Source organism: Akebia trifoliata, chromosome 3 (genome assembly GCF_017979445.1).
Source record: "Akebia trifoliata isolate Shusen 1 chromosome 3, ASM1797944v1, whole genome shotgun sequence".
NCBI classification, from domain to species: Eukaryota; Viridiplantae; Streptophyta; class Magnoliopsida; order Ranunculales; family Lardizabalaceae; genus Akebia; species Akebia trifoliata.
In genome coordinates, this window is record NC_141377.1 from 55,251,406 (window position 1) to 55,323,494 (window position 72,089).

Consider the following 72,089-nt stretch of genomic DNA (forward strand, 5'->3'; position numbering starts at 1 on the left):
TTTTCTTCACGATCAACCATCCATTGGATTGGCCACATGAATCCTTTTTCACAGTTCAACACTATCTTTAGTTGTATCTTAAATCAAATCATCTACTTTCATGACTTTTCTTCATTAGTACTCGATGCACATCATCCTCACTGTTCTTGTTTCGCCTTTTCATTTTTACTACTTGCACCGAAGTACTTCTCACTCGTGCTGTCATTTGTAATATTTGAACATGCCCAAACTAATATTGTTGAAGGAGTCGTGCTACTTGCATCCACCATATAATCTTTCCGTACCCACCTTTTAAGTTGAATATTTAGATGAAAAATAAAGCGGGGGCGGAGGCGGGGGCGGGGGGGAAATTACATATATACCCTCCTCAATAGGCTTGGACCAAATTTGTTTTAACAGATTCAGTAAGTATCCTATCTAACAAAACTTTCCACTAAACATTCCGAAACCAATTCGGTAGGTACCTACCATACATTGCAAAATATATTTGATAAGTACGTAGTGAAAACCTCCAAACATGCCTATCGAAACTATTGTGTAAGGTTTGATAGGTACCTATTTAATCGATTTTGTAATGTTCAGTACGATATCTACCAAATCTACTTCAATAAATTTGGTTCGAACCAACTGAACAATATACGTCAAAAATTTAAATTGGTTGGTGTATAGCGTAATTCGATGAGGGAATATGTGTAATTTCCTTCTTTCCTTTTTCACTTAAAGAGGGGGCAGAGAGAATATATGGTGAGTGAGAGTAGCACGACTCAAGAATTAATTTAGAATTACAACTTTCCCCTACATGTGCACCCACAATTGTCCTACCAAACTCCGAAACCTTGCCATCAATTTCATTAACACTACAACCAACATCTTTCCTGGCCCCAATCCTCCTCATCAGTTCGTTCATCTTTTCCACATCCTTTCATCATCTCTTTTGCTCTGTGTTTTAAGACCAATAATGGAAATTCGTAGAACCCACCCTCCACACACACACACAAACAAAAAAAATGTTCATCAATTCAAGGATAGCAGCTTCAAGCATTTATACTTTTTTAGCATGATTTTCTTAGAATTAAAATTGGACTGAACAAAAAGAAAAACCTCTTAAGCAGTCTAAAAATTCCGAAAATTGGACTGAAAATAACCAGATCTGAAATGAAACCTCAAACTTTAAATGAAAAGTATAAAATAAAATAATTTGCTCTTGTTTGTAGTTATCTCGTCAATATTGAGTTGCTATTGGCATGCAACTCTTAGTTATTACACTCCTATTAAAAATAAAGAAAATAAGCGAATGATTGAGAATAAGTAAAAGTTGAGGTGGCAATAGTAGTCTCAATTTTTTTTTTTTTTAATTCTAGATTACCCTTTTTTTTTTGTGGGTGGGGATTTTATATGGGCCTAATCATAATTGTAAACTACTACTGAAATTGTCTCAACGAATGTTACAATGTAGAGATTATAATTTTGAGCCAAAACTTTGTAATGTTCGAAAAGATTGTTTTCATCTTTAATTGGGGTATATGATGGATAATTTAAGAAATTAGAGTGTAATTAAGTAAAAGTTGGAGTGTCAATAGCATCTCTCTTAGTATTTAATCAGCAAAATTGGTTATTTCTTTCCAGAATTGGTTATAGATTCTGCCTGAAAATAACACAATCTCCTATCAGCAAGCTTGGTCAATTATTAAGAAATTTAGATAGCATGGTAGCCATCTAACATTTCTCTTTTGAAGGGATTATTCCAAAATCTATCAATTCTACGCCTATTACTCTGATCCCAAAAGTTATGGTACCATCTTCTTTTGTCTCATTCATGGTTTTAAATCTCGTCTAATACGTCTTGGTATCGTCCGCCAACAAGATAGATAGACAAATCAAACGCATTGGACGGGATTTAAAATCATGGTTCATTTGTCTCATTGTTGAAATAGACAACTCAAACGTATCAGAACCGAGACGAAACGTTAAAATGAGTTTTATAAAACCATGCTCTCATTTCATCCAATAAGCTTATTTAAGTTTATTTCCAACATTATCTCTTGGCATGTAGGAGAGATTCTTTCCTCTCGTATCTTGAAGGAACAAAGGGCATTATTTATTAAAGACAAGTATTTATACGACAATGTTTTTCTTGCTCATAAACTAATCGAAGAGATCAACTAGAAGACAAGGAACCAAAACTAACTCTAGAGATAGATATAGCTAAAGCATATGACAGTAAGGACTATTATTTCATGTCTAGAGTCCTTGAAGGAGGAATTTCCAGCGTGGTATTCCATCTTTTGAATGGCAGCTGCTATGGGTATTTATTTCCATGGTTCTAAGATAAATTCCAATCGTTGGATTTCCCGTATACACTATTAAGATTGTGTGTGAACATGTGAGTTCTTTGTCTTCCGACTCAACCTTATATTTCATTAAACAACTTGACTTATATTATTGAGTCGTGCTGAAGTAACATTCAAATTGACATTGTTTCACACATTAGTGTGCATAGAACCACAGATGCTTCTCACTTGTATCTTAAGTTCTACACACATCCAAGTCATCAATGTGTGAAATGATGTCCATGTCAATGTTACTTCAGCATTTTCTAATATTATTAGTAAATGGAAGAAGGTGTTTCCGGGGGTGCCTTGGTCACAATAATATACAATTTGTATATGGTTCCAAGTGGGTATTATAATGTACAATTGTAAAACTAACGTAGAAGACTTGACTTTGTATTATATTATAGAAGGTAGTACGCACCTCCTCCTCACCTCTCGCTTTTAAAGTTGTCCTTCGCCTTTCAATGATCCTTTAAGGCAGAGTGTTTTGAAAACGAAAACGGAAGCTCTAATAAGAACTTGTAAGTCCTATTTTCCTTCGTTTTTCCCAAGCTTTTATGACTTCATTTCCTTAGCTTATTATTATTATATTTTCTTTATTTTCCGACTTTTTTTTTTTATTTTTTTATTTTTTTTTTCTGTTGTTTTTTGGTATCTTGTAACTGACGACTTTGGGGAGGTGGCACAGTCATTGCCATTCATTTGGGAAAAATCGACTCCAACCAAATTTTCGGGTTTGGGTCGTATTTGGTCAAAATTGGAACCGAACCTGAAAGTTCAGGTCTTTATCGAAAACATAAAACAAAAACCAAACCCATAAATTTTAGATTTTCTTCGTTCGATTTGGTTATATTTACTACTTTTTTTGGGATTTCTATAGAAATAATTTTTTCTATTGATAATTATTTATTACTATAAATTAATTATTCATTTGCATGTTGTATAAAATATAAAATCTAAAGATAAAACTTTTTTTTTTCTCTCTTTCTATTAGTTACCTTGTTTTCAATAATATTAACCATATATACAAATAGAAAGGAAGATAGTTACTCTGTTGTTAGATATTGTATGAAGTATGAAACATTTAATAGAAACAACTTTTCTTGATTGATATAATTATTTATTATTATAAATTAATTATTTTATTATCTATTATAGATAATATAAATATGAAAATAGAACTTTTTTTTTTCTTTCTATTTGATAACTATTTATTACAATAAAATAATTACATATATTTAACCAGATATGTAAAGAATTTTTTTTATCGGTAATCATTAACTACTATAAAATAAGTACTTTCTCGCCAATTGTATCACTATAAAGATGGAAGGGGGTGGGGAAATTTTCTGGGTTTTTTTTTTATAAAAAGTTTCTAAGTTTTTTTGTTCAACTTCGGGTTAATTTTGGGCTGATCTGATTTTTGAAGGGAAGAACCGAAATCGAATTGGTTGCTTTTGTTTTTGTTCGATTTGGGTCAAATCGGGTTCAGGTCGGATTTGGTCCCATTTTCAATCCGATTTTAGGTTTGGACTTTAGTTTTAAGACCCTTACCAACCTCGTAAATGATGTATTCAAGGAACAACATCTTGGGAAAAACCTTGGAAGCAGTTCTCCCACTTCAAGATTTTGAAGGAATTTTCTTATTTTCATGATGTGTGACTCCTCAATGTTTGTTAAATATTTGTGATGCTTCTATGTTTTAAAATTGATGACATGCCTCTTGACCTTAGTTTTCTATTATAGACTTATGGAAAATGATTTAAAAACATTTGATATTTTTTTTTTTTGCAAAAATGCTATTCATCTTCATGATGATGATGAGATGATGACATTGATGACGTTGCAATTACACTAATGGTGATGATGTCATGATGAGGGCATTGACATCATTTTCCATTGGTTGATACAAGAAGACAAAGATCATGTAAATTAATCATGTCATCGTGTTCAAAACATGAGGTATTTTAAATATTCACAAATAGGTATCTAGGGTGGCAATCTTAATGTGCCTCGTGAACATGACTCCAAAACAATATGATATTAGTGGATTTGGGTTAAACCTAATTGAATTTATCTTATAATAGTGTCAATACGCCTAATACAATTATTAAACGGATCGAATTCGAGTTAGGGACGTCAATCTTCTTGACTCATTTTGACATGTTTAGTGATTATGTCAATAATGTGCGATTTTAAATCATAAAACATAGGGTGTTTCAACCATTAACAATTATTTAGGAATTTTTTAAATTATTCATCTTTTTTGCTAGAATTTTGTAGAATTTTTTCATAAATTTTTTTTTTTAAATGTATAAAATAAAAAAAGGTGTTTTAAGATATTTTCAAATAATTAATTATTAAAATTTTAATTTGAAAAAGAAAAAACACTTTCATTATTAAATTATTTATGTATTTATATTTGTATTTTTTTTTTAATTTGAGTTTTCCTAATTTATAATTGACCTTAGATTTACCTTGATGTAGGTCCAAAAACTTGAACCATGTACCCATGGGTCATGAATGAGCCATGACTCCAACCAATTTTAATAGATAGATTTGGAGGATGCATGACAAAACTCTAAAAAACACTGAAGTCATTGCCAAAACACTGAAGTCATTGCCAGTTATTATTTTTAAATAATTGAAAAAAGCCTTCAACTTTGAAAAAAAAAGGTTTCTAAGTCATTTGAAATATTATTTTTAAAATGAGATGACTTAACCACTTTTAAGAAAATAATAATAATAATTACGTGATACATTATTTAAATTACAAAAATAATTTAAAGGTTTTAACGTCATTTTAGTGCATCGTCATCTTTGAAAGTCTTCAAGTCATACTAGTTGAATAATGATTTACGGACTAGTGAGTCTTCACTCGGTGGTTGACGCGGCACGGACATGGAATCATACATCTGAGAATAAAGACCTAGAGTTCCGTGTCCAACGGAAGACTTTCTAATTAGAAAATCAGCATTTTTATTAATTTTAAAATGATATACTGACCTCTGAGTTGACTCGTCTACCCTTTACCTTACCTTCTTAAATTGCAAATAGGAGGTTTTATTTTGAAAGCTGCTATTGCCACACCACCAAATTTTACTAATGCCACACTAACTTTTATGAATTTTATAAAAGTTGGTGTGGCAATAGTAACCCTATTTATTTTTTCTACTCTTTTTTATTTTTATTTTTATAAAAAATAATTTATTTTAATTTAATATTTTCATTCATTCGTGACTGCGTATCTTTGGTATTTTGAAAGAGGCTAGCCTTACTAACTCAGTAAGTTGGACCCATATGGATTATCTCATTGGAAATCCAACAAGATAGGCTTCTAGATTTTATGAAAAAATTTAAATTAAAGAAAATATATTTTTTTTAAAACCTTTTGAACTTATCAAAGGTGTTGAAATGGACAGTTACAAAACTCAAAATTTAAAATTAAATTTCAATGGTGAAAATTAACTTTTTGAGAAATTTGTCCTCTATAACCATGTTGCATGCAGTAAGAAACTTTCTTCATTGACGTTAGTAAAGAAATTATTTTTTTAATTATTTCATTCACTTTATAATTATTGACCTACCTCTAATTTATTTTAAGAAACTTAAGTTATATAAAGCTAATAACTTAGTAACTTAGTAAGATTTGAAATCTTACTAAAGGTCATTGGGTCATATGGATTATCACATTGGAAATCTAACACTCCATATCCTTTTAGATTTTATGGAAAAACTCAAATTAAAAAGATCATAAGGAAAATCCTCAGATTATAAAGAAAAAAACTTGAGATTGTCCAAGGTGCTGAAAATGAATAGCTATAAAACTCCAATTTCCATGGTGAAAAAAAAAATATTTTCCCATAATTCTTAGAAATTTGTCCTCTACAATCTTGTTTCATTAGATCATGTTTTTGGATAGCACAGAGGGAACTTTCCTCATTGAAATTAGTAAGGAAAGTATTTTTCTAATTATCTTAACTAATTAATTTATTTATTTTTATTAATTACTGATTTGTCTCTATTAGAAGAAGCTTAAGTTGTGCAAAGCTAGTAATTACCCACAACACACGTGTTTGTGGTTAAAACATTGAAATAGGCTCGCCTTTTTTTATTTTTTATGATGGGGGTGTTTGAACTTACGTCCAACTAGGGGGATCGAAAGAGCTAGGGTCGAGGCCAAGGCATATAGGTTCCTCCCTTGGGCACATGCAATGCCCGCACATCACATGTGTTGGGTAAGTGAAGGTGTACCCTGACCCCAAGGAAATACTACTCATACTAGGTATTGAACTTACAACCTACGGACTCTCACAACTTATTGGATCCAAAATTGTCATTGCTAGCCTTACTTAGTAAAATTTCAAATCTTACCAAGGGTCGTTGGGTCATATGGATTGTCGTATTGGAAATCCAATACCATATCCTTCTAGATTTTATGAAAAAACTCAAATAAAAAAACAAAATCATTGAAAACAAAAAAGAAAAAGAAAAACTCCTATTAAATATTTTTTTTTAACTTGATTGAAAGTACTGAAAACGAACAACTACGAAATTCCCAAATTAAAAATTAAATTTCAACAGTGAAAATTAAATTTATTTGTCCTCTAAAATCCTGCGGCATCAGATCATGTTTTTAGATTCCACAAAATGATAGGAAACTTTCCTCATTAAAATTAGTACAGAAAGTGTTTTTCTAAAACTTTAAATTTATGATCATAGTGAAAAAAGTCTGCAATCTTTCTTCTTTAAGAAAAAAACACCAGTCTAATAGTTATCGATTAAATCATAATTTCTTCGACAACAAAAAAAAAATGTTTTAAGTATATAAAAGAAACCTTTTCTCTCTCTTCCTGAACAAAACATCTTCGTCACCATATAATAACTATATTCTTTGCCTTTTGCTTTTCTCTCTTATCAGGCTAATCTTGAAAGAAAGGAAACTCAAGCAAACCAAAACTCTTGTAAGTCATTTTATGTTTTATTTTCTCTGGCTTTTACTTATTTATTTACCTCACTTATCAATTGTTATTGCTTTCAAGCCTTTGATATTTTTGAATTTTCAGTACACTAGAGCTGGACTGACACACAGGTGACACAAATAACGTGTGGCACGCATATAAACGTGTAGATGCTTTTCCGCGAGTTTGTGTGCGTGCCACCACTTCATTGTGTCACCCCAGCAATACTCTTTTCGGTAATTTATATCTGAGCTAACATATCCCTTAGCCTCAGTTCCACGGAGAGACTAATAAAAATAACCAAAATACCCTCATCTTTAACCTCTTTCCAAAGTCCTTGATCCCACATACACGCACCACATATTCATCACCTTCAACCTCTTCAATTATTAGATGAAAACTTTGATTCATACCATACTCCCTAAGACTATCAAAAATCACCCCCAAGTGTGTCAGATCTCAGATGATCTTCATGCTTATTATATCTCTTTTACCTATGAATGGGGTTCGTTATAGAGTGGCAAACCCTTAATTGAAATCTCATTGAATCCAGCTTCAACTCTGATCATCATACTATAAAAAAGTCTTCTTTAGAACGTGTTTCATACCTCTAAAGATTAAAATAATAAATTAATAATAATAAAAAACAGGATTTTTTTCAAAAAAAATAAATGTTTTAATGTTTTAAACACGACTTTTACATTCTAAACACATAATTTAAAAAATAAAAAGCAAAAATAATCCATTATGGTTCATTTCAATGGCTCTATGGTTATTGGTGCTTTGGTTCGTTGTCTAATGTAGGGATTTGATGATCATAATGCTTGACGTTATAATTTTTTTTTCTTCAATAGTTTATTATTTTGCTCTAAAGATACATTAATGATTAAACTTTTTTTTTAGCATTATAAAATATATAAGGATAATGCTGAAGTAACATTAAAATGTACATTGATTGTTCATTCTGATGTGGTGGTGCACACATAACCATAGATTCTTTTCATCGAGATACATGTGAAAAGCATCTATGGTTATGTGTGCACCACCACGTCATAATGTCAGAATTGATGTATATTTCAATGTTACTACAACACAACTCAATATATAATTATGTGTGAAAAGATGTTATCATATATGGATAATAGAGAAATTTACCAAAATGGTACAGTTTTCATAATTAATTACCAAAACGGTAAATTGTAGTAATTAATTCCAAAAATGGTAATTTACTATTTTTTAAATTAATATTTTTTACCAAAACAGTAAAATGTAATTTTTTTTATACCAAAAATACTCTTTTTTGTTTTATATATGCATTTACCATTTTAACCTTAGAAATAAATCAAAATCCAACTAAATCTTTTTCTTCTTTTAATCTTCCCAATACTAACAAGCACTTCATCTTCTCCATCTTCTCAAATCTAACCTAACACAAACGACACCAAACTTCTATTTGAAAGAGGAGAGGATTTTTTTCGTAATTTCAGTCAAAAAATAAAAAAGGGTATTTTCAGTATATAAAAAATTTTACATTTTACTGTTTTTACTATTTTGGTAAAAAATATTAATTCCAAAAACGGTAATTTACCATTTTCAAAATTAATTGCTACAATTTACCGTTTTGGTAAATAGTTGAAATGTGGTGCATGTTTCGATAAATTTGCCTATTTAATAATATTAAACCCCGTACTCCGACTTAGTGACGATGCTGACCACTAACCCCTTGTTTGCCTAGCTAAAAAAAATCTTATCTTTAACATCTCTGTTGTTATACATTACTTAGCTTACGTGATTAATTTAGTGATTTTTCTTTGGAAATTATTAGTATTATAAAGGCAGCCTTAAAGAGAAAATTTGCAATTCCTAATATAGCATTTTCTCCATTTGAGTGTCAAAACAATTAAACAGGTAAAACTATATTTGTGTAGCTCTTATTTATTCACTTCTACCTTAACCACTTAGTTATTGTTTACTCTAGCTGCCTACCTCATTGAAATAAGTATTTGTAAATATAAGATATTATGCTAACCAATAGAATACTAATTAGTACTCATTCAATAGGAATTTTATAGGTTTGTGTGTGATTTGGTCATTTTGGATTGAACCTAATCTGATCATCCTCCTAATAAAAATAACAATAACAAAACTACGTACGCACGAGTGTAACTACAAGTTATATCAGCAATCAAAATTCTCTCATGATCTTGTGGAATGCACATTTCTTCAACAATAATGGAAAATTCTCAACCAAACGACCCCAACTGAGCTAGGAAATCAACAGTTCTATTTGCATCCCTCCAAAAGGATTCAAAGTTACACAGAATTCCTGAGAAATACTTTTGATTCTTCTCCCCCATTCGCTCATACTTACCGGGCGTTTCAATATTTTTTAATAATTGGAGCTAACAAGAACCTTGGTGCAAATCCTTGATCTCACAAACATCAAGGCTTCAGCTACGGCATTGAGCTTGATATTAATTATTCTATCTTCATAACATCCTCATCAATCACCACCTCCGAAAGACAGCTCCGACAGGTGTTTAGCTTTATCACCTCATCCTCGGGGCATCTCCAAAATACAGATATACTAGGAGGTCAGATACACGTAACAGAACTCTTCCACCTTCGGGAAAAAAAAAAACCAACATTGCTGCCTAAGGGATCTACTTTGATCAGTATTCCATAGAAAAGTTTTGAATTTCAATTGTAACCTTCTAAAGCAAAGCTTCCTTGCGTGCATATCTATCATAAAAATTAAAAAATACAACTATTCCTTTCTCGCCGTACATGGTAGATGATTGAACAAAAGCAAAAGCTTAGCATATCAAAAGCAGATTTGCTTGAGAGTCTCAAAATTAGCCACCACCAAACATTCTTCAGCCACTGATCAACTCTTGAAACACCAAACCTTCTCAAAGCTTCCTTCCAAATCCATTTACTAAATGCGCAATGGAATAGTATGATCGTCGTCTTCCACATTTTTTTAGACAAAAAAAAAAAAAAAAAACTAGAGACCAAAGGCACTCCTCTCTTATAAAGTTTTTCCACAGTCAAAAGCTTCCTATGAATAGCAAGCCAAGCCACATAAGAGTATATATCTAGGAACCTCAGTTTAGGATTCCAAATCACTTTTTTCCAAAATATGTTTTCTCCACTATTTTGAAGAGACCATACTCTTGAGGCTGACTTAATTGTCCATTAAGACAAATTGTCCAAATCATTCTATCTTCGGAATGAACATTAGGCACTGTTTAGGATTGAATAAAGCCCACCATTTCCCTCACTCTCATTGTAGGTTTCTCTCTTACTATCAAATTGGAAATTTATTCTAGTCCCAAATTGAGAAACTATCAACCTCCCATCCAATAAAGGGTTCCTCTTCCTCCATAAAAAGTGGATGAGTAGCATCCAACGACCGCTTTAATATGCTTTGTAGCACTATGCCTTGCTCGGATAATTCATCTCCATGCCCACAATGCATTTTGAGGCATAGAGAAAGTCCAAATGTCACTTTCCCCAAAGTGTTTTTCTCGAACCCATCTAGCTCATAGGGATTTTGCCTCCACAACTTCCCAAAATAGTTTCATCCTTCCTGCTCAGCTCCATTCCCTCAAAAGTTTAATGCCGAGACCACCCTTGTCCGACGGATTACACACCTTTTACCAACTCACCATAAGAATTAGAAAGAGAAGGATCCCTCCAAAAAAAAATTACTAAAAAGAGTTCAATCATTTTTAGAACACTTATAGGAATATTGAAAGAAGAGCAATTTTACTAACTTAAGATGCCCCACATACGATAGGAAATGAGGTTTCCAACCAGAGAATAGAAGACGGCCTAAATATTTTATCAGAAGGGATCCCTCTTTCAATCCAAGACACTCAAGAAACACTCTTTCCCCACAAGAAGGACTTAAAAACAGTTCACATTTTACCACTCATCAAGGATTTTTCTTATTTCTTTTGAGAACTGAATACCAAATTTTGTGAAAAGTAAATACATCATCCGCAAAAACAACATGAGATGCAACCATAGTATTATTTACTATTCAAACCTTAATCCATCTCAACTTCACTTTTGCATAATGAAACTAGAAAAGGCTTCCAGCACCAATGTAGAAAAAGGGGTAATGGATCACCAAGACAGATACCACATTCACTCAAATAAAACCCATGGGACGACCCATTAATAACGACAAAAAAATGAGATGTGGAGATACATTCCATGACCTACATAACCCATTTCATAGAACACCCAAATTGGAGTAATATGGATACAATAAAGCTCCAACTCACTATCATAGGCTTTCCCAATGTCAATTTTAATACAAAAGGATTTCAACGATGACAGAAGTCTCTAACGATCTTATGAGCTAATACAATGTTGATAAAAAAAATTGACCTTTTACAGATGTTGACTGATATGGGCTAATGATAGATGAAAAACATAAAGCAATTCTGTTTGCAAAAGCTTATTGAAAAGGATTTGTAAATGAAATCACACGAGGACATGGGTCTAAACCTATCAAGGCTTCCATTAGACACCTTAGGAATTAACCTAATAATTTAGGGTAGTATGCACCTCCTTCAAGATCCTCACATGGTGAAAAAAAATCCATTAAGGCATTCGCCACCTCATTAAGCCATTGAACTCTAGATTTTTTGTCTTGCAAAGAGTTCCTCAAGATCAATTTCTCTATTAAGCTCAATTGTTTTCTCCCTTTCTTGACTCACAAGAGCTACTTCCAAAGGATTTCCTTGGATAGATCTTTGACCCTCAAGAAAACTTCTTTCCTTTTGATCATGAAGCCTACCAAATGACTCTGTTCCAAGCCCTCATAGTTTTTTCAACTGCTTTAAGCTTACAGAACAGCCTGAACATCGAATTACTCTCCACACTTCTTCAAGCACCTATACTTACCATATTTTACATCATATAACCAATCAAGCACCCATTGGAACACCTATTGTATTACATTATTTAGAAACTACTATACATGCTTGTACTCAACAAAATGTACATTTTGCTATAATTTAAGCAGCTTTTTTTTTTTCTTTCATTCTTGTGTAATAAATAATCAGATGATGTTATGTCATTATTATATATGTAGGGGCTATTTTATGTAGACAAATCTGAAAGTAGAACTTAAAATCATAAGTTTTCATATTCCCTTGATCTTCTTTTTGTCATGATTTGGTTTTACACTTAGGTCATATATATATAAATATATATATATTTATATATCAGTCTACATGATGCTCTAATTATTATTTTTATATATGACTGGAATATCTGAAAGCAAGAAGTGATGATTTGTTTTCAACTTGTTACATTAACTTTCTTCCATTTTTAATTTGAAAATTATATTTCAGGAAAGATTGTGTAGGAAGATAATGGATGCAGTAATCAATATTCTCATAGAACAGTTGGTACAAAGTCTCGTAAACGAAGGTCGTCATGTACTTCAATTCCACGATGAATTCAAGGCTTTGAAAGAAGAGCTTTTGTTTGTGCAAAGTTACCTCAAAGATGCGCAAAAAGTAAGAGTGAAGGACCGAAAGGAAACTCTTAAGGTTGTTGTGCAGGAATTAAGGGAGTTATTATACAATGCAGAGGACCTTATATCAGATTGTGAGTTGTCCTTCAAATCAGAAAGAAGAAAAATGGCATCCAAGATCATGAATTATTGTTCTCCCTCGTTCCTGATATTTCGCTATCAAATGGGAAAGAAGTTGGGTGAAATAAATCAAGGAATACGAGTTCTTAAAGAGAAGATGAGATCTTACCTTGCTACAACTCCTATGGCTCCAAACCGAGAACAATTGGTTATTAATCAACCAATGAGATACCCAGTCCTAACGAAAGAAGCTGAAGTAGTAGGCCTAGAGGATGCTGCAGAGGAAATCAGAAACTGGCTCGTAAAACTACGTGGGTCCTTCAACGTCATTGGTATTGCTGGAATGGGTGGGATAGGCAAAACAACCCTCGCTCAAAAGATACGCAATGACTATAATGTGAAGAAGGACTTTGATAGTGTCTTGATGGTGACTGTTTCCCAAACTCTTAAATTTGACGAGTTAATCAAGAACATGTTGGGAAAACTCAAAGTGGAAAGAGACTTGGCAAACATAGATTTAAGAGGTCTACTGGAGGAACTGCATGATCGGCTAGAAGGGAAACGATGTTTGGTCATCCTTGATGACGTGTGGAGCCTAGAGGGAGGGTCATGGTGGGAGAGCTTGAAGTCAGCTTTGCCTCAAAAGAATAGTTGTGTCATTGTCACAACAAGGCACGAGAAAGTGGTTCGATCAATGGGAGCTGCTGAGATGCACATACATCGTCCCCGGCTTCTCTCTGTTGAGGAAAGTTGGTCATTATTCACCAAAACTGCATTTGGAGAGCAAGAAGTGGAGTGCCTTAAACCCGAGCTTGAAAGTATTGGTAGGGGGATTGTTGATGAATGTAAAAGGCTTCCTCTTGCAATCAAAGTCGTTGGCGGAATGATGAAAGGTAAAGGAAGTTCGATCAGCGAGTGGAGTCGAATATACGAGAATTTGAAGGAAGAGCTAGCTAAGAAGGGTGACCCAGTCTTGTCTGTCCTGGAAGTAAGCTACCATGAGCTTCCTTCACATTTGAAACCATGCATGTTGTGTTTGGCCGTGTTTCCCGAAGATCACAGAATCTGGTCAGGTGAACTAATTCCTTGGTGGATTGGTGAGGGCTTTGTTCGAGGAGACGGAGGAGATGACCGAATGACTGCATATGAAATCGCACGAGATTATATTGATGAATTAATCGGACATTGTTTATTAATGGGTGAACAGATGGACAGGTTCAGACAACACTTTAATAGATTCAAAATCCATGATTTGGTACGTGACATGATCAGGGGAATCGCCAAGGAAGAAAATTTTATTTGCTTCGATGATGACAGGGGTAAACCATCTTGTACCCGATCACGCCGTGTGGGCATGGTGAGGAACTCTGATATGAATCTCTTGAATAAAATCGATTTCAAGTTGTTGCGGACCATAACAGGGACAGGTATAATGGAGAGCGGGGGATTTCGTCAAAATCTGGGAGTGAAACTATATCAATTAAAATGGCTGAGGGTTTTGCATATTTCTTTTAATTGTTCATACTATTCCCCCGATTCTGAAGATTGGTTGAGTGGGATTGGATCTTTGAAACATCTCATTTGTCTAAGAATTGATGAATGTGGATTGGTTAGACTTCCTGATTCCATTGGAAAGCTCAGAAACCTCCAAATTATATATCTCTACGAGTGGTCTTATTTAAAGGGATTACCAAAAAGTATTGCATCTCTGGAGAAACTAACCATCTTATCTTTGTATAAATGTCAATCTCTAGAATGGCTGCCGAAGGAGCTTGGAAATCTTACCAACCTTCAAGAGTTAAGGGGTCTCAGAGTTGGGAATTATAATGACTCAACATTTTGTGTTGCTGATTTGAAGAAAATGACTCAACTCCGTGTTCTAGAGTTGGAAATAGGTTCGAAGGATGGAATAGAAAAAGGGGATCTCAAAGTATTGTCAGAGCTCAAGCAATTGAGGAAGTTAAGCTTTGTCTTTGATCGTGATTATCAAATGGAAAGAAAAATACAACACGAACTTTTACCTCTTCGACAACTTACAGAACTTTATCTTGAAGGCTACCGTGGAGAAATGATACCTATTTGGATCAATCCGACCACTCTTCCTAATTTGCTATACCTTACTTTCAATTCATGTCATTTTGCCCGCTGCAGTCCACAATTCTTTGCGGTCTGGAAAGTGGAAGTCTTATATCTCAAGTATGTACGTACAGGGGAGGTGAGCTGGGAAAGGATGAAAAGCGTAATGCCACTCTTAAGACTCCATAAAATTGAAGATTCTTCTTTGGATACCAACTTTATATGTTCAAATTAATTTCTGAATGGTAACAAGGTCTAGAGGTGATCGTGTGCTGTTGTATAAATGTCTTTATTTTGTTGTGCTAAGGGTATGAAGAAGACAATCGTGTAATATTTTATTAAGGGTTTTTTTTTTTTTTCTATTTTAGGGAGATTTACATGGTTTGGTAACTCCCGATTTTATAAATATAGATCTCTAAGGTTATAAAACTTATGAGAAGATAGTTATTGTTGGTTTGATGCAAGTACACTCCTTGTGTTTGTTCGTGTGTGCTCTCCTTGCCTAATGTTGCACTTTCTGTCCTAAAACAAAAAAATATATATATATACAATATGGATCAAAGTTTGCCCATTATTTATTTTTAGTTGATAAATAAAAGTTGAGCCATAATTACCGGCAAGTGAATTCCATTGCACTATACAATTTAATGACATCTTAGGAGTTCCACAGGTATCATCATAGATAAGTCTCCCTTTCACAAATAACCTAATTTGATTCTATAATCCAATAATTATGGTGGTCATCATTATCATTGAATCCTTCTCTCAAAGATTTGGGATCAGATGAAAGAGTCCTATTCCTCCATACAATTTTCTTTAGAATTCAATTATGTCTGACCATCAAATGTGACGATGATTCAGCTGATAACATAGGCCCACAAATGACTATAAACCCAAAGAAGCATTTCTTTATGATCGATTATCCATCAGATAGATGCCTTATCCCAAATATTGAGGTTGGCAACATGAATCCTATTTAACCATTCAACACTTTCTTGAGCTGTATCTTCAACCAAGCCATCTATCCTTACGTTTTTCTTATTACCTGGATCCACATCATCCTCACCTTTTCATCTTATTATATAGTATGACCACCAAAGTACTCCTCACTGGTACGGTCATTTCTCACTATGGATGGTGCATGCCCAAACCATCGCTAAAGAATTAATTTAGAATTTCCACTCGGTTTAGCTTGCATCTAGGTCATTTCTCACTATGGATGGTGCATGCCCAAACCATCGCTAAAGAATTAATTTAGAATTTCCACTCGGTTTAGCTTGCATCTAGCCCAAGCTTCGATAGCATATGTAACATGTCTTCATTTTTAACTTGAATAGGTTGCTTCGACCTTCATGTGCAACCACAATTGTCCTAAAACCCAATATATAACCTCCCACTGTGGATGCACTCTATCCCCTGCTACAAACTCAAAAACCCTACAATCAATTTCAATAACACTACACCCAACTTCTTTCTTGGCTCTAGTCCTCCTCATCAGTTCCTTCATCTTTTCAACATCCTTCCATTTCCTCTCCCCAGCATATAAGTTCCTCATCATGACATAGTTCCCATCGTTCCAAGGCTCCATTTCAAATGCCTTCATCATTATCCTCTCAGCCTTCCTAACATCCTTGTAGCATCCACAAGCAAATAAAAATGTACTCAAGATTATCCCATTTACTTCATAAGGCATGCTCTCAATCAGTTCTTCGGCTTCCTCTAAAAAGCCAGCTCTCCCCAAAATATCTACCATACATCCATAGTGCTCGATCCTACGGGTCAGCCCGTACCCTTCCATCGCTTTAAACCACTTCTTCCCTTCCTCCACTAGACCACCATGATTACAAGCAGACAAGACCCCAATCATAGTTACTTCATTCGGTTTAAAGGCTTCCTTTTGCATCTCTAAAAACAAATCCAATGCTTCCTTTACAAACCCATTGATCGCAAATCCATTAATCATGGCATTCCAAGAAGATGTTTCTCTATTGACCATATTATCGAAAAACTGTTTTGCTCTCAGAATTTCACCACATTTGGCATACATGTCTACTAGTGCAGTGCAAACGTTAACCGCTCTATCGAGTTTCTTTCTTTTAACATATTTGTGAACCCAACCACCGAAATCAATAGCCCCCAAATCCGCAATGGCAGGGAGAATGCTGACAATGGTTACCTCATCTGGTTCGAAAAGGGAACCTGATTGCATTTCTCGAAATAATTCCAATGCCTTGTGAGGTTGCTTGTTCTGGCAATACCCACTGATGATTGTGTTCCATGAGACCAAATTCTTTTCGGGCATCAATTCAAATAGTGATCTAGCAGAACATATATCACCACTCTTACAGTACCCAGAAATCAAAGTACTCCAAGAGACAACATTCCTCTCCGGCATCTCATCAAACAATTCCCTCGCAAAATCCACATTTCCTGATTTAACATAGGCATCGATCATCGCATTAAAAGCCGCAGTATCCTTGTCAGGCATAAGATCAAACAATTTCCTTGACATAGAAGTGTCCCCAGATCTTGAATATCCAACAATCATAGCCGTCCAAGACACTTGGCTTCTGTGAGGCATTTCATCAAACACTCTTTCAGCCGATACCATATTCCCGAATTTCACATATAAATCAACCAACCCAGTAGACACGAATAAATCAAAGCATAAACCCATCTTGATGACATGATTATGAAGCTGATGACCTTCTTTAAATGCCAAAACAGACCCACAAGACTTCAACAAAAATGGGAAGGTATAGCTATCAGGAGAGAAACATGTTTCACTCCTGAGATCCCTATAAAGGGTCATAGATTCCCTAAATTGGTGGTTATCAACGTGAGATCTGATCATGGAATTACAAAGAAATGCATCATCTCTGTAATTTCTATGGTCGAATACTCGGCGAGCGTGTCGGATTCCGGCAAATGTGTCAGATACACCTACAATGGTGATAGAACAACACGCAGTGATGAATTTGGTGAAGAGATTAAGGTTACTTTCAAGGTAATTTCTGAGCATGAAAGAGTGGATTTGGAGGATTGAGTTTCTAGTGTTGGGTCTCTGGAGGAGAAAGAGACAAGCTCTCTCTTTTGGGCTCCATAGGTATCGTTCTTCATTCATGGTTTTGGCTGTTTTGACAGAGGTTTGTGCCAAGTTCACTTCGGCCTAGCTTTCGTGAGCCGTTCGTAATTGGACCTAAGGAATATCTAGCCGAAGCCTGGTCATATGTGGGCTTCTAGCTGGGTTTGGGTCTAGTAAGCATCTAAAAGAGCGGTGGCCACTTGATTGAGAGGAGCTATTGAAGCAAATAAATATCGATTTTCAAGAGCAAAGAAGGCCTTTGTACTCTTCTTTCTCTACGCAGCTACCCAATCTTTATGTTTAGACAAGTGAAAAGTGGACTCGCAAGTCATAACGACTTTCAACTAACTAGCAATGATAATTTTTTTAGAGAAGTAGTGGCAGATTTTTTATCTACTGTTGTTACATGTCGCAATAACTCAATAATTGTTTAGAATTTGAATCTTCTTATAGGGATAATACCCTGTTAGAGAACTACGTACAACATATTATGATATATGTTGTATCAAGTTCTTTAAATCCGCTTGTTGGGAGGCCCCTCTTTGACTCTTTCTAAGCTTGCATATGTTCTTTGCATCTCATTTTATACTTCAATTGATCAACATAGCCCTTCTCCCCATTCTTACTTAGTTGAAGTCCCTAATAGCATTGACACCTTGGGATATGTAATAAAGAAGGAATAGTAGAACAAGAAGAATAAGGAAATGAGATATAGATGGAACGACTCTTTATGACATCCTTCTGCTATTCACAACATGTTCGATTACATATCCTTATCTAACTTTAGACATATATCTCGTAACTCCTTCGTGATAAAGAAGTCATTGAGTGTTGGTTCCCCCTTTCTACACCTTATACATCAAAACAGGGGTAGAGTCATGATTTAGCCAATGTGAGGGCAATTAAGAGTGAAAATTATTTTAGGGGAAACTAAGAGTGCAAAAAAAATTAGTGGGGGCAATGACAATTGATTTTTTTTATCAACCGCCATTATTTGTCTCAATAGCCCCCTCCACTGTAAATCAGCCCCTACATGAAAACTAGTTCGATTTTCCTTTTTTTTAACAGTTGGATTTGAGTATTTGTAACCAAAAGATTTTTCCACGTGGGCTAAGACTGAGTTGGGTGGGTCCAAATTTTTTTGCTAAAGAAAAATTTAAATATTTTTAGTAATGATGATATTAACATAAAGTGGACGTGCCGGAGTGGTTATCGGGCATGACTAGAAATCATGTGGGCTCTGCCCGCGCAGGTTCGAATCCTGCCGTCCACGCACCAAATTGGTGTTTTTTAAAATAACATTTTTTGCTAACTAACTGTCATACGGTGGGCTTACATTTCAGCTGAACACAAAATAAAACTCGCACTATTGATGATTTTTAAGACGTTGCATTTGAGAATGCTACATAAAGGGTTTGATCTAAAAACAAAACAAAACTTCTTTATCAAATCACAATATTCTTGCATCAGAATATTGAGGAATTGCTCTAATCAGTAAGTTTTTTGTTTTATTTTGATATGTTTTGTTTTGTTTTGTTTTGAAAAATGCTCAAATCAAATGGTAATAAATGCAATGTGGGACTTTTCAGTAGGTCTCAAAATTGGATCAGACTCTTGCCAATTAGATTTTCTATCCTATCCCAATATTGTGATCCAAATCTACTTCAATTATTACAATAAGATCAGATCACATCGAATTTGAAATATAGAATATAAACAAACTTCACAAAAGTAAAGAAAATAACACAATATGATTTACCTACTTTCCCACATTTTATTAGATCAGAACATGGTTTGATCTAAAAACAATACTACGGATTGTAAAATTAGGCCCTCAGAACTTTTGGTCTAGCGGTGCTTCCAGCCTCCTGTGGGAAGTGGGAATGGAATCTGGAGCATTTCCAGATATTATGCAAATTCCTGATCTACATGCAAAGTCTACGGATCAAAACAGATGGGATTTCGGGTCTAATCCTATTCATTCACAGCTAGTGGGGTCATCATAGCTTTCATTGATGTTTTGTACCAGATCATTATTTGGGCCCAATTATTTTGGTAGGCGGGCCAAGCTAGCAAATCTTGGCACTCATAAAGAAATATATCTGATCGATTGGTTAAGAATGATCATGATTTCAAACCTATTCTACCATCCCAACTTTCTCATATTTTATGATGATCTCAATTTTAGTTTAGATTTTACGCCACATTTTACTTTTATAAAAATAAAATAAAAAAACAGACATTTATTATGATTCCGCATGAATCGCTCATCACATTGACTCATACGAGATGACTCACCTAATATGTTGAATGTCAGAGACTTGACAGAGGCAACCAGTTTTGCTGTTTTCTCAATAAAATAATCAATCAATGATCTAAATATTGGTAATCTATAAAAGATAATATTTTGTAATGGGGGGGGGGGGGGGGGGGGGGGTTTCTATCAATCCAATTTATAAAAATAAAAAAATTATTATTTTAGATAGAAATATATATATTTAAAAAATCATCTAAACCAATTTTCGATGAGATAACTCCTCTAAGACAACATGACTTGAATGAGTCAACTCAGTATCCATGAGTGCTAAAACAAGATGAGAGTCGACTTTGATGCAGCCAAAGTTTTAATGTTTGGTGGTACGTGGTGATGATGATCATTGCCGTTGTCAACATCATTATCAAAGATATTGAAGATGACGGGTTCTGGTAGGAAAAAGCACAGAATTTTGAAGTTATTTAAATAATTTTTTTATTAGTTTATCAGAGATGGACTTTTTTATTAGTTGATAAGAGAAGACTCAGGGTTAATGGGTACGTAATTAATTTGAAAAAACTTGGGGTTTATCTCAATTATTCACCAAAACGTGAAAATGCCATGTGTCTTACAATGAGTATTCCTCCAAAACTTTGAAGCAGACTAGCCCTACAAAGTTTTTTCCAGAAAGAGAAACCAAGTTTGGAAACCCTGTGGTAAGTTTAGCAATAATGTAAATAACATTCAAAATAAGCCTTTCAACTGAACTTTAATGTTCAATGCACCTAAATTGGTCAATTACATCACAAATTGGGAAAAACATGTAATACTTGAAAGCCTGATAATCAACCAAACAAGTACTCGTATAATTCAAGACGATCATAATAATCAACAGTACAATATAAGCCACACATCTCATGTGTGTGCTCACACCACTCATCTCTTCTCAAAAACTCTTTTCAGCCGTCAGTTTGCTACATGGTAACATGCACATAAGAGGGGATTTAATAATAGTGGCCACGCATTTGTCAAGGGTGATCCTACTGATTTCCAGAAGTCGGTTTCTCAGCCCCACAGCCCTTTCGGTTGCATACTAATCTAAAAGGGTAGTTGAGATTCTCACATTTGCTGCAGGTCCAGCTTCCTTCTGGGACTCCCGTATCTGACTGCTCTGGAACCTACAAGGAAGCAAGCCATAGTGACTTTGATTAAATACATCCTTGCACATGCTCATACCTATGTAATTATGTCTGTATATCATGATAGATATGAAAATAGAGCCGAATTTTAGAGTACTTAGTTGGTTTACGTGCAATATTAGAGAATTCATGTCAAAAGATGAGATATGTTTAAAAGTGATTTAATCCCCATTTTCCAGCACTTTCTTGCTTATGGAACATTACATGATTATGTGAAAAAACAATCACTCTATTAAGGTTTTTCAAGTAAAAAAAAAAAACATGTAGGAGTTGAAAATAATATCAAGCTATCACGAAAACCAGTTTCTCCGATGTGTGGCACTCGAACAGATCTCCAATGTAGCCCAAGTCATCCTTTCCCACTTTCTTTTACCAGAAAAATGGATAACTTACTACAATGGGAAAGAATTAGGGCCCGATCAAACAAGAAAAAGAAATTTATTAGCCAGGTTTTGACCTTACAGATATGGATTAGTGGAAGGAATCATGTGTTAACTCTAAACTTCGTTGGAGATCAATTGTCGTAATCTAAGGTTCTCTCTGCAGGTCCCTTAGCTTCTTTGTACCTGATAAAGCTAGGGAGTTCTGCTTTGGGAAGGTGGAAAATAGGTAGAAACTCAGTTATAAGCAAACCTTAGAGGTCAACAGATTGCACTGATGACAATGATTATGGTGGAAGCAAAATGTGGAAACACAATTCTTTCCCTCAGGAAGATCGAAACAACTAGAAGGATTTGTTATTATTCCCCTCTTCTAGAGTGGGATCATCTAGAAAGCAAGTTGTTTTGAATGCAGTCAGACATAAAAGCGGACATAGATTAAAGATAGCAGGCAAGAAGATGTTGAATAAAAGACTAATGAAACTGCATGTGAAGATGGCAGGCCTTTCTCGGAGCAAATTCTCTAAAGGGAGAACACAGAATGATGAAACAAGATCCAACATAAATCACAAATTTCCCAGGGTTTTCGTTGTTATGTCTAGAGTAGGAAAGAAGAAAGGGAAAACTTGGGAGAGCATCCAGATGGCTATAAATGACTGTGGCTATGAAAATTGGGAGGAATAAAGGAAAAAATTAGTGATCTCAGCCAAAGAGGGATAGGGGAGTAAAAGTAAGATCTTAAACTCCGGTAAGATCTTTGAAATTTGGAAGTAAGATTTCAACTAATGGTGCAAAGGATGTTAGAAGGAAGCAGAAGAAAAGGGGTCTTCATACATTCTGAGGTAAGAATGTTCGCATTCGTCAAATTGTCCCCTTTTTGGTTAAAGAGGAGTGATTTGCATAGAGATGCATCTTTCCCAAGACTTGAGGTGAGAGGTTAGGCACGTTTGTTTCAATTTGCCAATGATAACAAAGATCTTTTTGGGACTGTTGGAAACCTGAGCTTGATTCATGAGATGCATTTCGATTTTTGATACCATGAAGCAGTCACTTGAATCCAATTATAACTTGATGAGAAACCAAATGTTTGGGTTGGATGATGATGATTTTTATGGATTCTAAGATATGCCAGAATACCAAGAACGAGTTTGTAGTGGCCTTAATACATAATAACCAAGTTCAATGGACCTGAAATTTCAGGTATGGATTAGAATTATCTACTCTTTGGTATTAATCACAAATGGTTTACACTTTATAGAGACAACCAAACTGTCACTAATTATCCAAAATGGTTTACTCTTTGACATTAATCACAAAAGGTCTTCCCCCAATGTTTATCCCCTATAAAGAGTGGTTCAGATTCAATCTCACACGCATCTAGAGGAGCAATTTCAACTTTATTTCCTCCTCTCCTCCCTTTTCAAGAATACCCCTTCAACTTTATTGCCTTTTAACTTTCTTTCTACCCGTCTTCCAATAATACCCCTACAACTTTATTATCTTTCCTCTTTTACCCTCTTAACAAAAAAGATGACAGTGTCACAGGCACAGCCAAACTCTAGTATATATATATATATATATATATATATATATATATATATAGGGTAGCGTTCGGCAAACAATCTTGGGAGACAAAATTTGTCCTATATGGCTTGAAAGTTTCAGATTGGGCTCTGATTTTTTGTGAGGAGATCATCCTCACAAAAAATCAGCCCAATCTGAAACTTCTAACCCCATCAAAAGTGATTTACAAATTAACGGCATCAACGGCCCACATTCTTCAACTTTGTAAACCATTTTTTATGGGGTTAGAAGTTTCAGATTGTGCTGATTTTTTGTGCGGATGATCTCTTCACCATAGAGATCATCCTCACAAAAAATCAGTTCATTCCGAAACTTTTAAGCCATATAGGACAAATTTTGTCTCTCAATGCTGTCCCCCTTAGATTGTCTATCGAACGCTCCCCATATATATATTGACTCAAGAATTGACACAAGATCTTGACCGTGTAAACACAAAATCTAACAGTTGAAATTTTATGCGTATCTTACCAAACATATCCTGGTGATACTTATCCCGAGGATAATTTTCAACCATTAGATTTTGTGTTTCCACGGTCAAGATCTTGTGTCATTTCTCAAGTCAACAGAACCCAATATATATATAGAAGAAGAAAACTTAGCAAGCGAGAAAGACTCACAGGAAAAGGTCTGGGAGTTCCACATTTCATGTTGCATGTTGTTCTAAAGGCAAAGTTAACATTGTCGCATTTTGGACAGATCCAATCCCCTTGAGACAACCCATCTGGCCCTGCAAAACCCATTTGGTTAACCATCTGGATGAAGTTGAAACACTTGTAGAAAGAAGAAATCGGATCTTATCTAGAAGTACAAAAAATTAGAAAACAGGTTTGTAGTTAAGATGCTCTTTCACAAGGAAATATTTCAAATGCCAGCAAATTTAGCAAGCATGTCAATTGCCAGATTAAACTCAGAAGGAATATCCTAAGATCAATTAACAAACCCATCACCACCAAAAGCAAATTATAAAATTGAAAACCCATTGATGACTTATTAATAAAGAAAAAGTAAAGATAATGATTACCAATACTGGAAATTTTATTTTCTCATAATGTGGAATAATGGTTTTAAATCTCAGAACAGCATCTCATTAGTTCACGAATGATACCAAGATGACTTGAGTCGTCTTGTTATCTCATACAAGATGAGGGCATGTTTGCAGAGTCATGAACAAAAAGAAGGAAAAAACCAAGGAAGAGTGGGTAACTTTGCCTCTACATTACAAATCCTAGAACCAGTCTACAACTGCTAATAATTCAATTCGTTCATAAAAAAAAAAATTGATGGGTAGTTTGTTCATAATAATACTTATAAAAAAAATTATTCATAATAATTGCAAAATTGGAAGGGAAAAAACAATAACTAAATTTTAATAAACATAGTTAAGGGGCAAGATAATCACCTCCACGACGTTTCCGAGAAGCATTGTTATCAGCTGTGCCTCCTCCAGACCAAGGACCAGGCATCTTGAATATCCAAGAACATACAAATCCTCAGATTACATAAGTGAATAGCCTTTTTGTTTCATAGTTTTTACTTGAAGTATCAAATACCCAAATAAGCCTTACGATATTTAGAGGCACTTGGAAACCATTGAAAAAAAAATGTGTACTTACATTAATTTAATTATTTATCAAAAAAAAAAAAAAAAAAATAGAAAAAACATCATCGAGGGTGAGAGTTAGCTGGGAATTCATTTGCTTTTGAACTATTTTAATGAAAAAGCATCTCTTAAATAAATAAAAAAAACCATAGCAACTGGACTCAAAATGTAATGAAGTTGAGAAAGCATACAGCTAATGGTGATCCCTGAAATCCAAACCCATATCCATCCATAGCAGGCCTTGGACCATAACCCATGCCTAATTCACCAACATATATCAGTAAAGTAATATATATATATATATATATATAGAGAGAGAGAGAGAGGAAGGAAGGTACCTCCCAACGATCCAGGAAATGCATATAGAAGACCATAGGGTCCAGGAGCCCTCCCGGGCACTTCATAGTCATGATGCATCCCAGGAAGTGAAAACGGAGCCCCATAATTGTTCGGCATTACTGGTGGAACTGAAGGAGCCCCAACACCCCTTAGATAAAAAGGATTAGGGTGGTCAAAAGGCCCAGGTGGTATATGGACCGGTCCCATTGTCTGCCAAACCAAAAACCACAAACTATCATAACAAAAACCAAGTTACTTTACATTTTTGTATCGATATAATCTTATTAAAGAGAAGAAGTAAAAGAGTGGTCAAGAATACTCACCAACAATTGAAAACAGAAAATGGAAAAAGAAACAAGAAACAAACAAACCATCCAACAATCAAGAGGACACAAGAAGAAACTTGCACAATCTCCTTAAATATAAGCTACCACTCAAAAGAAAATCCTCTAAAAAGGTACCCTTAATCTCGTCAAAGGTCTTGTACAAAAGTAGATGATGCCCAAAATGTTAATGATGACCTTGCGAGCAGAGTGCACCTTCCCCTCAAAGAGCTTGTTGCTACACTCCTTCCAAATTCCCCAACAAACATCAAAGGGATCAAACGACCACAAGATTTTTTCTATAAGAGTAAATTATTTGGTTGTGCATTGCCAACTTTGAAAATGAAGTAGAAACAATGTAGGGAAAATCCAATAAATGTAAAGAGAAATGGAGGGAAAAAGAGCAATTGATCAAATTATGACTGAGTGATTCTACACTAGCTTAAGCATCGAGAACAACATACAAGGATAAGACACCTTGGCAATAAAATGATTAGTAGTCAAAAATCAAAACCGTACATAAAATAGGTGAACAGATGAGAAAAACCATTTTGGATGGAAATCTATACCTCCAAATAGCTGAAGCTGAAAAATTGGGTGTTGACGCATGGGCCAAAGATTTGAGTGAATGATTGACAAAGAAAACACCATCATGAGTCAACAACCAAACCCGACAATCATTTTCCAAAGCAGAGATGTAAGATTAGCAATGGACCTCATCTACGAGTCATTAAAGTTCCTCTTAAATCCGAAGTTCCAATAAATCTCACCACCAGGTTGAAACACTGGTGATTTCAAAAGATTCTTCTTGGAAGAAATAAAATTAAGATTTGAAAATTGTGCTTTAAGTAGAGAGTTACCACAACAACAATCCTCCCAAAACTAGACTATTTCCTTTTCTACTCTAAAATCTATCCTATTATGAAACTCAAGAAGCACTTTGAGAAGACATTTCCAAATGCCACACCCAGAAGATGACCCCCACTTCTCCAATTTTTCATCTAGACTACCCATAACGCACTTTGCCTGCATAACTTTCTTCCAGAGACTCGTGGTTAGGCATTTCCAAATACCACACCCATAAATGACTTCATAAAAGATGAAACCTAAAATTGAAAATAATAATTTTTTCATCAATGCACATTATAAATGTTTCGAAACATTCCGAAACAAAATACCTGAAAACATTGCATTTGGTCCATTATAATATTCGTGAAAAGACATTTGTTATTTCATTAAATGAATATTAAAGTTCGAAAACTTATTTAATGCTTACTTTAGTATGGAAAAATGGGGCCTTACAAAACATGCCAATATGTTAAATATATAACAATGTTTCAGTTATGTCAAAAAATGGAATATTTCAACAAACATTCTGGAATGAAACTTTGAAGCCCCCACACATAATCCACTGTCCTCACTATTACATCAAATAACTATGTTCTAAACTAATTAAAATATTACTCAAAGCCTATGAATCCTTTTTTAGGAATTGCCCAATTCGACATGGTACTCATATCAAGCTTTGAAACATGTGACCGTAGCTATGCAATATAGCCCATAAAACTAACATAACCAAAATTTATGGCATCCATATCAAGCTAAATTCAGGTCTTCCCATGATTTCAAATGCTCACAGAAGATGAAGTTTCACTCCTACAAAGTTGAAAAGCATGTAACCAACATGCATGATGACTCACAATATATTAACGAAAGCTTTTGCATTTTTCATGAAATTGAAATACAGGTGTCCACCAATGTGGCCCCACATTTATGGGAGATAAAGGAAATGGATGCCCTCTTCAAGTGACAACTACAAGCAAGAACAATATCTCTTGCATTTATTTTGTACTTCCCAAGTTCCCATCAATACCAAACAAACAACTACAAGAAGCATCACAAATGAATTTGTTGACTTCAACAACAAATGTGAGACAGAGTGATCATATGCTTGTAAAGAAGAAACAATACATTACCCAAAAAATAGTGCACATAATTGAACGAAAGTATTATTGGAAGGGCAAGCGAACAATAACCAAATGTACAGCATTGAATAATTGATAATAGAAATGCAAACCCAAATAAATAAAGTAATCCCCATATCAAAGGAGCTCATAAAACTCAAATTTTCCAAAGCTCTGACTCACAAAGAAAATTGCATGATCAATTGAAGCACATTTTGACGTACCGGAGTGGTTGGTGGTCGGGCAGCGCCACACTCTCCACGATTGCAAATGGTTCTAAAGCCAAAGTTCACATTTCCACATAGAGGACATGTCCAGTCTCCATCACTTCGAGAAGCTAGCAGGACGACATACCTTTTAGAAATAACTTAATTGTATTGCAAGACAATATGCATAAGAAATAACACTATACGCAATGACAGAATAAAATATCATAAGAAGGTTAGCCAAATATTTTTATTTTTTTTTGGAAGGGAACAAAAGAACGTTAATGGTTGGACCTAAATCGATGGGCTGTGGAATACTAACATGCATTGACGAGTCCCACGGATGTGTCTTAGACCTTAATTTGGGCCCAGATAATTAGGCCTGCATTGTGATGAAGAAAAGAGACAGAAAAGGCATCACCTTCAATCCTTGAACAGGGGATGGGTTTGGTGGAACCCAGCAGTTCCATCACATGACTGGGGGCGGCAACTCGCTGCTCCCACATGTTTGAAGGCATTTTAAGCTGTGGCCTCAGTAGGTGTAAGGCATTCAGGCGCCGATGTCAGGTACAAAACAAAAAGTGAATGTGAAGAGGCAAGCCCCCAAGCAAATTTTTGGACAGCTTGGCCATCAATCGCCCCCAAGATAACTGCAGACGATCTTTTTTATCAAATTTGGCATAGATGATGCTGGTTTCTTTGTTCAATTGAGTGAAAAAGAACTTGAGGACATGATTATGACCCTTACCCTCTAATCTTAACATTGGCTAGTGGTAGTTGGCGAGGAATTGTAAAGCTCCTGAACATGACATTACGAGGGTGGTGTCACTCCAATATAGTAGTGGACATGATGCCTTTAAACAAGGCATTAGCACAATGTCAAAAGTATGATGCTTTGGGAAATGTTGCATCAACATGGAGCCCTCAATGTTGCCGCAGGGAGAATGACTACATTGTAGTTAGCATAGATGCACAGAGAATTTGGTTGAGAAACCTTTTCCCTACAAAGTAACTTAACGCCACGCAAGTGTTTAGCCCTGGTGTACGCCCCATCACTTTTCAACAACCGCTTGAGAAGGAAGATGATTGTTACATTGAGAGAAGGTGACATCATAGACTTTGAAGATGCTCTCTTAGGCATTGCTATGAAGATTGATACTAGGAGGTTGACACCCCAATCAAGCACATGTGACCTACGTGGTTAGAATGCACACAAGTGACCTTCATGGTTAACCTGTGAGCATGTGGATAGTCGAACAAGTGATCATGGCCAATGGCCGGATGATAGTGATCTATGTGGTCGAGTGCATGTGACATATGTGGTCAATATGTGTGCATGTGATCTCTGCAATCGAACCTGTAGAAGAGAGCGACCTTCACGCCTGGGACCTTCGTGATCAACATGCAAATACGTGACCTCCATGATCGAATATGCAAGTACCAATGAGGTCAGGAGAGAGCGAACTCTATGGTCGAGAAAATCTAACCTTGTGATTTGCTTGCGGACACATAAACTTGTGATTAAATATGCAAATACGATTAGTCTAGTTGGAAAAGAATGACATCCTGGTTGAGCATATATAACCTTCTACGGGTAGAATCTCCAAGAAATTGGCGCCAGGTCTTTTTCAATACTAATGGATTCGGCTCAAACCACAAAATGAAGTAATTGATCATTACATGGTGCTTGACAATTGGAATGTCTTTTTTTTTTTTTTTTTTTTTTTTTTTTGGGGGGGGGGGGGGGGGGGGGTTGATAATGCGAATATAATTTTGGTTTTTGAATGAGGTTGCATGGAGGAAAGGGTAAGATCACACATTATCCTCACACATAATCATAACATATACGATGGATGAACCACGTGTAGAACACCTTCCAACCAGCCAGGTTGTGGACATTGCTTGGCGTGAATAATGAACAGTAGTGCACGAATAGCAAAGGCTCCTCCAATATAGCAAGTGAGTTCATAGTAACACTTTCAAGGCCCAGTGGAGGATTTATATATATAGAGAGAGAGAGAGAGAGTTAGACGGTTTTAATTTTGGTTCAAATATTTTTTCAATAAAGTTAGAAATCCGCTCCTTATCCTTGTGGTTCGACCCTTACTTGCCCTCAAGTTAAGGTAATTATTTGTTCAAGACATCCATCATCAACACATTCATATATTACATAGTGAACAAAGGATAACTTGAGAATGAAGAAAGAAATATGCCTGCCAAACTAGTACGAATTTGCCTGGTTAGAAAGCATCCCATGGGTTTCATCCTCTGTCTTTCACATAACAGTAAGTAGGTAACATGAGAATAGCTTAAGTTATGTTTGTTCTTTTCAATTTAATTCATCTTACCAAAAATTCATGCGGAACAAAGTAACTTGGACAAAAATAGACACAGATAGATTATTTTAACCAAAAATGACACAGATAGAGCAAAACATTTATTTGCTTGTAATTAAAGTAAGCACGGATACAGACGTACAGATGCACAAAAAAACATAAAACTATATTACAAACTCACCCTCATTACGAAACCTTTTCGATCCAAAGGAACTCCAATTATCAACCTGTATGAAAAACTCAACTAGTAAACAATCAAGCAAAAACTATAAAGGATGAATCCGCAGTCAAAGAAAAATAGAGGAAAATTTGAAATCAGAGACCACAAAGATCAACTTAATAAAAAATAAATAAAGGAAGAAAGACACCTTAGAAGGAGAACTATGCAACTTAACCCTATGTTTAACAGAGTAGAAGAAAATCCCTGATTTCTCTAAATCTTTAGTTCGCAAGTTCACGAGTTCATATGGGATAAACAAAGGAGAGAGAGAGAGAGAGAGAGGTGGATGAGATTACTGACCTTGACGGAAGCCATTAATAAAGCTCTCTCTGCAATAGAGATAGAGAGAGAGTATTCTCAGAGCAGATTGCGCGCTCAGTTCCTTCACTTTCGTCAGCCTTAAGACGTACCATGGAAAGCAAAAGAGGTGTGAACGAGTCGATTGCTAAGGTATCGAACTAGTGTTGTAAAATACCCGCTACCCGTTATCGGCCCGAAACCCGAACTGGAAATCATATCCGAATCCGGATTAACTCTAATCGAACCCGACTTGGTTCGATTTTAGTTTTCTTACCCAAAAAACGGATCGAACCATAACCAACCCGAACCATTGCTTGAACCCATACCTGAACCGTACCAGAAACAGGATTTCAAAAAAATTTATTTTTCTTCCCCCATCCCCTCCCCCAGTGGCGGATATAATTTTTATTTTTTTTTATTTTTTTATTTTTTTATTTTTAAATTTACCTATGTCTTTCTTTATAAATACAACTCTAGGGATGTCAACAGGTCGGTTTGACATATACCCAAAATCGGAACCTAAATAGAATCTTGGTTTCAGTTATTATTAATTTCAATTTCGGATATGAGATCCTTGGAATCATAACCAAGCCTACAAATAGTCGATACCCATCAAGTACCTATCGGATACACACTAACATCGATAAAAAATTTTGAATAAGAAAAAAATATAATTATCTAATAAAATAGACAATTTATTATAAATGTAATAATTTAACTTGTAATTCATCAACTAAAAATTAAGATCAACGATAAATTCTTCCCACAAATCAAACTTTTAAGAATGAAATCATTGAAATTATGGTGTGAATAATTTACTTGTTGTCAAAATTGAATAAAAATATGAAAAATAAATGCAAGTTCATGCAGAGAAAATATAAAGATTGAAAAATTCATGTTTTCTTTATATTTTAATTTTAATTTAATTACGTCTACTTCAATGTATCTCTTTGTAAGTATTTAACTGGATTACTAGTTGTATTATACGAAAATGATCAGGTCCATTTTGACGGACCCAAACCTGAGTAATCGGTTTTGGGTACAACCCCAAACCCAAATCTCTCACTCTCTCCACACACACACACACACACACACACACACACACACACAAACCCAAATCTCTCACTCTCTCCACACACACACACACACAAAATCTCTGGAGCACTTGCCAAATCACTCTCAATTTTGTTTCAAAAATAACCACAACTCTCAAGAAGCTATAAATTATTGTTTTTTCTTTTTAAAAGAATCCCCTTAAAAAGAATCAAAGAAGGAGATTGTTTTCTACAATTAGTGGGCTACCTCATGGACTCATTTTTCGGATTTGAACGACAAATAGTTGATTTTGCCATTTGAAAGATAAATCATTCTAAAAATCTTTAGTACCATTTATGGTTTTCTAGTTAATGTTACTTTTGGTTATATTATCTAAATAATTCTTTACTATTATTTTAGAATTTTTTTATTTGTAAGTTTGATTATTTGAGAAAGAAAAAACATAGCTAAATCTCAGGTTTGATTGTTCTAATTCTATCTTCTTTTTTTTCTAATATCTTTTTTTCTTATTAGTTGGATCTTTTTCATTTATTTAATCAAATTACTAATTTATCATAAATGATCATTTTGATGATTACATTGTTTCATTCTTGTTTTTTGTTTTATAATGCCTATGACCCTCTTACTAATGAACCACATATTAACACTATGGGTATGCGGGATGATGAAGTTAGTAACGTGTTTGAATCATCACCCCTAACAAATAAAAGATAAAAATCCAATGTTTGATTGTCTGGAAAGTGACTTTGCATGGAATTTGAAATCCATGAAAAAATAGTGATGAAAAATAGGTAGGGTTGGAAAATCAAATTCTATTGCTTGATTTTACTTGGATAAAATCATGGATAAAATATGAGAAAAAATAAAAAAAGAAGATGAGGAGGAAGAGAGAAGGGGGGGATGTCACGGTAGTGGTGGCGACAACGGCGACGATGATGGTAAGTGACGAAGAAGAATGGACAACATAATGGTAATGATGACGACGACAGAGGTAAGTGAGGAAGAAGAAGATGATGAGGAAGATGGGAGGAAAACATGGTGTTGGTAGTGGCGAAGGAAGTAAGGGATGGAGAAAAATGAGAAAGAGAGAGAGAGAGAGAGAGAGATCGTAATAATAGAGACAGAGATGGCGACGACGATGATGATGACGATGACGACGAGGTTAGTGTAATGGTAGGAAAAAAAAAGATATACGTGAGAAAGAATTGGGGATGAAAAATATAGGTTGATTTTACTTTCCCACCCATTTTTGTGAAAAAGTGAAATCCTTGTTTTGGTGGATTTTTTTATTGAGGTAGAAAATGAATTTTCATTTTCATGTGCAATCAAACACTTGAAAAATGTCATTTCCCACCCTATTTTCCATGTGCAGTCAAACATACCCTGATTAACAAATTAAAGATGATGGAAATATGATTTAAAAACCAAAATATAATTATTGTTCTAAATTATTAGCCTATTTCAAGGTACAAACGAGAATTAGTTATTAAAAAAATAAAAACACATTTAAGATTTTTTTTCAAAACAGACTCAACCAGATGTTAGTCAAACCATGTTAAACATATGGTCACATAGTCAAGATCTAGCGAAACGTGCTTTTATAGAACTTTTTAAAATGGAAGAAATCTTATTTCTAGTTGCTGAGAAAAGTAATTTTAAAGAATTTATTCAATATGCATTTTTTTCAAGGTTTTGAGAGTATTTCTATAAACACCTTAAAAAGAGATGTAATGAAAATATTTCAAATAAAAAGAATTACTACATAATGTACCAGTCTACCAGTTAAGATTTGTATCACCTACCTGACTTACGGACATGGGAGCGGATCCTTTCTAGCGTAGATTTCGTATAACTCTCTGTAACTCTTATTGATGGTGGAGGATGTGACACGTCGTCAAGATGATCACATTTAATTTATGAGGTTATTGACCATCCATTTTCAAACTCTTTATTAGAGGAAAAAATAAAGGATTCTTTGACTATTTTTTGTAAATCTGATGCAAGTCATGAGTCCAATAGGATTGAGTTGTTACTTTTCTTAATTATAATGTTCTATGGACTATAAAAATAAGAGCTACACGAAATCTACACCACAGGGGATCCACTCCCTATTGACGTATATTCGAGGAATTCAATGTTTGTTTATTACATCACACTATGTGTGTCATGATTGGAAATTATATAAAAGAATAATAAATTTAAAAATACATGAAATAGAAATAAGATATCAAACAAAAAAAAAGTTGTTGCCGAAAATGTTTACAAATCTTGCTCAAATGTAATATAGTTTTTTTTTTTACCATGTGTATGATATAAAATTTGAAAAGATTTATTAGTGATTTAATAAAATTGAGTTCAAGTTAATTCATTTAATATATAGCTTGCAATCCCATTATATCTGTTGGACCATAAAGTATTGTACTTTGTTTTTTAATAAATATTTAGCATTAGAGGATATCCCGTATTTGATTGGATTATTTGAATCAAACACAAAACCTATTATATATATTTTTTAAATTTACTTTTATTCCATTTGGATTTGTAATTATTTGAATTTTCAATTTTTTTTAAAATTTGGTCTCGCATATCAAACCTAGATGACCTAGGACTTATTTGTTCTCGACACGACGTTCCATACACCATAAATAAAGTGTGGTCAAGTGATACAAAGTATCCGCTCTCATGTCTAAATCACTTATGTCGACGAAAGACTTGTCTCACTTATCCACATGTTGACGCCGTAGGGCCATTTTCACATTGTCGAAACCCGAGCACTTGTATTATAGGACTTTTCTAACCTCAAATGAGCATTTTTTTTTTTTTAATAAAGTACCTCAAACCTTCTTTGAGACTAGTATTTTTTTATTTATTATTGATTTATCAAAACAAGTACAAATAATTGAAAAAATCGCATAATATATATAGACTATTTATTTTAATTTTGAAAATGATAAATTATTATTTTTGAAATTAAAACAATTTGAGTTAGTGGGGAATTTTTTCCTGTTTCCACTTGAATTTTATTAAATAATTTAAAACTTTATGCTTTATAAAATAGTAATTTTCCCCATTTACATAAATAAAAAAAAATTGCCTTTTTTCTCTAGGGTTTTTGGTAATTCCCTCTACTTATATTCTCAATCAAGATTAGAGACTGAGCATCAAATATAAAATTGAGATGGAAGGAAAAAAACAAGAAGTTAACACTTTTATTTAATGGAGAGCCTCAAATATCGTTTGAGGTTAGAAAAGTCTTTATTCAAACGCACATGCAATCAGTTAAGCTTTCCATTGAGTAAAGCAAGAACATTAGTCTTTGATTTCTCACGATTTGAATAATAGTTTTAAAATTCATTTACTCAACTTCAAACTCGGATGAGTTAACTCGATTCAGTGTATTTCAAGTTGATTTGGTGCTTAAAAAAAAAAAAAAAAAAAGAAAAGCCTAAAACTCATATTAACCAACTTGAACCAAGTCAATTTAGAAACTCTGACATATTACGTGGTTACATTTTCTTCTCTCCTTTTTGTTTTTTCTTGAGAAACGAAAAAAATTATAAAAATCTTAATTAAAAAAAAAAAAAGATATTTTTAAGTCGGCAGTCTGAGTTGACTCAATTTGATGGATTGGCGAGTTTAAATATTATGATTTTAATTGATATAAAAATCAAAGTCAAAATGTCAAATACTGGAAAGAAGGTGACGAGATTGTTTAACAAACTCAACGTCATGGGCCCAACATTAAAGATTTTAAATGTACATATTTGTCTGAAGTATTGGCCCAACAAGCAAGAGAAAAGTCAGACAAGAGAAATTTGGAAATTTCAAACCTTGAAGAAAAGCTCTAGCCACGACTCAGGAATGACGTCAAGACCTTAGCTGTGATTTCTGACTCAAAAATAAAAAATTATCCAACGTTTCAAGACTCTTCTAGGTGACTCAAAATTTGACCGAGTCAATTGAGTTTTGAATTGACTTGAGACCCATTGACCCCAACCTACTCACTAAAAATTTGTTTGATGAATCATTTACAATCTTTCAATCTTCGAGTATTTTTTTATATATATCATGGCTTCATGTATGGGTTCCCACCGATGATAAAGAAGATCAAATCCAAACATTGAAAATCATGTATGATGATCAACATCTAAAGATCTTTGACGTATTGAAGACGAATATGAACATATTTTTAATAATAGAAAATGAGATTTAAGATATTAATTAAATGGAAGAACATGATTTGTTTAGCTGTCCTCAAATCTTTGTGGTAGGACTTCGATGATTAAGATATGAATATGAGTTGTGCTACACTGCCTACGTTGGAAACTATATCCAACTGGCAATGCATAAACAGCCCTAATTTTTTCTCGAGATACAAGTTAGACAATTAACAATTCTCTATGCATTGTTAGGTCAACTTAGGGTTGGATCCAGTGACCAATATAGGCAATAAAACATTTAATTAATTATAGATTTAGGGGTATTTATAGCAATTCAACCAAGTTAATTAGACTGAACAAATTAACTTTCTAGTTAATTCTATCATCAAGATGAAAAGTGGGTTCAAACGCCCAAAGTTAAAATTCAACCAAGTTGACTCAATGAGTTTCAAGTCAACTCAGACGAGTTTAAAACATAGGTGGATTCTTGATTGCACATCACAATCTTGTCATAAAGTTATTTAGACAAGTCGGAGGATACGTTCATGCAACTTGTTATTGGAACGGTCCACATGTCATTTTGCTAAAAATAATGTCTAGATACAACTTATGATTAGTTGTCAAAGTGAGAATATCCATCCATTTCACTTTCAAGCATTGTTTGGCCAACAACTTTACGCTATCCGTATGAGGGAGTGAGGAGGGACAACTCTCCAATTTGTGGGTCCCAAAGCGTGGACAACCCAATATAGCCTTAGGTGCGAGGAAGTGTGTAAATAGGGACCGACTGGTTGCACACCACTAAGTGCTAGTTGCACAACAATCATAAAAAAAAGTTCTTTTTTATTTTTTATTTTCTAAAATACTGTTTAGCCTCCTACTTATTCACTTTAATACGTTATGTTTAGGGTTTTAAAGCTTATTAATTTTCCAGTAATTTTGTATTCTCCTTTGCTTTATTTTATTATCATTGTTTTTGCTTGTGTTCTCTTTGACCATAATTTATGGTACTAATTGTCTAAACTTTGTTTAGAGTATTTTTAGAAATTAATATGAACTTATGTTTGAATCTCATCTCTTGAATTTTCATGATCTCTTTCGATTATAAGTGTAGACATGGATTCAAATAAAATTATTAAACCTTACTATGACTTTACAAGGGAATCAATGTATTTCTTGCAAAATGACTTCAAATCCTACAACTTGTTGAACATGGATGATTCTGAAATGACCAAGTATTTCTTATAAAAATTACTAAACCAACGATAATTTTTATGGGCATGATTTTGGAAGAAGAAAATAAAAATAAAAATAAAAAAAGGAGTGAAATATTTTTTAAATTAAGCGATGAAGTGCAATTGGTAATGCGTGGTATGCAGCTAGTCAGCATCGAGTAAATATCATAGACAAGGCCAAACTTGTGGCCCATGCATGTTGGTAAAAATATTTTTCAAATCCATTTTGGTATTTATCTATTTTTACCAAAAATGGGTTCAAGCTGTATAATCATTTATGCGATACAATTTTACCTTTTAACCTTAATTCCGACATTTCAATGGAGGGATTTTGATTTCAATACCATGTGATGCTATTTTGATTTCTACTAGAAACTGTAGGAAAAATGTATTACAGAGGATCCACTCCTAATGATAAATCCATTATTTTAAAATACCTTTTTACTCATGATCATACATCTGGATGAAGGTCCATGTCTAATTATTTTGAACCAATAAATTTCATAACATTTACTCTTAAAATCTAGATCTTAATGCCACATTTGGAATCATTCAGCTATTCGGAACAAAAAGACTAGGAAGATGGGGTCACTGTGGCTACACTTGCGCATAGCTCTGGCCTAAAGGACAAACAATATACAAGTTGGTCATTAATTGTTGTGTCCCCGCAAATAATATAAGTTAAAAGTACTTTTCAAATATTTGATATTCAAAAATACTAATTTTCAAAAAATTTACTTGTGTACTTTTCCATGTTAGTAGTTACTTTAGCACAATCTCTATCTACAGCTATCCCTTCTTTCAGTACGATGCATCCCCCATTGAAAACCCTTTTTCTACCTCAAAACAGATCATTTTCCATGTCCCTCTAATCTTGGGTCTTTGTGTAAGCTAAATTATGTATCCATTTTTATCTATATTTTGGGTATATTATATAACCCTTTTAGGTTTTGGTGAAAATGAAAGATGATGGCTTTTTTCATGAGAAATTAACGATAATAAAAGATAAAAAATGAGGCCTTATTTAAATTATTATAAAAAATCCATAATATTTTTTTTCAAATCCATCATCTTGAACCTCTACGATAAAAACTTGTATCCTCGAATTCAACCTCAAGATACCATCACCTTTAAAATTGGTTTAAAAAAATAAGATAAGGTTTTGAAGAGCTTGAAAGGGATGGATTTTCGGGAACAAATATTTCAGGAATACCTTAAAATTCTCCATATATTTTATGGAGTCTAATCATTCAATTTCAGGGATTTTAACAATTTATTGAGTTTACTTGTCAAATCATAAATGTAATCGAGTTATTTGATATATAACAATTTTTTAGAGAAAATATGTACCCAGGAGATTTGAGTGAGATATGGTGTTCTAGGAGGTCAGTTGCCCTGTCTTTACAAGTCAATCTATTGGTCCGAAATCCCTTCATAAAAAAGAACAAAAATAAAAACAAAAAAATTATTTATTATTAATATGTAAAATTATATTTAAATATTTATAATTTTAATATATGTTTACTTGATTCATCTTGACTTGTAAAACATGTCAGTCGAGTTTTAAAATTATGAGTCCAAGCACTTAAAAGTGCATGAAAGAATGAAAATAATTTATATGTAATTACCAATTTAAACAATTACTCAAAGATTTTCTTGGCTTTCCTCCAAATTCTTCTTATCTTTATTTAGTGAAGGATTACGATTTAAAAATATACACAAAATAAAAAAATTGCCTTCAATCCTCAAATCCAAGTTCACAAAACTAAATAAATAAACAAATAAAATTATTACTTATAAAACACTACAGTATACGTATCTTTATACGTATAAAGGCATTAACCGTATATGTACACCCAAGATACCTCACTAGATCGATCAGTCCCCTATTTCTCACACCGTAGATTCTTAGTACTTGATTATCTCAGATGACCATTAGTTGTGGATAACCAAATGAAGGAAGTGGAGATAACGGCGACAACGGTGGAACGTTAAATATACCGTTAACGTCCCCATTCTCCCAAACTGATGTCCAACTTGACGGTGTTAATGGACAAGCACCAGAAACACTCGCCGTGTTGTCAGATTGAGGCGGATTCTCCTTCTTGACCACTTTCGTCTCTACTACTTCCACTCTCTCTTCTGTTTCAGTGTCTCTGCGTCTCTTCCGGCAAGTATTATTCGTAGGTGTGTCAGATGGGTTTCCGGCTTCGAGAGGGAAGTTGAGGATGGCTTTGCTTCCACGCATCTTGAAGGCTGCACGATCGTAAGCTTTTGCGGCTTCGATTGCAGTCTCGAAGGTTCCAAGCCAAACCCTAGACCCTCTTCGATTGGGATCTCGAATCTCTGCCGCGAATTTCCCCCACGGACGTTGCCTCACACCTCTGTAGTGTTTTTTCTCGCCGGAATCTGCCAGTTTTTGGACGGAAACCTTCGCTGGAGGTTGAATTTGCTCGGTCCACTCGACTTTCTTCACAGGAGGGAGAGAGACCTTCAATGAAGGTTTTCGTTCATTGAGCCTCGATTGAGAACTTGAAATTAGGGGTTTTTGCTTAATTGGATTCAAGATTTGAGGTTTCGTATCCAATTGGAAGAAATCATTTTCAGGTAAGGATTCAAAGAGATCGGAATTGATTTCTTTCTTAACCATCAAGTAATCATGACCTTCGATTTCAGATTCTGAAATTAGAGATTCAGTAGGCATTAATGGTTGAAAACAATCATTAAAGATCTCATTTTTCTGCTCTGAAACCAGATATCCAGAGCAATCTGTAATCGAAGAGAGAGAATCAGATTGAGAGGTTGAAATTTCTGATATTTCTTCATTAATTGAATGATTTCCTGAGCTTTCCGATGTAAGATCAGAGTAATTGTTGAGGAAGCTTTCCAGAGAGGCAAAATCCCCTAAGAGATGTTGCCTGATGAGATCCAGAGCTGAAATTTCGTCTGCTCGCGCCGCCATTATAGAGAGAGAGAGAGAAAGAAAGAAAGAGAAAAGTTCTTCTAGAGAGAGAATCTTCAGATTCGAATACGAAATAGAATTAGAGATTTGAGATTTGAGAGTGGAAGAGAGGAAGTGAGGAGAGGTATTTGAAGTGGTGGAATTCATTTGTCGTATTTGGAAAAGTGGGGAAAAAAGCGAGCTTCAAACGAGCTTCTGCGATGGAAGAAGGAAGCTACGTAGTTTAATACTTTTTTACTTCGTTGTGGACTGGAGGCTCGAAAGCTACAAATTTAATCTGTTTCGTAGGTAACTTCTTCTACTTTGTTATATGTTAATATACATCAAATTTTCTGTTTGGAATAATTTGACTGTGCGATTAATCATTTTGTTTTGATTTTCAAGAATGTAGGGCGGAGATGATTCCTATTTGGTCAAGTTGTGGACGATCTATTTTTGGTACGACTTCATCACTGTGCTGCACGTGTGTTAATAATGGTTCTATAAAATAATAGACGGGTCAATGGTATAAGCAGCAATTTGACTCACCTAATTGATTTTAATTAAAAAATAAATGAAGAAACCCAAAATATAATATTAATAAATTTTAAAAATGAAGAAATCATGATGTAATATGAACTCAACTGATGCTTGGACGAAGGTCTCGGATCCTGGTTCTATTTATTATAGAATTTGAACAATAAATTTGATCAATTTAATTACTTGAAACAATTATATATTTAAATTTATTTAAGAATATTTATGATTAATTTACTTGAAACCATCAAATTAATATTTTCAATGGGCGGAGCCTTTTGATTAGAATTTGGAGATGCCTTTTATACCTAAGATATATAATAAAATCTGTGTGTCAAATGGTTTTATGTTATGTATTAGGGGTGCACATTGGATTGGGTAAATTCGATAACCGAACCAATTCGAAATCTATTGGATTGGATTGGTTTGGATTGAGCATGATTTGGTTTGGTTCCGGATTAGGGATATAATAGAATCGAATTAATCCGAAGTATCTATAATATATATATAAAATCCTTTCTTAGTTTCGTTATTCTATTATTTATTTCTTTTTTCTTCAACTTCATCTTTTCTATATTTTTTCTAACAAAAACTCATAAAAAAATGTACACAAATCTCTCTCTTAACTCTTAAATGAATTAATTCATTTATAGAAAAACTTTTTCAAAAAGTTTGATTCATTATTTTTTTATGAAGATCTTTATGCCGTGTTTGTTAGATGAAATATATTAGACGAACCTAGACTTAGATTCGTTAATCTACCATTTATGAATTAGTTTCCTCACTAATCCATCAAAAATACAAATTTAAAAATTGTAAATTTTTTTTTTAGTCTCATTGAACTTCCTCTAATATTCAATTTATACAGATTTTAGTTAAAATTTAATCATAAAATCATTTTCATTTTAAAAATAGACATTATTTATGATTTGATCAAAAGAGTTCCTATTTTGAAAGAAAAAATACTACTTTTTCTATTTTGAAAGTATAAGAATCGATAATCGATCCAAACCAAGGTTGGTTTGGATTGGTTCGGTTCTATAGGATAATTGGATTGGTTCGGTTCTAAATTATCATAACCGATTATGTTTAGTTCGATTCCAATTTTGCTAAAATCCGAACCAATCTGAATCATGTGCACCTCTAGTATGTATCCCGAGATTGAACTATTTTGAGAGTGAAAAAAAAAGACCTCTTTATATCATATGTTATCTTGAAATGCATTTATCTAATTATTTTGAACTCTTAATAGAACCCTGACCTTTGATAATTCAACTGATTTAACTCATGAAAACGTTTTATAAAATAAATAATAAATTAATTTACTAGGAATAATGAGAGAAGAGAAATGGAGAAGAGAAAATACATGGGTTGGACCTTCGAAAGAGACCCGATATATGGTCTGAGAGGTTATGGTATATAATTAAAAAGCTTGTAATGTTTCGAATATACAAGATTGATTGACTCTCTTTAGAGTTCATTAGAGATGTAGTCACCAATTTATGGCATCGATTCCTATCAATAAATTGTGTTGTGTAGCTCTTTTCTTGTACTTTTGTGGGTTTCGCTTTTACAGATCTTTTATATATAAATCTTGCTTCCGGTGGTATGCTATGCATCCATAATTAATTGACTTTGGAAGAGAATCTCAAAGAAACGCTGGTATGTGTAACACCCCCTCCCCCCTCACAATACACTAAAAAATTTGGTAAAAAAAATGAATCTATTATTATTATTAATTTTTTTTTTTTGAAGTTTTTAAATTTTAAAATATAGAAGTTTGAAGATTTTTTGAATAATATGCCAATGGTCCAATAGAATTAGGCTCCCACCTTGCCAAAATTTCTAGGCATATCATGCGGAAGGAACATCGACTTTAAGTAACCCACTTGGTGTCGTATAAGAGTTTATTTTTCCCTCCGCATGGCATGGCATGTCATATGCCCAAAAGTCTTAGTGAGGTTTTTAACCTGACTAATATAGTCAAACTAAATATCTTTACGAATAAAATAGTAGAGAAATTAATGAAAAGAGTTGTGATAGACTGACACTCTTTTTTTTTTTTTCCAATCACCCATGTTTGCTTTCATCACAAAACTGTATATCATTTGTTTTGGGATGCATGATAAAAAGATTTCATGATTCTGTAATTACCATGTCAAGGAGCATATGATAAAAAGAGCGTCAAATTATATCATTAGTCTAATGAAAATGGTAAAGAGGTAGCAGATGTGATACTAGAATTATAGTTCAAAATTTTGTTCCACTTTGAAGTACTTCAATGAAATATTCTAATTTTTTTGGCATGTTTTGAACAATCTGAAAATATTTTGAAAAACGTAATCTCGATTTCTTCCCTGAAACACTTTTGAAAGGAAATTTTAAGCCTCGATTATGATAACATAATTTCTATGGCAAAAAATATAAAGTGAGGTGTATTTAATATCCTATATCATGATTTCACTAACAAATATATTTTAAAGGGTAAGAATAAGAGGGTGTTTTAAAGATAATTAGGTCTTCTATGATACAAATATCTAACACCTACAAAAGAAAAAACTTCACAGATCTCTTACTTCATTTCCATGACTATTTATGTAATTTTACAAAGAAAGGGTAGTAGATTATTATTAGTACCCACTTGGCTGATCGTTAGACAACCTTATCCATCCAGCAACAATGAAGTTGCCCGCCACCTCTCGTCTTATTCCTACTTGGTATATGAAAGTACATCAACTTGACAATCCATCCAAAAATACCTCCTCGTCATTTAATTACACATTTAGGCTAACATGCGCAGTTTGGCGTCAAGATTTAAATTAGGAAAAATTACTTAAAATTCCTAGTGGAGGGATTTATTTTTAAATAATTCCTAAATTTTGGATAGTAACTTGATAGGATATTTAGTAAATTTTTTATTTCTCAATGGTCCCTCAACTAACTCACCATTTTTTTTTTATTTACTACCAAATTCACCATTTTTTATATGATTTACTGTCAAGTTCAATATTTTTAAATAAAGAGTGATGAACTCAACATTAATAAAATTCACGCATTTTTTATTTTCAAAATTTTTTTTTTAATCTAAAATACATAAAAAGATTGACTAAAATCTTGAGATAAAAACTTGTTTAAATGATTTTAACCTAAAAGAACAATTCTTATAAAAAAATTAAGAAAAAAATGAAATAAAATTCTTGAAAATGACTTCTCCCTCCTTTTTAAATCATCTGCGATGGAATGAAATCTCCAAAATTCAATTGAAATATCAAAAATCCAATTTTTTTTAATGAAAATGATGAGTTCGAATAATTATGACATTCAATTGTGAGACATGTGGGAGATGAGGTCTAGGGACTGTTAAGAAATTTTTTTTTATTAAATGGACCTATTAAAAGATCATCCAAAATTTAGGGACTATTTAGAAAAAAAAATCCCTCTCTTAGGGTGCTTTAAGTAATTTTCCCTTTTAAGTTAAGGTCAGAGGCCCATCGTTTGAAGAACTGGAATTTGGGTTTGGATATTGCAGTGCTGACTAGGGCTATCAATGCATTGGGTTCAGATCGGTTTGGATCAGTTCAATTTGATCCAATCTGATAAAGATTGGATTGAACCGAAATTGATTTATAAGCATCAAATTGGGTTTCTTTCGGATCTCAAAATTATGATCCAAACCCATTCCAATAACAATTGGATTAGATCCAGATTGGATCAAATCAATTGGATGTAGAAAATCTAAATAAACTTCATATATTTAAATAAAATATAATTTATATACTTTCCAACATTTTCTCAGATCGGATTCTTATTGGATCGGGCCATGATTGATCTAGATCTAATTTAATAAGATATCAACTTGGATCATTGAAACCTCATGGAATCATTAGAGCATGCCAACTGGCAAGTCATATTATCAAGTTTCAAAACTTTATTATTATAATGTAAGTAGAGTCAGACGAGATGACTGACCAAGCTAAAATACCGTTACAAACAAGACTCGGAAAAAAAGAAAACAAAAAAAAAAACACCTTATACAAAAAGAACAACAAACACAATCTTGAAACTCCCCTTCTCATTTTTTTAAAAGGACAAAATTGCCCTCAAAGTAATCCACGAATTAGCAACACACATATTTGTTAACCACTATCCTCTATCTTGTTCTACTACAACTATTCTCTCTGCTGTGTTTCTTTTTCGTGAGAACTCACCTCTCTTGGATGGTAATTTTCTTTCCACAAAATCCATGACAAGTACACGAAAATAATGCTGGAAAATAAAATTTTAATTCTCCACACCAAAAAAAACGAAAAATCTAAGAGAAAGAAATTCAAAACTAGAACTAAATATTTAATTTAACTATGATGGAATTTCGACAATATAACTTGAAACATAACACTTTTAGTATAAAGAGTAGCTCCGTTTGATGAAAGAAAACAATATCAATAGATGTTAGGAGCTTGGATGGAGGTTACCTACCTCACCTGAAAGATGAATTGAAGGTAGATAAAGAAATGGGTTATCGAACTAACTCTCCCACCGGACGTTATGCACAGTAAACCCTTAAAGATTGCATTTTACAAGTAAAAAAGAATTCACTTAAGACAAGATTATCTCAATAACTTGTGCTAACAGCTCTAAAAACTAGTTTGTAATAGAATAATATTTAATTAAAGAAAGGAAATCCATTAAACTGTAGCATCGAAAAGTAATGATCAAGTGACATAGAAGGGTTTTGATACAACAAAGAACATAATCACAACTTTGAACCACAAGTATTAGAGATGTAATCTATTGCTATCAAACTCCCCAAACTATACATTTATTTTACATTAGCACAATTCAACTCAAATCCAACCTTTCAATTATTTCAAAATGCATCTCTAAGTTAGGAGGCCTATCGCCAAAATACAATCTATTAAATACCTGTACTTTCCCCGAGGTCTTCTGAGCTGAATCTTCAAGTAACTTATGCAATATATCTTTCTCATGTCGGATCCATGATCTTCTGCTGTCACACCACTGCCTGGGAGTTCCATGAAGACCAAAACGGATCCCGGGGGCTCCTAGTGTCATACGCTTAGAAATTCTCTCAATTACAGAGTTATCAGTGAGATATGCTCCAGAACAATTCAGGCCAGCATCCACGTAATGGATCTCCGAGATGCTGTTTAAGAAGCTTTCTTTTGATCTTGGTATAATTTGATTTTCTTCTTGGATGTTAGCATAGTTTCCTCCCATTGTGAGGGATTCGAGTTTTGAGTGAGCGAGTTCAGTGACTAGCTGGTTGAGTACGGTACCACCCTTACTAAATCCAAGGATGATAGTTTTGGGTTGATTGGGACATGTTGCAGATGCTCCAACAAGAGGTGGTTCACGTTTTCCTCCGTAAATAACATTTTTGGCCTGTATCAACAAATAAAGGTTACGCACCAAAGACATAAGTCCACGGGGTGGAAAATAAACACCTAAATAAAGACCTATCACCATCCCGATAATCTGTGTAGTAGTCCTAGGTCTGGTGTAAATTTAAGTATGGGGAAATATTGGCATGATAAGGCAAAATCAACCATAATGAGAGCATGATAAATTACATGGTTCACCCACAGTGGGGCTATAGTTGAACTACCTTTCTACTCTCAGCATTGCCCCTGCTTTGGAGTCTCTTTCAGTGAGAATACGAGATTAAAATAAAATACCAAAAACAAAACTAAAACCAACAATAACTCACTGGATTTCTTTTAACAACTCTACTGAAATATTAAACACACTGCCATTGTTATACCACAAGACAGTTATGATCGTAGTCAACAAGACTTGGACAAACCCCAGGCCACGATGGCACTGCTGAACAAATCCTAGGCCCATACCAAGAGTTGATAGATTATCAGCAATAGGGAAAAAGACAGATATCTTTTATCATCTAAGAAAAATAACAACACGACCTACTTTTCATTTTTAAAATAGATATGAACAATATAATATAAAAATAGCCTATCAAAAATATATAATATAAAAATAAATAAATAGCAAATGTTTCAACAAAAAAGGAAAATCAAGAAAAAATCTATAAAAAAACGAATATTATAATTCACATTTCTTTATAGGTATGACAATTCACAATTTTATGTTCAAAAGTTAAACATCAAAATCCAAAATCCAAATCAAACTAAAATTGGATCATATACATAGTTTCATACTCCCAACTATTCAAGTGTTTAGTCCTAAAATGAAAAAAAATACTTGAGTGTAACAACTATTCTAAATAAACTTAGAAGAGTAAGTTCTTGATTAGCTCGACATAGAGAAAGAGAGTTAGAAACAGGGAAGAAACAAAAAATAGTTGAAGAAGAAAAAGAATAGCTAGAGTGGTGTTGTCGTACATCCACCAGCATATTGTTAAGGAACCTTATGTAAATTAAATGTTATTACCAAGGGAAGTTTATTAGTATAATGATTATTAAGTAATAATAGTATGATACAACAAAAAAAAGAAAAACGAAATATAATATGTTCCCAAACTTCGGTCACATGGTGTTTAAAAATCATGCCCTCACTCCTACACATAAGCCTTTTCAACGACTCTTTGAATAAGGGGTAAGACTTTGTGAGTGGATTTGAAAACCCTTGCAATAACAAAACAAAAAAAAAAAAACATGGCCCTAGACAGAATTGAATGGAGTAATAGAATATCGTTCCACTTGCCAGATTCCAACCTAGAACCAATTGGTGGCAAGTGGAGTGGCCCAACAGATATTTAACCCACAGAAACCCTGAGTCCTTAACGGATGTGGGACTTAACACCCACCCACACGTCCAGGACAAACTGAAATAGAACAAAGGCCTGACATGTGGACAGACGAACCTACAGGCTTCAAACAGCCCATGGACTCTGATACCATGTCAGTTTCCAACCTAAAACCAATTGGTGCCAAGTGGAGTGGCCCAACAGAAACACTGAGTCCTTAACCAATGTGGGACTTAACATCGCTGACCCAATTTACTATTATTATTATTTGGATAAGGCCTGAATGATGATAAGAACAACAAGTCATGCATTTAAGCCATAAATTCAGTTCGAGGCAATTCAATAAGTTCAATCCACCAAAGCAAAGAGATGATGTATGAAACATTTTTGGCCTATTGAACACAATTTCAACATTTATGTAAACTTCTGGTTCAAAAAATTAAAGTAAAAATAAACCTAGATCACAATTTGTGAGAGAAAACTTGAATAAGGTGATACTGTAATATAAGTCATGCCTCTTCAAGGCAGCTAGATAAGAGTAAAACTGTCGAGGTAGAAGCCGGAAATCCATCTGGGTTGTAAGATTTAGGCTCTCCCCACGAATTTACAGACGGAATTAGTTCCTTGTAAATAGCAAAAGGTCCATTAAACGTTGAGGCCTCAACAACCCAAGCATTAACAGAGGGACCCAATTTCGAAACCAGAAGCTCTGCTACATTACGTGTATCTGAGAGCTTCTCGATCACTGGATTCCCAGTCCCTTCAATTCGATCGCCATTGAAGAGGATCGCATTCAAAGAAGGAACCTGTTATCTCTCCGGAATAAATAAAAAAAACCAGAATTAGGGCTTTCTACGAAGATTATGAGATCAATTCGGTTCTTGAGGTCGTAAATTAAGGTTGAATAGATCAAAATTCTCCAATTTCCGCAATTTGAATGTGTATATTAGGGTTTAGTTGCAGAGAAATAATTGGGTTTGTGAAATTGTTTCAAATAGAATTGGGTATTCGAAGACTAGGGTTTATAGGGATTCGAATTGAAGAGATTGTGGTGTTAGGGTTTAAGATGTAAAATGAAAGTGAGAGAGTGACTTACAGTTAGGGTTTTAGACGAAGATGACAGACAGAGAGAAGCTGCAACCTTAAAGTGGGCCCTACTATTAGGGCTAATGGATACCCTTAAGACTCCACTCCAACGGTCCATTTCTATCTTCAAAACTCTGAAGTCTCGACATGAAACCATTACTTTGGGTTAGGGAAGAAGCAAGAAAAACTTTGCAGCGGTAAGTCGCTTCAAACGTTTAGTAAACCCCCTTCCTTAGACTACACGTGGAGTCTCCAGGCAGGTATTCCAAATATTGATAAGTAGGGGTGTGAAATAAATACAAAAACCACGCGTCAAGTTGCAGAGAGTGTTCAATCGAAATTTTGATGTTTCATCTCCATATCAAACACTTCTCATCTTCGTCCACGTGGCAGTTTTGACCATAAGATCCATGTTATTTTAATCCACCTTTCAATGGGGCTATCAATGGATCGGTTTCGGTTTGGATCGGATCGATCTTGTACTGATAAGAATTGGATCAGACTGGGTACTAATGTGTTAGGATTGAATCAGAGTTTTGTCGGATCTCAATATTTGGATCTGAATTCAATTTAGTGGCCATTTGAACGGGAAATTGGGATCCCAGTTGGACCAAATTGATTCGATAATAGGGTAATATAAATATCAATAATACATCCTAACAAAATATAACGGGTCGGGTTCTGTATACCCCTATTACGACTCACATTGTAACACACCGTTTTGTCTTATATGGGCAAAAATATTTGGAATGGGTTGATTTTTTGTAAAGATGATCTCTATGGTGAGGAGATCATCCTTGCCAAAAATCAGCTCATTATGAAACTTCTAACCCCATATTTACAAGTTGAAAAATTTTAGACCGTCCAATTTTTGTAAATCAATTTTGATAGAGTTAGAAGTTTTGGAATGGGATGATTTTTTTGTCAGGATGATCCCCTCATCATAGAGATCATCCTTAAGAAAAATCAGTCTATTCCTAATATTTTTGCCCATATAAGACAAACGGTGTGTCGTAATATGAGTCGTAATAGGGGTCGTAATAACACCATCCAAATAAATTATCATTTCGGACTTTATATCTAATTTAAATCCTTTATTTGAACCCATGATACTATTGAAGTGGATCAGATCTGAAGTTTGGTCTGATCCACTCCATATCCCCACACCAAAAATTAGTATAATTGATGATCTATAATCACTATATTCGGATCTTCCTCTGTCACAAATCAGATATATTTGTTACTAAAAAAACAAAACAAAAAAAGAGAGTTTCTATTGGCAACACAACTTTTACTTATCACACTTCAATTAAATTTAAAAAAATTTAGGGGGATAAAAGTAGAATTCTCTCACTTTAGTGGAGAAAATTAAGTCTCAGATGTTTTTTTATTTAGTGGAGAGAAATCATAGAGTGAAGAGTAAAACATCAACATCAAGAGATTAGACCAAGTGCTCCTCATTTCTCTAATGATGAATTGTTACGGATAGTGATTTTTTTTTCTAGTACAATTTTCATTGAATTCAAAATCATGGAAAAATGGATAGGGAAAATGGGTGAGGTGGAAAAATCATTCGTTGGTGTTTGATTGCATCTTGAAAAATACCATGAAAAAATAAAATAAAAGATGGGAGGAGGAAGAAGAGAAAGAGTTTCGAAGAACTTTGAAGATGGTGATTATAGGCTTGACATATACAACAAATGGATTTCAATGTATATTATTGGTTCATTCAATTATTGTTAGAGTAACACATTTTCTTGTCTCTCCAAAAGTTGAGATGCCGTTGTTAGTTTGTGTGTGTGTGTGAGAGAGAAACCCTAGACACTAACGATGGTGATGGTGGGAAGGGAAACGAGAAGAAAGAAAGAGAGTTGGGTTTTTTTTTTTTTTTTTTCTTTTTTGTGGGGGGTGGGATTAGATTTCATTTTTGTACGAGTTTTTGTGAGAAAATGAAATCCAGTTTTCATTAAATTTTTTTTTATGGATTTCATTGAATTTTTTTTATGAGGATGGAAGTTCATTTCTGTGCCAAATGTCAGTTAAACACATGGAAAATTATATCGTCCATGGTAAATGCAATTTCCCCGGAGCATATAAGAACATTCTAACGTGACAATCTTTAGGAAGATTTGATAACATACTAAGATGGGCAGGCTAGCCTTACTCATGATGAAAATATAAAAGGAGAAGCATAACAGATATTAGAAGAGATATAATAATGGAAGAGAGCTGCTATTGGCACCCAGAATTTTACTAAGTACACTTTAATTTATTAGAAAAAAACATCAATGTTTGAGAATAAGTAAAAGTTGATGTGCCAATAGAATCTCTCCCTCCCTCCCTCCTAATTGTAAACAACTGTTGAAGTTGTTTGAAAGTGTTATGATGCTTTGTAATGTTTAGATAACAACTTTAACAAAACTTGTATTATATTTGAATGATGTTTTGATGTTTTAATCTTTAACTATGGGTAACAAAAATATGTCAAGGTCCTACAGTGATAACTTAGAAAATTTTCATTCAAAAAATTTCCTTACTAGAAACTTTTTGCTTTTCTAGGATTTAATTTTGAAAATCTTTGGACCAGTAGAAAATGAAAATATTTTGAAGTTACTGTAAAAAGTCTAAATTAATATTTTTCATTTATGAGAAAATATTATTCTTTTAAAAACTTCTCCAAAAGTATCCTTTTCAAATGCTCACAATTGAAATATATTGATAGAAAAATATATTCTTTGCAAAATTATAATCTAGAAGATACTTATATAAGTTGAAAATAAAATTTGGAAAAGGTTAATAATAGCCATTCCAAATGGATAGATGGACCTCTAGTCAAAACACCCAATCATGGTCTATGATGGACCAAATCAGGTCATGTCACGACCTGATAGATGAAAATAAAATTATTCGTCCACAGATAAAAACTAAATGTATGTAAATTATAAATTATCTTATAGGGAATAAGAATAGAAGATAAATAAATAGCAAATAGAATTTAAAAGAATGAGAATGTATATGAATCATGAATAATGATTTTTTGAAACACCCCCCCCCCCCTTTGGCACATGACCTCGATGTGGCATGTCCTAGAATTGTAGATTCTTTTCCTTAGGATACACAACTTTAAATATTTATGGGGATGTACAGTTGTATATCTCGGGGGATAAAAATCTATGGTTCAAACCCATGCCACATCATGGGGCATGTGTCAGAGGGGGACGTCAGAAAATCACGACTTGTGAATCATACACGTTATAGAAGTTAAGGTGTTACTTTGGTTTAAGATTTTTGAGAAATTACTAAATGTATTCAGTTGAAATTAAATACCCACTCATTCAACTTGTAGAACCTATCAGTTTTGATTTAAGCTGCAACTTGGGCTACGACTTGGGCGGGCTAACCCGATTAATGGACGAGACTGGGTTGCATGGAAAATGAGTTGAGTCTGAACTAGTAAATCTCAACCCGAATTGATTTTCGATTTTGATTCCGATTTGATTCCAAGTAAATGGGTACCCAGTTTGAAAATCCAAATCCTATGTGCATACCATCCAAAATCTTCTTGGATTTATTTGTTGAAATCTTTAACAATGGAAAATATTTTTATAGAAAAAAAAATAAAAAATAGAAGCTCTAATATATGGAATATAGGTCAATTAATTATTAAGTTAATAATACAAACCTATATTTGAAATAATAAATAAAAAGGAAGTTTTATTTACCTCTCTCTATAAATAGTATAGTATCAATCTTAATTTCTCCCATCTTTTCTGCTTTTATCATTTTTGTTTTTTGACTTTAATTCTTCCAATGCGGAGAGGACAGTATCACAATTTCTTTAATCCAAACGAAAGGCCAGTAATTGTGGAATTTAGAGATGGCAATCATCCATTAATTATGGATCACATCAACCAATACGAGGGGTCGGTCAAGAAAATTCTCACACAAGGTGATATTAGCTACAATAACAAGCTTAGTCTGCCTACCGAACAAGCAAACAATTCCCCGATTTGCTTGCTCCCAATTTATTTATTTATTTATTTATTTATTTGCATTGTTGCAATTGCATATCAGTAAATCATGAATTTGTATCTTTAAAACAAATTAGGGTTTTTGGTCTAAAACAATGTTTAAAAAATGGAATTGATAATCAAGAAATATATTAACATATGAGAATAAATAAAACATATAAGATTAAAGAAACTATATTCTTTTAAATAATTTAAGATTTTATTTTTTAATGTTATTTAATAGATTGTAATTAAATTAAAAATAATTACCAACATTAATTTATGAAGTTTGCTTTAAAAAGAGAGATCATGTTATTTAATAGAATGTTAACAATTTGCCTTCTTACTTAAGAAGCTTTCGCTCAGTGTGAAAAATAGTGATTTATAAGACGGTTGGTTCGAAGGTTGAACCGTTAATTTATAGAAACCGACGGTTTTTAAACAAGTTCTGGTTCTCAATAAACCAGACTGAGATTTTACAAAATTCTGGTTAGACCCAGTCAAACCATTGGTTCGATCTGATTTTTAAAATATTGGTCTAAAATACACACTAAGATTTATTTTTGACAAATTACCATTTCGTGAGAGAAATATGATAAAATTATGATTCGTGTTCAGTACTGTTCATTTTAACTCCTAAAACATGAAGAAAAATGACAATGTCATTGATACAAGGTAACGGTATCATTAATATTTATTTGAAAAGTGACAATTTTACTGATTTATAAAAGTGACAAAATCACCATTATTTTCAAAGCCCTCTGTCAGTTTTTGAAATTTTGTTTCTAAATCTGATTGAAGGCATGAACAGAGCACTGATTAGGATTTATTAAGTGGTTTATTTCAACTAGAATTTATTTTTCTATTTAGATTAGGACTTTATTTTTTATTAGAATTATATTTTTCTTCCAGTTTTATTATATTTCATTCATAAAGAGAGAAATTTGTCAACCCACGTCTCTCTTATATATGGGTCTGGTTCAAGACCCCCAAAGTAATTTGTTCTATGTGGGTCAAAAAGTTTTGAAATAGGCTGATTTTTGTGAGGATGATCTCTATGGTGAGGAAATTCTCGTCGTCGTTGAATGAAACAGTAATAAAATTTTCAGTGATTCCCAACGACAGCCACAGTGGTTGTCACTATATCCTTTAGCGATGACATGTTTTAGTTAAGAGTTTTAAACACATCGGCCCATGACCAAGTCGTGCACACTGCTCAATGTGTTTATTCTCCAAACAAAACACATAGACACTTTTCTTATATATAGGAATGACATTGTACTGCATCGTCACTCATTGATATTACGTCGCTACCGCACTACCACGTCATCTTACATTCTTCTTGGTCCACGTGTACTGAAGGCATCACAACATTTGGCTCAATGTCTTACATTAGTAGATGGTGCAAGAAATCAATTGTCTAGCTATAGTGCGGCATTGGTTCCTTGGGTGGTAATTTGGTATATCTGACTTTCTAGGAATCATCCTACTTTCTAGGAAAAACAATGGTTTCAAAAAAAAAATTTGAAGGGATTTTGCAGGAGATTGAATTATTGAGTAAGGCAGACCTAATATCGCAACAAAGAGTTGTTCAACATATCATCTGGAAAAAAAAAAAAAAAAAACCTCCTTAGAATTGTTGCAAACTGAACGTAGATGGATCAAGCTTAGGAAACTCAGGTCCGGCAGGAGTGGATTGCATTATCAGTGATGTAAAGGAGGATCTGATAAAAGTTTGTAGCAATTTAATTTATTGGTGTAACTTCGAAAAATGAACTTGAATTTAGCACTTTCCTTCAAGGTTTCCTTCTTATTCTAAGAAAATTGAGATTGAATCAGACTCTCTATTGGTAGTAAATATTATTGGAGGTGGAAAGTTCTCGTGATCGTCGGATAGCCTAATGTTAGAATCTTGAAGGTGCTTAAAGACTTTCAGTAGAAAATTAGACATGTTTTAGAGAAGATAATAGTATGGTTGATGCTCTTCCAAAATAATGCTTCTAATTCCTCCTCGTTATCTTCTTTTGATTATTGGGAAAGTTTACCGTTTATGGGAGATCTTTTACATCTTCATCTTTTAGAGTCTTGTAAATTGAGGGGTATTTCCCCCTTTTATTGTACATTATTTCTTTACATTAATCAAATATAATAGCTTTCCTAGCACAAAAAAAAAAAAAAAAACATGCGAGATGTAGAGACTTGAGATCCAACTAAAAAGTCAGGAGGTATTTTAAAGTAGGTTGAGCTGAAGGTTATGATGATCCCTACAAATTAATTAGGTCACGAATTCATAAGACAGTAGAGGAGCAATAAAGTTAGCTCATCATGAAGGAAATGAAACCAAATGACGGCGAGACCTCAACAAGAGAGATTTCAATTTTGTCGTGACTCTAATCTTGAGGTAAGGTATGTGCTAAGATTAATGATAATTTGACGCTCTTTTTTCAGACGCCCTCATTCGCTCTCTGGCTTGGCAGTTATAGAAACATAAATCTTTTTCTTGTGTATCTCGAAACAAACAATTTACGATTCTCTGATGTGGGCGAACAGGGAGTGTCTAAAAAAGAGAGAGTCAGATTAACACGACTCATGTGCTAATATTCACCCGGACAATCATTATCATTATCAAAGTTTTATCCCAAGACATTGACATCATTGTAAACTATGGGCTTCACAATCTTAGTCATTGTCACCGTTATAATAAGGATCAATTTGTAATATGACGTTGACAATGTTACAGATGATACATCTGATTCAAAGTACTTTAAATAATGTTTAGTGTCTAATAAATTAAGGCCAAAGTTTTTTTAAAGAATAAATCATTCACTAATGTCTTCATCTATTGATTGGTCGGCTAAATCTATTTTATTTTTTATAGAATTATTTTTTTAAAGAATATGATAAAAATAAAAACAATAATAAAAAAACAAAGAGGAGGCACTTCATCATCCTTCATTAAGTATCTAATAATATTAATTTTCGTGTGTAGGACATCATACTGACGTAATAGTCACAACATTGTCCATAGGAAGATGATCATTAAGATTCACATGACACGAAATGAAGGCATTTGTGAAAATGTTAAGAGTCATGACATTTGAATTACTGCAACTTAACCAAGTGGTAAGATGTGTAGAGTATTGCTCTCACGTCCTACATTCAAACTCTCCTACTTCATATGCTAACCACTAATCCTATACCAACATAAATAATAATAATAAAAATAAAATTTAAGATGAGGGTATGTAGGTCATTTAAAGTTAAAATTTTGAGAGCCGTATATTTTAAGCATTAAAAAAAAAAAAAATTATTCTTTCTAAAGTGGGTTTTTTCATGAAATCTAGAAGACTGTTTTGTTGGATTGCGAGTAGGGAAATTTATTTGAGCCCAACTACCCTTAGTAAGATTTTAAATCTTACTAAGTTAATCAGGCTAGCCTGACTCTATAAATATATTTTTTTGGTGGGATCCACCTGTACAGTGTTTCTATGCCGCGCTTGACGCATGTGAGGAGCAGTGCGGATCAGTGGGCATAACAATGCTATGCGCACGTGAGTTTGTCATGTATCCTTGGTAAAACTCAAATTTAGTCAGTCGTCGAATTTCAAAGTCACCTGGAATATTATTTAGAGAGATTTACTGGGCAGACCCATTAGTTGCAATTTTATTATAAAAACTCCCTTACTTTATCAGATTTGTTTTTCCGACAAACCTTACTTTATGAGTCATGCTACCATGACTAATTAAGTAAGATTTAAAATCTTACTAAGAGTTGCTGGGTCCACAAGATTTATCAAATTCTAGGTTTCATAGAAAACTCAGATTTGAAAGAAAAAACACAAAAAACATTTGAGCTTGATCATAGGTATTGAAATTGGATGACTACCGAACTCCCAAATTTAAAAATAAAATTTATGAAAATTAATAATTTTTTCAATTCTTTTTTAAGTTCTTATAATTTTGTCTTTTATAACCCTGTGGCATCAGATCTTGTTTTAGGATCATAGTCACCAAAATCAATAATATTTTGAAAAGTTACGATTAAAATGCGACTTGCATCCCTAACAAATAAAATGACAAAAAAAAAAAACACGATTTTTTCCTGTGTAACAAAAATCGTCGTCTTTTTCCAACTCTTTTCCGTTTTTGTTTTTTCATAGGAGTAAACTTTTTTAATATTTTCTCTCTTTTTTAAAATGGGGGATTTGACATATAATAGAATTTTTATCGTATTAAAAATACAAAAATTAGATATGTTCGATAAATCTCTTTATTATTTATTGACCATCTTATGCAAGGCTCGTATCTTTGAATTACCAATTAAAGCTTGAAAGTAAATCATCATAAATTGTCGAATCCTAGAGATTTTTGTTATTTTAAGATACATATTTTATTTCTCCAATAGGTCTCTGAAATTAGGATGAAGTTCTCTTTCTAAGCTCCTCAATTTTCTTCCAAGGGTCCGTGTAAACTGTGCATGGAAACGAGTGAAAAATATTTTTTTTCTGAAAAATACAATTTTCAGATTTATGATTACGTATTTTACTTCCCAAAAATATCATTTTTCCTTGCAATGTAAATTAACCAATATTGGGCCGCAACTAGAGCTCATCACTGCCCCCACCAATATCAAAGGTCACATTTATTTTCCTGTTAATATATTAACACACTTGAATTAATAAAAGAAATGAATTTAGACAGAATTAAATGAAAGAGCATAACTTGTTAAAACATTGAAAAATAGAATTTTCTTTCATTAAAATAAAATAAGTTAAAGACTCCAACCATAATTCTACATTGTTTTGACTTCTGAGAAGTGAAAGAGAAAACTTAGAAGAGTCGTGCTGGGGTGACACTAACGGAGACACAAAGGTGACAAAAATGATGTGGTGGCGCACACATAATCATAAATGCTTTTTCAAGTAAAAAAGTGTCTACGGTTATATGCGTGCCACTAAATCATTTTTGTCACATTTATGTCTCCGTTTGTGTCATTCAAACATTTTCCAACCTAAAAATCTAAAGGGTAGTTTTGAAATAAAGACTAAAATTCATTTAAGACAAAAATATTGTAAAAACCTAAGAATTATGACAAACAATATAAGGATCACATTCCAATATTATTATTATTGTTAGAATTACTATATTAGATAGGATAATAAAATGTGCATTGCTTTAAAGATAATTTTTGGCGAGTAAGTATAGTTTTCTATATATATATATATATATATATATATATAGGGTCCCTTTCAGCAACAAACATTTTGACAAACATTTTGGCAAAACATTTTTCAAAACATGGGTTAGAGGTTTTGGAATGGGCTGATTTTTGGTGAGGATGATCTCTACGGTGAGGAGATCATCCTCATCAAAAATCAGCCCATTCCAAAACTTCTAGCCCCATGTTAACAGGTTGAAAAATCGTGGACCGTCCATTTTTTGTAAACCATTTTTGATGGGTTAGAAGTTTTGGAATGGGCTGATTTTTGGTGATGATGATCTATTCCCTGTAGAGATCATCCTCACCAAAAATCAGCCCATTCCAAAACCTGTAACCCATATTTTCAAAAATGTTTTGCCAAAATGTTTGTTGCTGAACATTTCCCATATATATATGGGTCACGTTCCTAAGACTCATATTGAGACTCACATTGCGACACACCGTTTTGTCTTATATGGGCAAAAATGTTTGGAATGAGCTGATTTTTTGTGAGGATGATCGCTGTGATGAGGGGATCATCCTGGCAAAAAATCATCCCATTCCAAAACTTCTAACCCCATCAAAATTGATTTACAAAAATTGGACGGTCTACAATTTTTCAACAAAAATTGGACGGTCTAGAAGTTTCATAATGAGCTGATTTTTGGCAAGGATGATCTCCTCACCATAGAGATCATCCTCACAAAAAATCAGCCCATTCCAAATATTTTTGCCCATATAAGACAAAACGGTGTGTCGCAATGTGAGTCCCAATATGAGTCTTAGGAACGCTGTTCTATATATATATATGAGTAGCTTTCAATGGCAAACTTTTTAGCAAACTTTTTGGCAAAACATTTTTCAAAACATGAGTTAGAGGTTTTGAAATGGGCTGATTTTTGGTGAGGATGATCTCTACGGTGAGGAGATCATCATCACCAAAAATCAGCTCATTCCAAAACTTCTAACCCCATCAAAAATAGTTAACAAAAAATGGACGGTCCACGATTTTTCAACTGGTAAACATGGGTTAGAAGTTTTGGAATGGGCTGATTTTTGGTGAGGATGATCTACTCACCGTAGAGATCATCCTCACCAAAAATCAGCCCATTCCAAAACCTCTAACCCATGTTTTGAAAAATGTTTTGCCAAAAAGTTTGCCCTTGAATGCTACCCTATATATATATATATATATGGGTCCCGTTCGCCACCCTTAGTTTTACCACACACTTTAACAAACGCGTTTTGTCTTACATGGGTTAGAAGTTTCGGAATGAGCTGATTTTTGGTGAGGATGATCTCTATGGTGAGGAGATCATCCTCACCAAAAATCAGCTCATTCCAAAACTTCTAACCCCATCAAAATTGATTTACAAAAAAAGGACGGTCCACGATTTTTCAACGTGTAAACATGGGGCTAAACATTTCGGAATGGGCTGATTTTTGGGGAGGATGATCTTCTAATCATAGAGATCATCCTCACCAAAAATCAGCTCATTCCAAAACTTCTAACCCATGTAGGACAAAAAACGTTTGTTAAAGTGTGTGGTAAAACTTAGGGTGCTGAACATTTCCCTATATATATATATATATATATATATATATATATATATATATATATATATATATATGGGGGGCGTTCAATGGCCAACTTTTTAGCAAACTTTTTGGCAAAACATTTTTCAAAACATGAGTTAGAGATTTTGGAATGGGCTGATTTTTGGTGATGATGATCTCTATGGTGAGGAGATCATCATCACCAAAAATCAGCCCATTTCAAAACTTCTAACCCCATCAAAAACAGTTTACAAAAAATGGACGGTCCACGATTTTTCAACTGGTAAACAAGGGTTAGAAGTTTTGGAATGGGCTGATTTTTGGTGAGGATGATCTACTCACCGTAGAGATCATCCTCACCAAAAATCAGCCCATTCCAAAACCTCTAACCCATGTTTTGAAAAATGTTTTGCCAAAAAGTTTGCTAAAAAGTTTGCCCTTGAACACTACCCTATATATATATATGGGTAGCGATCAAGGGCCAAATTTTTGGCAAAACATTTTTCAAAACATGGGTTAGAGGTTTTGGAATGGGCTGATTTTTGGTGAGGATGATCTCTACGGTGAGTAGATCATCATCGCCAAAAATCAGACCATTCCAAAACTTCTAACCCATGTTTACCAGTTGAAAAATCGTGGACCGTCCATTTTTTGTAAACTGTTTTTGATGGGGTTAGAAGTTTTGGAATGGGCTGATTTTTGGTGATGATGATCTCCTCACCGTAGAGATCATCCTCACCAAAAATCAGCCCATTCCAAAACCTCTAACTCATGTTTTGAAAAATGTTTTGCCAAAAAGTTTGCTAAAAAGTTGGCCATTGAACGCCCCCCATATATATATATATATATATATATATATATATATATATATATATATATATATATATATATATATATGGAAATGTTCAACACCCTAAGCTTTACCCTACACTTTAACAAACGTGTTTTGTCCTACATGAGTTAGAAGTTTTGGAATGGGCTGATTTTTGGTGAGGATGATCTCTTTGATTAGAAGATCATCCTCACCAAAAATCAGCCCATTCCAAAAATTTTAGTCCCATGTTTACAAGTTGAAAAATTGTGGATCGTCCATTTTTTGTAAACCATTTTTGATGGGTTAGAAGTTTTGGAATGAACTGGTTTTTGGTGAGGTTGATCTCCTCACCATAGAGATCATCCTCACCAAAAATCAGCTTATTCCAAAACTTCTAACCCATGTAGGACAAAACACGTTTGTTAAAGTGTAGGGTGGGGAACGGGACCCATATATATATATATATATATATATATAGGAAGGCGTTCGACGCCAATGCATAAATCAGTCGTTTTAACAAACGTTTGCAAGCCGTTAGATAAGATGCATTCAGACGGCACAGATTGAGTAGGGAGCCGTTTTGCGTTTAACTTAAAAACGTATATGTTATTTACACTGCCGTCCTTAAACTTAGGGGCATTTACTTTTACCTCCCTAAATACTTAAAACCCAAAAGAAAACGAACAGAGACAGAGAGTTATCTCTTCTCCTTCACCTTCTCCCTGCTTGAACGTGCGACCCTCTCTCTCTCTCTCTCTCTCTCTCTCTCTCTCTCTCTCTCTCTTCTCCCCTGATCTCTCTTCAAGATTGATACCCGAGAGCAATGAACACGATTCTTTACAAAGTCGAAACCATGAAATTGTAGAAAATACAAGCATCTAACATTATACGACTAATAATGCTCCCCTTTTCGATCTTCAGCGTTCTACTTTGTTGGTTCCATAGATGAACAACAAAACTTTCCCTATGAATTTGCCTAAGCTTCCCCGTTATCCATTTTGAATGAACCTTATCCCTTGGTCCATGAAAGAGACTCTAAATCCTACTCCAATCGATCGGATAAAATGCTGATGGCAGCAACACCGTGAAATTAAATCCGAGTCTTCCCCTCACCCTCGAAACAACTCTTGAAACCAAATAAGGCCCATTCTGACCCCATTTATTTCCATTGAAGGTCAATGCAAAATCCTCTGTAAATTTGAAAAGGAGAGGATGATTCTTGTCGAAGATCATAACGGCATTGTTCAATCGACTCCAATTTCTCGTCTCAAGATCAATGGTTTGTGCTCCAATTATGTTTCTCAAATTGGAGAAGGAGACGAGAGAGAGAGGGTCGCACGTTCAGCAAGGAGAAGGTGAAGGTGAAGGAGAAGAGAGAACTTTCTCTCTCTGTTCGTTTTCTTTTTGGGTTTTAAGTATTTAGGGAGGTAACATTAAATATTCCGAAGTTTAAGGACGGCGGTGTAAATAATGATACATTTTTAAGTTAAACGCAGAACGGCTCCCTATTAAATCTGTGCCGTCCGAATGCATCTTATCTAACGACTTGCAAACGTTTGTTAAAATGACTAATTTATGGACTGACGCCGAACGGGACCCATATATATATATATATGGTCTCGTTCGCCATCCTAAGCTTTACCCTACACTTTAACAAATGTGTTTTGTCCTACATGGGTTAGAAATTTTGGAATAGGCTGATTTTTGGTGAGGATGATCTCTATGGTGAAGAGATCATCCTCACCAAAAATGAGTCCATTCAAAAACTTCTAACCCATAAAAAATGATTTACAAAAAATGGACGGTTCACGATTTTTTAACTTGTAAACATGGGGTTAAAAATTTCAGAATGGGTTGATTTTTGGTGAGGATGATCTTCTGATCATAGAGATCATCCTCACCAAAAATCAGCTCATTCCAAAACTTCTAACCCATGTAGGACAAAACACGTTTGTTAAAGCGTAGGGTAAAGCTTAGGATGTTGAACATTTCCCATGTATATATTGTAAAGTAATGAAAGACCAAATCATTAACCTAATTGTCTTAAGGTGTAGACTATGGTCAAGGGTTTTACGTCGGCAGTTTGAAAATGTAAGGGGAAATCTCAAAATATTGAACTAAACTGGGGTGGTGGGGGATACATCAAATCACCCTCAATTTTTTAATTTACTTTCCTTTTAATATTTTTTATCTTTAAACAACCGACGTTTCAAAACCATAGGCAAAGAACCAAGTCAATTTAAAATCAGAAAGCTCAAATGGTTTAGAATAATATAGAATATGGATGTCGAATATCTTATCAAAGCTTTTTATTTTATAAGGAAACGTGATCTTTATTGATTTCGATTCCAATTTTTAATTCATATTTATTTAATAATAAAAAGTAAAATTAATAAAAATTAGATTTGTTTTCTATATTTGGGGTCAGGATCATAAACTCATGGAAAACGTTCACACACAATCCCGATCATGTACATACTAAATTGGTAAAAATAAAATATGTATCCTGAGATTACATTATAGATCTCTAAGATAATTTAAACCATTGGACATAAATTGTGTTTGAACATATGAGTTCATACTACATGAACTGAAAATGACAGGTTAACACCTTAATTTAAATTGACTTGAATGTTGATTATGTCTTGTTGACTAATGCATACTTCAGAAAAATGGTGACGAAATAGGGTTTACGTTTCAGTTTATTATCTAATATCCTCATGGATTTTAAAATTTTATGGATTTTATCTTATGACCTATCAATATGTTTTAAATTTTAATTTCATGTCTCGTCATGCTCACAACTGATACCAATGAGACCTTCAATCTTGATAAAATATTTAAGCCCAATTCAACTTTGTGAGCTAGAAAGAAGAAAATTAGGACTATTAAAGGACATATATCCAATTGGATATTGATATATCCGAATTTGAAACATAAAAAAAGATCACCAATATTTGAATCCAAATTCGAATCCGATTACCCCCTCAAATATTTGATTCGAATTCAAACTCCTATTTTTTCATTTTTATTTCTAAAACTCTCATCATCAACTCAAGTAAAAAAGTCCATAATTTTTTTTTGTCTCAAACCCATAACCATGTCAGTTTTTTTTGCTTGAGGTTGAAGATAATAGAGTGAGAGAAAGGACCTACTCGGAATAGTCATCGGAGATCGTCACCTAATTCGTAAGGCCTAAGGAAAAGTATCGTGGCCTGATTTGCCTTAGCATTCATCAAAGATCTGAAGTCGTGTAACCGTTACTGGGGTTCTTCACTAGTGAGAGGGGGGTAAGGGTTTAGCTGTTCGAACTTTGAAGAAGACGACTTAGGTAGTATGATGAAAATATCATGTGGGTTTTGAGGTAGTTCAGCACCGTTCGATCTTTCTAGATTTAACGATTGGGATTTATTATAAAAATGATGTTAGAAAGCAACGTCCCAATCACAGCCCATAAAATAAACATTATTTTCGATCGAATTTTAATAGATCCAATACACCAACATCCGAATCTATATTCAAACTTGATTTAAATATTAAAAATTATTCAAATTTGAATTTGATATCCATTTTTTTTTTTTTTGATAACATCCATACTGTGAACACGACTTAGGACTACCCATTGGCACTCATAAAGAAAATGGAGAGGAAAGAAAAAAAAAAAAAACTCCTTAATTTTTCACCGAAGCTTGTACTCCGGTTAATATCTTGCATAATATTTAAAATCATATCTGTCGATATTATATATATAAAAAAATATTATTAACTTATTTTTCATGAAAATCACATTTTTACAAGCACGTTTTATTTGGGTAAGTGGAGGCACAAGTGGACAAAAGCTGGGAGAAAGTGGAGATGTTAACAGGCCACAAAAATCCAAACGAGAGCCCAATAGGGACCACACCTACTTCGTCGAGATCAACAAGCTTTGTGGTGCCACCCACCACCTACTATCCCAATTCATAATTTGACGTGTCAATCTTATCCAAGAAATTTTTTTGGCGGTTAGTCTAGGATCGATGTATCCGCGTAAGGTTCATTTACTCGCCGTGGTAACTAGTACTGAAAAAGAGTCATGCTAGTCCGACTAGCTTAGTAAGATTTGCGGCCATGAGCTCACATTGTTACATCTGTAAACATGATCCTATTCCACGTGGATAAAGAAACAAAATTTTAAGGGAAAAGATGGCCTGACTTTCTTAGATACTGTATTTAACACTACGCTGACATGGCAGTGCAGTTGATTTTTAACTTGTATCTTGAGAAAAGAATTCTATAATTATATGTTAGCATAGTGTTGGACGCTTTGTCCTAACAAAGTCGGGGCAGCATGCTCACGACTCAATTTTAATATTTATACAGTTGAATTTTACATTTAAATTTGAGAGTTCGGTAGCTATTCATTTTCAACACTTTAAGCGAATCTCAAAATAATTTTTATTATCTAAGTTTTTTCGTAAAATCTATAAGGATTTGATGTTAATGTGACAATTCTTTGAAATATTACAAAGTTAATAAAAGAAAAAAAATTTCAAAATAGAAGAAAGAGAAATAAAAGGAAAATATAAACTTTGAAGCAACTAACCACTTTAAAGTTCAGAAACCATTTTTTTTCTATATTTGAGATACTTCATATATTTTCAAACTATTGACCTTTGGCCTTGGTCTTCTCTCATTAACTAATAAAAAAAGACTTAAGAAGTTTTTATTTATGAAAACTTGGAGGGACACATAAAATGATGGCTCCTCCGAAACTTTGAAGGGGTCTGATCGCTTAGAAGTGGAACTCTTTAAAATGTAGGAGTGTTATCTAGATGGATTGGGTCAATCGAATAACCGTTCTAATAATATTGGATAAATAGTAATCATATTAATCATTTTATGTCGTATGCCAAACATTAGTCCATTATGAATTGATGAAAAAGATTGCATACAATGAATTCTATATCAGGTTATTAATTAGTGTTGATTTTTTTTAATAATTTTTTTTTGGAATAATTTATAAATCTGTCATGCAAGATCTTTAGAAAAATTTAATTATTATTGAAGGTTATTCAATAAAAAATTGATTATTCTAAAACAATTTGAAATATTTTTGGATGAGCGATTATTTCCATGACCTTTTGGGTCCATTAATCACAAGGATAAAAATTGAGAAGATGTTCTCCTGACATACACATACCAACCATGACAAATTTAGAAAAGTTTTATGAGTTGATAGTAAGACTAATTATATTTTATGAAACTAATTTTAATTAATTAAAGAAATATTATGTTAATAAATTAAACATAATAGATCTGATGATGTTGAGATGAATTACAAAAATGATTGAAAAGATAAAATTTGAAACGAACACACTAAACAAATTTAAGAATAATTTCAATAGGTTATCAAGTGTTGATGTAACTAACAAGGCAGAGAATAAATTAACAAGAACGATTGAGACGTGAAGAATCATTGTCTTTAAGAGTATATTGTATTTCACAAATACAATATCTCGATGCAATTGTTCATGGCGGAATACCCTCTGTGGTACAACAATCGAAATCATGTACTTTGATGAATCTTGAGCACACACACACAAGACTAGAAAACAAGGATTTGTACTCCTTTGCATGCATGTCGTATATGTGTACACATCAAAATTTTCATAATAGTCAATCCAAATTTCAATTGGAATATTGGATTTTTCCTCTTTGGCCGTGCGTGTGTGGATCCCTACTTATTCGAGAAAAATAAAATAGTATATTAAGACATAACAAATCCTTCTCATAGTTGATGTAAGACTAAAATTTTAAATAATAAATTAAACAATCACCATTTGTGTGTTAGATATACCCAAAATAGATGAAAAGGTAAAAAGTTACTTTTGTATTTATTAACACCAAAATAGTTAAAAGCTAAGAATACATCACCTTATATTTAATATAAATCAAAATAATTAAAACCACTTTGTATTCTAAAATACTTAAAATAGTTAAAACACAATAATTTGAACTTATTCTCTTTCAACGAAAATAACCAATGGAAGAACATGATTCATTTAATCGATTCCTTCTATGTTTACACATGAAACATTGAAATGGTATATTTGAACAAAAAGGAGAGTGAGACTGTTAGCTAACAATATTATTTTTATTATTGTATAAATTAGACGCATACCTAAAAAAAAGTCACAAAAATATTTAAGTAAAGAACATGCAAATCTTTGAAGGGATTCATAAGCCTCAAAGACTCCTTATTCGATTATTGGTCGTTGAGCCCAAATGCATTACCATATTTGCAAATCCAAGACAACAAACTTTAAAATTTTATGACAAAACTGAGATTTAAATAAATAGTTTTTTTTTTTTTTATAAAAAAAAATAACAATTTTTGAATTTGATCTAAGGTGTTGAAACTTGATTATTACGTATGATATCCGATCATGTTTTTTAATTCTAAAATGTGAAGTCACGACTCTTATGAAGATTTCAATCAATTTTCAATAAATGAAAAATTTATTGAATCTGTTGGAGCTCCCAACAAATTTTGGATTAATTATAAATTTTAAATAACATTTATCAGATTTTGTCAATGAGTCGTTATGGAGTGATCTCAGCGAGACACACGGACAAGAGCGCTCCACCACGATTTACCCGTGTGGTGTCCCCCCCCCCCCCATCATGGTTTTAAAACTCATCCGAGACCGAGACGTATCGCCCAAGTTAACTCGGTATCAGCGGTGAACGAGACCAACTCACAATGAGTTATGAGACGAACGCGTCTCGTGAGTTATGCGAGTCGTCTCGGACGATATTTTCGCAAAACTCGTCCGAGACAAACGAGATATCCGAGATATTACAGATTTTACATTAACTCGCGAGACAAACGAGTTGTATCGGACGAGATTTTGAAAATCTCGTCCGAGTTAACCGAGACAACCGAGTTTTGTGAAAAAAAAAGTTAAAAATGAAAATTTCTATTTTATTTTTACAAGCAATAGCTATTGAGTGATATTATTACTTTCTTGTGATAAATACTTAAATGTATTTTTGATAATTTGTTTTATTTTTTCTTTAGAAGTTTTTTGATGAAAATTTCAGTAGAAATTTATACTAATCTTTAGGAAACATGTGTTTTATTTAATGGGTAGCATTCAATGACTAACTTTTTGGCAAAACATTTTTCAAAACATGAGTTAGAAGTTTTGGAATGGGCTGATTTTTGGTGAGGATGATCTCTATGGTGAGGAGATCATCCTCACAAAAATCAGCCCATTCCAAAACTTCTAACCCATGTTTACAAGTTGAAAAATCGTGGACCGTCCATTTTTTGTAAACTATTTTTTATGGGGTTAGAAGTTTTGGATTGGGCTGATTTTTGGTGATGATAATCTCCTCACCGTAGAGATCATCTTCACCAAAAATCAGCCCATTCCAAAACTTCTAACTCATGTTTTGAAAAATGTTTTGCCAAAAAATTAGCCATTGAACGGGACCCTTATTTAATTACCTTGAATTTGATTGATAGGTATATTATAATTTTTTTTTAATTTTATATTTTTTGAGGGGTTCATTTTTTTAATAGGAATCAATTCTGAATTTTTCCTGATTTTTTCAGATTTTTTAAATGGTTAAAAACCATTGTTTTAATGTTGAACGAGACGACTCGACGAGACGAGACGTATCGTCCGAGTCAACTCGGTATCAGAGGTGAACGAGACGAGACCAAATACCGAGTTTAAAAACCATGCCCCCCATTGAGGTCACTCCAGCATTAATCTTTGAGAAAATATAAAGAGCAGAATTGTTCGAGATGCTCCAACATTAGTAACACAGACCTTCAACGGCCGTCATTAACTCCGTAAGACAATGACGTCATCTTATTCATTTAATCGGCGAGGAATTCAACGGTCCTTACTAACTCCGTAAGACAAATGATGTCATCCCCTTTAAATAAGACATGTGATTTAATTGCTAGACAGAGAGATACAGAGATGCATGAACCCTTCCCCTGTATATAAAACCCACCAAACCCCCTTCTCTATCAAATTCGACCCTCTCTTACCTAAGAAACCAAATTCACAGATAAACACGCAAAGCCCTAACACACAACATTTCTCAAACCCTAAAATTATATACGCAGAGAGTGAAAGGAGGAGTAAGGTGTACGGACAGAGTAAAGGTGAATCTGATCTTGGTCTTCTTGAATCGATTTGCAGGAATCTGATTGAGGAATCAGAGCCGAAGATGAGTTTTCCGGCCAGAAATTATACTGATTTTACGGTCTACTGCCGGAGTTCCAGTTTCAGTAGTTTGTTTCCTTGCTTAACGGAGAAGTGGGGAGATCTGCCGTTAAAGGTTGATGATTCAGAGGATATGGTGGTTTACGGCGTCCTTCGTGACGCTCTTAGTTTCGGATGGATTCCGTCACTAGCATCTGGGTCATCCGAGGGTGAGACGTTTAGTTTAACGGCGACGGCCGTTAAATCGGAGCCTCAAGAAACGACGACGGTGGCTAGACCTGTGGATCGATCGGAGAGATTGAATCCGGCGGCAGTGACGACGAAGGGGAAGCATTATAGAGGTGTTCGGCAACGGCCGTGGGGGAAATTTGCGTCGGAGATCAGAGATCCAGCGAAGAATGGCGCGAGAGTTTGGCTTGGGACCTTTGAGACTGCTGAGGATGCTGCGTTGGCTTACGATCGAGCGGCTTATAGGATGCGTGGCTCGCGCGCTCTGCTTAATTTTCCTCTCAGCATCAGCTCAGCTTCTGAATCGGCTCCATCGACTCCAATAATCTCCAAACGCTCGTCACCTGAGAGATCTTCGTCGTCTACATCATCTTCATCGTTGGATAATGGATCACCAAAGCGGAGGAAGAGAGGAGCTACATCGGCGGCTCTAGCTGCTTGAAATTGGGAGTCCTATAGTACAACTGAAATAAGTTCACGTGGCGATCAACTGTTGGTTGGACTTTTTGGAGTTGTTGGTTAAGGTCTCGATTTTCTTTCTGTAAATATGTTAAAAAAAAAAAAAAGAGATCAGATATCAATTGAATTACTACAACTCATTAAGAAGAGAACTGATCTAAATGTGAATAGAGTTTTTTTTTAAAACCATGGTTAATAGATTTATATTGTAAAATCTGCAGCAAAGGGCCTAAAATTATAGTTATGATAAGTTTGTACAGCAAAATGGAACCAAAGGATTTAAGATCAGGTTGTAACTTTGTTAAAAAAAAAAAAAAAATCATATTTAAGAGGTTTGTGTTGTTGAATTCCATTATAGGATAAAAAAGAAACATTTTATAATTAGGAAAAAAGAGAATATATTATGTGAAGGGGTTAATAAAAACTAACTTAATACTTAAGTTACAAAGATTAAAATATAATAGATGTATTAATTAATTAATAATATTTTAAAAATATTGTATGTTATCTGATATTTTTGAACATGGCACCCTCATGTTTCCTCTCTTACACTCGCTCTCACTCTACGTTCTAGACACCGAAGAAGAGATGCCCTGGATGTACTTTTCTTGGGGGTTTTTTAAATCAAAAAGCATAATTGCTCACAAATTCCATATTTTCAAAGAGTGATGTAGGTACACTTGTATAGAATTGAGATAGTTTAATTGGATTTGAAGTTCTTCACCTTTCATGATTCTGTAGTGCCGTGACAAATTTAATTCATTGTTCTTGAATCATTTTATGTTATCAATAATTATAATAATGTATAAAATTCCTTAAAGAGTGATTAAATCTTAGAAAAATTATTTAAACAACCCTTGCAAAAGGTTTTTTCTTCTTCTTATAAATAGGTCATAAGTTTCACGAGTTGTTTGACGGGTCATTTAGTAAATTTTTTTTTTTTTAAATGATCCCTAGATTTTCTATCCCACATTTTTCACAAGTGAATGTCTTAATTGTTTGAATTCATTATTTTCATCCAAAAATTGAATTTTTGACATCTCGATTGAGTTTCGGAGACTTCATTATGTCTTTAAGGATTTAAGAAAGAAGAAAAATCATTTTAAGAGGATTTTCAAATATTTTAAACATGTATATAAAAAATTAGGATTTTTTTTCCCTTAATTTTTGGTGAAAATCGATCAAGAATGAATCTTTTGGATTGAAACCATTTAAACAAGTTGTTATTTCAAATTTTTAGTTGATTTTTTCATGTATTTTAATTGAAAAAAATCAAAAATTAAAAATAGATAAATTTTATTAATGTCAAGTTAAACAGTAAATAAAAAATGGTGAACTTGACAGTAAATAATGGTGAGTTCAACAGTAAAAATTATGAACTTGACAAAACGAGAGACCGTTAAGAAAAAAAAAATCTACTAAATGTCCTATCAAGCTATTGTGTAAAATCTAGAAGAAATTATTTAAAAAGAAACCGTTCCACGAGGATCCTTTTAAGTAATTTTCCTTTAAATCTTAGTCAGTGATTGTGGTTTTTCAAAATACTTTACCAATCCTGAATTCTAATAAATGAAAAAGATTTACAATTGGCTGGCAACAGGTGTTAAAACTTTATTGATGGTACACATTTTATTCATAGGTAGAATTGAATAGATGAACAATAATTTTAAAATAAATCTTTAATAATTACAATGAAGAATGACGATTTGCTAAGGTATAATAAAATGGAAGATAAGATTAGAAGATATAAAATAAGTTTTATTAGTTGTCTCTATTTTTAATTATTTTTTATTCATTATTTATTGTTATTGTTGTTTGTGATCCTAAACAAAGAACGAAAGATACGATTTGCTTTCTTTTTTATTCAGACTCCAACATCTCTCAATATGAAGTCTTTGCCTTCACGCTTCCGTAATCTATGTATAGAATAAAACAAAACTTCCTTTGACCTTATCAAAATCGTTGACTTTTTGAAGGATATTTTGGGCTCAATGGGCCCACATAGGGTTAGGCCCATCTCGAGACTCAAAATTCAAGTAGAACCTAACTATTTAGCTCAGGCCCATCTCGAGACTCAAAATTCAAGAAGAACCTAACTATTTGATCACCTTGTGACATTAAAAAAAAAAAAAAAAAATGAGCCAATGCAATGGACTTGTAGAGGACAAAATTATATGAGCTTTAAAAAATAAATTAAAAAAATAGTTATTTTTCATTGTAGAATTTTATTTTTAAATTTGGGTGTTCGGTGACTATCCATTTTCAACACCTTGGATCAAGTTCGAAAAAATAATATTTTTTAAATTTCTTTTTTCTGAATATGAATATTTTTATGAAATTTAAAAGGCTATGTTATTGAATTGTTAATGTGATAGTCAATTTGGGACCAACAACTCTTTTTAAGATTTGAAATCTAAAAAAATAAATATGTGGGTGACGGGCAAGAGAGAGAAGCTCTCTTTCTATTGCTGAGGTCATTGTGCCACATGTCAAATGTTTGTTGGGTTGTGATCCAACACGTCATAGGGAATTCGCCAAAAAGAGCGTCCATGTAGCATTTCTCTCTTTTTTTTTTTTTTTGTTTTTTTCCCCAGAACTTCAACACTTAAAATATCGAAATTTGAATTTGAAAAAAAATTTCAGCAATTTAAGTACTAATTTGGGTTCGTTTTGATAATTAGAAAAAAAAAAAATGTGTTACTTATTTTATAATAATTATTTAAAATTTTTTTCCAATGTTTTTAATATGATGTTTTAATTCTTTGATTTGAGGTACAATTGTTGTTCAATTTCGTGAATTAGCGAGAACTATTCTTCTTATATGAATAAATTTAAAAATAAATAAAATGCTCATGACTCTTTTCTCGTAACCCATTCGGTGTATAAACTTTAAACTGAGTGTTGTGGAAATGCCCCCTCCATATTTTGGAGAATATGTGTAAGTTAACCTTATGTTATCAAATCCATGAAATGCATCCTTAGATTTTGCTTTTCAATTTCAATGCATACAAAAATATCTCTTTCTTCTTTCTTTTTTCTTTGGGGGTTTTAGACAC

At 33.6% G+C, this 72,089-nt stretch overlaps 6 protein-coding genes and 1 non-coding gene across 7 annotated transcripts; 3 read left to right on the top strand and 4 right to left on the bottom strand.

The window, feature by feature from the left end:
• The first annotated feature begins 12,687 nt into the window (after positions 1-12,687).
• On the top strand, positions 12,688-15,222 carry LOC147408103 (disease resistance RPP13-like protein 4). The gene has a single exon (XM_086432655.1). The coding sequence runs from the start codon at positions 12,688-12,690 to the stop codon at positions 15,220-15,222; it is 2,535 nt and encodes an 844-aa protein (XP_086288781.1).
• Positions 15,223-15,540: 318 nt separating this feature from the next.
• On the bottom strand, positions 15,541-18,329 carry AHG11 (Pentatricopeptide repeat (PPR-like) superfamily protein). The gene has a single exon (XM_086436980.1). It carries the CDS (start codon positions 18,109-18,111, stop codon positions 16,312-16,314), a length of 1,800 nt encoding a protein of 599 aa, XP_086293106.1. The 5' UTR covers positions 18,112-18,329; the 3' UTR covers positions 15,541-16,311.
• Positions 18,330-19,263: 934 nt separating this feature from the next.
• Positions 19,264-19,345, top strand: TRNAS-AGA (transfer RNA serine (anticodon AGA)). Its single transcript has one exon. It is a non-coding gene; the product is annotated as a tRNA-Ser (tRNA).
• Positions 19,346-21,055: 1,710 nt separating this feature from the next.
• Positions 21,056-30,915, bottom strand: LOC147408106 (ranBP2-type zinc finger protein At1g67325-like). The gene is made up of 8 exons (XM_086436981.1): positions 30,778-30,915; positions 30,439-30,484; positions 27,940-28,052; positions 25,428-25,638; positions 25,281-25,348; positions 24,889-24,952; positions 24,107-24,216; positions 21,056-21,504 (listed from the first exon to the last, which is right to left on the bottom strand). Exons 1-8 carry the CDS (start codon positions 30,790-30,792, stop codon positions 21,367-21,369), a joined length of 765 nt encoding a protein of 254 aa, XP_086293107.1. The 5' UTR covers positions 30,793-30,915; the 3' UTR covers positions 21,056-21,366.
• Positions 30,916-38,984: 8,069 nt separating this feature from the next.
• LOC147408107 (ethylene-responsive transcription factor 5-like) lies at positions 38,985-40,385 on the bottom strand. Its single transcript, XM_086436982.1, has one exon. The coding sequence runs from the start codon at positions 40,335-40,337 to the stop codon at positions 39,153-39,155; it is 1,185 nt and encodes a 394-aa protein (XP_086293108.1). The 5' UTR covers positions 40,338-40,385; the 3' UTR covers positions 38,985-39,152.
• Positions 40,386-45,406: 5,021 nt separating this feature from the next.
• Positions 45,407-48,775, bottom strand: LOC147408108 (uncharacterized). Its single transcript, XM_086436983.1, has 3 exons — positions 48,548-48,775; positions 47,967-48,257; positions 45,407-46,109 (listed from the first exon to the last, which is right to left on the bottom strand). Exons 1-3 carry the CDS (start codon positions 48,692-48,694, stop codon positions 45,546-45,548), a joined length of 1,002 nt encoding a protein of 333 aa, XP_086293109.1. The 5' UTR covers positions 48,695-48,775; the 3' UTR covers positions 45,407-45,545.
• Positions 48,776-68,086: 19,311 nt separating this feature from the next.
• On the top strand, positions 68,087-69,321 carry LOC147408109 (ethylene-responsive transcription factor 2-like). The gene has a single exon (XM_086436984.1). It carries the CDS (start codon positions 68,102-68,104, stop codon positions 69,014-69,016), a length of 915 nt encoding a protein of 304 aa, XP_086293110.1. The 5' UTR covers positions 68,087-68,101; the 3' UTR covers positions 69,017-69,321.
• Positions 69,322-72,089: the final 2,768 nt, after the last annotated feature.

Excerpts from the sequence above, each read along its gene's own strand:
- LOC147408103 (XM_086432655.1), top strand. The coding sequence starts at position 12,688 with ATGGATGCAGTAATCAATATTCTCATAGAACAGTTGGTACAAAGTCTC.
- AHG11 (XM_086436980.1), bottom strand. The coding sequence starts at position 18,111 with ATGAATGAAGAACGATACCTATGGAGCCCAAAAGAGAGAGCTTGTCTC.
- LOC147408106 (XM_086436981.1), bottom strand. Across the intron at positions 24,953-25,280 it reads TTCAGGGATCACCATTAGCT|ATGCCTGGTCCTTGGTCTGG; the intron begins GTATGCTTTCTC and ends TGGATATTCAAG. Across the intron at positions 24,217-24,888 it reads TTCTCGGAAACGTCGTGGAG|GGCCAGATGGGTTGTCTCAA; the intron begins GTGATTATCTTG and ends TGGGTTTTGCAG.
- LOC147408107 (XM_086436982.1), bottom strand. The coding sequence starts at position 40,337 with ATGAATTCCACCACTTCAAATACCTCTCCTCACTTCCTCTCTTCCACT.
- LOC147408108 (XM_086436983.1), bottom strand. The coding sequence starts at position 48,694 with ATGGTTTCATGTCGAGACTTCAGAGTTTTGAAGATAGAAATGGACCGT. Across the intron at positions 48,258-48,547 it reads CTTCGTCTAAAACCCTAACT|GTTCCTTCTTTGAATGCGAT; the intron begins GTAAGTCACTCT and ends GAGAGATAACAG. Across the intron at positions 46,110-47,966 it reads TATCTAGCTGCCTTGAAGAG|GCCAAAAATGTTATTTACGG; the intron begins GCATGACTTATA and ends TTGTTGATACAG.
- LOC147408109 (XM_086436984.1), top strand. The coding sequence starts at position 68,102 with ATGAACCCTTCCCCTGTATATAAAACCCACCAAACCCCCTTCTCTATC.